Raw genomic sequence first — 60,948 nt, forward strand, 5'->3', positions numbered from 1 at the left:
TGCGGTCCCGCTTCTTCGGCCTAGCCCACCGCACTTGCGGTTTCCACTTAAAAGCTTCATAGCGCATCTGCGGTTAAAATACCGCACCTGCACCACCGCAGGTGCGCCTCCTGTATCGCTTCTACGGTTTCACCTAACCTTTTATTTTGCCGCTTCTGCGGGCATCGCACCTGCGGCCTCCCAACCGCAGGTGCGGTTATGACAGCAACAAAATGACTTTAGCTTCCCAACTCAACTCCAAACCTTCCGTCAACCATCCGAAATCACCCCGAGGCCCCCGGGACCTCAACCAAAAGCACCAACAAGCCATATACTACTATTCAAACTTATACCAATCTTCGAAACACCTCAAAAAATATCAAATCAACCAAAACACATCGGATTCAAGCCTAAGGTTCTCAAAATCTTCCGAATGACGCTTTTGATCAAAAAGTCTATCAAACCACGTCCGAATGACCTGAAATTTTGCACACATATCCAAATGACACAACGGACATACTGCAACTTCCGGAATTCCATTTCGACCCCTATATCGAAATCTCACCTAACAACCGGAAAACGCCAAAATTTCGATTTCGCCAATTCAAGCCTAAATCTACTACGAACCTCCAAAACACGTCCCGATCACACTCCTAAGTCCCAAATCACCTAACGGAGCTAACCAAATCATAAAAATCCAAATTCGAGATCAAATACTAACAAGTCAAGACTAAGTCAAACCTTTCAAATTTAATGCTTCCAGCTGAAAATCATCCTTCCATATCTATTCCGATTAACCTGAAAACCAAAACCGACGATTTACATAAGTCACAATGCATAATACGGGGCTGCTCATGCCCGAGAACTAGCGAGCGAAGTGCAAAAGTTCAAAACGACCGGTCGGGTCGTTACATCCTCCCCCGCCCAAAGTTGTTCCAAAAGCCAACAAGCCGTTGTATAACCTTACCATGCAGATACCCGGGAGTGATCCCATGTCACCCTATCTCATATAGGTCTGATAATACAATATAACTGAAATTTCGCAATCCAACCTAACCCATAAACCTTAAGAACCACATTTCCACTTCTAAAATCATCTACAAGATTAGAATCTCACATTTATACTCTGAATAAGCCCGAACAAGCTGTAATAAACCATACCTGCAACCTCAGATGCAATTACATGATATACCACATAACTCAAACACTCGTAGGGATAACTTCTAATCACAACAGTTGCTCAAAACATCCAAATCTCGATAATAAGCCTCTTATCAAATGAAGCCTCATTCAAACACTTCTATATACTGCCAATGATAAAAGAAACACGTAGAAAGTCATAACCATTCCTCAGATCAACCATTCGTGAAGCCACTTCTCCCTTGGAAAGGACCATAGCAAATTTCTGAGTCGAACATCGATATTATCCTTCCATCATGCTGAAACCGAATCCGTTTGTATTCATTATTTATCCCAACGATCTCATCTAATCCAACCCAACAACTCTGGTGACATGACACATCAATACAATCTAAAGCCACAACTCGTGCAATCCGCGCACCAACAAGCAACAATCCGAACATACCCAAATCATGAAAATGTCTCAAATGTGAGAGATGTACCGCAAACTCACTAGTACCACTACACACAATGCTGAGAACCCGTCACACATCGTAGAAACAGAACACATGAATCCAATCCGAAGGGTCATACCTTCACATAACTTCGTTGCAATGCGCGACCCTATCCAAACACTGGTCAACATGAAATACCTCAAGTCAATATGCTCAAAATCGACAACCGCGCGCAAATTGATGTCTAGAACCAAAGCAAATCATCATAACCACGGCGAAGCAATTGACATAACACTACACAAACCCGACAGGACACAACCGATACGCCATCCGGCGAGAAATACCCAATACTCTTCCCGCTCGAATTCCACTGACAGGCCCCACTAAAACCCGAATATCAGCAGTCGATCTAACAAGAGAGTGCCGCAATACTAATGAAGTATTCTCAACTGAAACACATCGCCCTTTCTAAAATGTATACCCTCATCAAGCCACACCAATAAGTGATCTCATTTATCTAGTCATCGGAAACTGTCCATGCTACCTAAGGATTTGTGACCTTCCTTTCAAAACTGAACCGTGACCTTACACATGCAAATCTCAATTCTACCCAACATACCGCATATACCATACCACCATAGGATAAACATGAGAACTTTATATCCCTTCCGAGCCACAAGCAGCTACGTACTCAACTAGCCAAGAACTTTCCATTGATACCATCTAGAAGAAAATCACTACACATCCCATACTCCTCGCGCTCGTAGCAAATATACATCTCTAACCGTGGTTGAAACCATCAAGAATTCTCCGAATTCCATTTGCACAAAACTAAACTGTCAGGACTGGATCCTTCTAACTCAACCAACCTACGCAGGCCACTAAAACCCAAGAGCATTGCCGCAAAACACCTGCAGAAACTCATTACCTCTTAAGCATCCAAAGAACTAGTCATATCCTTACCATGCCGACCCGGCCTACTACCAAGCTATCCCATCTATCCGAGTTTCCTTCTGATTTACCTTCATCTTGATACTCCTTCTTGCTATAATACCACAATTCCTCAACCCAGACTCACCATACGAGACCCAAGCATAAAACCATATCGTCTAAGGCTCATAAGCCGCTGAATACTCTCTTAAATATTCCCAAAAGCACCACATTCAAATTCCCTACCCTGAAGGGACATCCTGCGAATCCAAAGCCATTACCTTTACCTTCCCGATACTGATATATAGAATCCCGTAATGATATAGAAATACCACGAGTCTTGACACCCTCCAATGCAAACCTCAGCTTCTAGCCAAATATACAACTTGAAAATCTCCAATTATTACATGTTAAAATCTTGAACCCATTAGAACCATTCTCGAGAGTCATCCACTCTACTCAGTCCGCAATTAGACCGATCAAACGGACCGGACGACCTGTGCTCCATAACACCTCCAACACCGCAGAGTGTAACGTCACCTTAATGCAACCAAGCAACTTCATGATCTATGCACCACACATCCTTTACCAATAACAACTGAAGTCATCCCACGATTCTCATACACCCATAAAGCATAACATAACCTTTATTGAAATTTCCTTTACTCGAGCCATCCTCGGTCTCAACCTCCATAAGCCATAACTAATTCACCCGTATGCCTCAAACTAGAACCAACACAGCACATAACGGTGCAATCAACTAATCAATAGCAGGCTCCCCCACTTGGCTCAAAGCCATAGATCAAAACACATAATAACTCATAATGCATATACTCTATTACTGCCATAATACCGTAGTGAGATTAAACTCAATCCTTCATAAAGCTCGTACAACACAAACCATCTAGCACTTCAAACCTTCTGCAAATCTTGCATTCACCCTCGTAACAGTCAAGCCCGCTCTCTTAAACGATCCAAACTCAAATTGCAACACATATATTTCACTGATAAAAGAGGAATCCCAACCAACAACATAAGGGTCACACAAACCTCAAAATACTTCGCAGGAGATAATCCACTTGCTTAGCCTCAACTGGTATCTCTCTATACCCTTCCACAGTCATAACCATTACGCAATTACTTAATCTTTCTGAGTCTGAACTCATATCACAACGTGAAGTCTACTTCACTTCACAACTAGGCAACATGAAAAGATCCTATAGCACACATATAAATCGGGGCTATACATCAAATCACGATGGAAATCAAGCACCAAATCGTTCTTCCTACCCCCAAGTAGACTCTTCTTATCACATCTACATCATATGAACACATCACGCAGTCACATCATGCTCATCACATAGCCATACAGCCATCACTCCCACTAATAATGACACTATCGGACATACAAATCCAAAAGCACGTGCTCACAAAATCAACGCCTCAGTGCTCAAGCTATAGGCGAAACCCGACCTCAAGTCCTCCAGACTGGCCCAACATCAACACACGGAGATCATATCTCGTCCCTCGATCAGGGAGTCACAAACCATCGATGCATATCTGATACTGAGCGCTCATGCGTGCATACGAATGCGTGGAAGGAATTCAAAGAGTTACATTTCAAGCTGAATCAAGGACGCACGATAATAATCAAAGAATGTGAAGTTTTTCCTAAAGGTTCTGCAGCCTCTCGAGGATAAATACAGACGTTTCCGTACCGATCTGCGAGACTCTACTAAACCTGCTCATGACTCGTAAGACCTATGTAACCTAGGCTCTGATACCAACTTGTCACGACCCTAAACCGACCCGGTCTTGATGACGCCTATCGTAGAACTAGGCCAGCCGACACAACTCCCGAATTAACCATTATTCAATAAGTCATTTTTCTACCATTTATTAATCAACAAATTACCATTTATTAATCAACAATCTCATGATGTAAGTCTAAATGAAAAGTGCGGAATAAATACATAAGCTCGACATCGGGGTGTCACAAGTCACGAGCATATACTAAGGTCTGAACATAACTAAGAATCTAAAATGTACTAAATACAGTCTAAGGAAGATAAGAGGGAGAAAAGCAGTGCTGCGAACGTCGGGGAGCTACCTTGCTAACTCCAATGACTCTGCCACTGAGCAATCAACACCCGCTACCGGGTTCAAAATAATACCTGAATCTGCACACAAGGTGCATGTAGTAATGTGAGTACGCCAACTCAGTAAGTAATAAAAGTAAATGGAAGCTGAGCAGTAAGAAAACACGTAAACCACGTCATAACGTTACAGCAAATGCAGTACATTTCCAAAACAGTACAGAAATCATTTACTTCGTAAATCATGCTCAATTTCAGTAAAAACCTTTTTAAAACAACTTTCAATAGTTTTAAAGCGAGTGATAAAACAGTGAGTAAGAATGATAGAAACGTAAACAGCCCCTCGGGCAAAACATGTACCACGAACCGCCCCTCGGGCATAATATCAACAGAACCAGCCCCTCGGGCATAACATGAATCAAGAACCACCCCTCGGGCAACATGGACCAAGAACAGCCCATCAAGCTTCAATATGAATCAACAACAGCCCCTCGGGCTACAACACATCACAGACACTGGGTACCCGCGCTCATTGGGGGTGTACAGACTCTGGGAGGAGCCCCTTACGACCCAAGCGCAATATCAAGCCATCTCGTGGCATAATCAAACAGGCTCTCGGCCTCATATCAATCACAAGTCACCTCGTGGCATAATAAATCAGGCCCTCAGCCTCTCACTTATCACAATTCGGTACCACATGCTGCGGCGCGCAGCCCGATCCCATGATATCATCACAACACAGGCCCTCGGCCTCACTCAGTCAGATCTCACTCAAGACCCTCGGGCAGACAGTAAAACAAGTACTTGGCTCAAAATCATATATGAAATTAAAAGTAGTGAATAAAATCAAGTTATGAAAACAGTAAGAATATAGCATGACTGAGTGTAAACATTAAACAAAAACAGTGAGGGAAAACAGTAGTAAAAGCCCTTAAGGGTCCAAACAATCGGCACAAGGCCCAGACACGACATTTAGCCCCAAACACAATAATATTTTCCAAAATACAGCAATATCAATAGTTTTCAAGTAAAATACGTGACTTAATAGTCGTACGATATGGACCAAGTCACAATCCCAAACGGTGCACGACCCCACGCTCGTCATCTAGCGTGTGCGTCACCTAAAAGTAGCACAACAATATGAAATTCGGGGTTTCATACCCTCATAGCAGTATTTACAATCATTACTTACCTCTATCCGGTCCAAACTCTAGCCCGCGATACTTTTGCCTCTCGAATCGGACTCCGGATGCTCCAAATCTAGCCAAAATCAGTACATAACCATCAAAATATGCTGAGGGAGCAAAGCCCACTCAAAAGTAATCAAAATACCACGTAATTCCTGAAATTAACCAAACTCGACCCCCGAGACCACGTCTCGGAATTTGTTAAATTTTACATTATTATACTCCTTATCTCCCCACGAGTTCATACATATCAAAAGTACTAAAATTCGATCACAAATGACCCCTCAAACCCTTGCTCAAAGGTCTCCAATTCTCAAGCCCTAGTTTCCCTTCCCATTAATTGTTGGCCAAAACAGCAAAATAATGCCATAGGATCGATTACTAGGTTCAAAAATCTTACCTCCAACGATATCCTTTGAATCCTTCTTCAAAATCTCCCAAAAAGCTCCAAAGCCGTCTTAGAAATGGTGGAATAAATCAAAAATTCGCGAAGGAAATCTTTTATACTTTCTGGCCCGGGGTTTTCGCATATGCGGCCCTTTCTCCGCTTCTGCGGCCTAGCCCACTGTGCCTGCGGTTTCCACTTAAAAGCTACATATCGCATCTGCGGTTAAAATATCGCACCTGCGCCACCGCAGGTGCGCCTCTTGGATCGCTTCTGCGGTTTCAGCTAACCTTTTATTTGGCCGCATCTGCGGCTGCCTTCCGCTTCTGCGGGCATCGCACCTGCGGCCTCCCAACCGCAGGTGCGGTTATGACAGCAACAAAATGGCTTCAGCTTCCCAACTCAACTCCAAGCCTTCCGTCAATCATCCGAAATCATCCCGAGGCCCCCGGGACCTCAACCAAAAGCACCAACAAGCCATATACTACTATTCAAACTTATACCAATCTTCGAAACATCTCAAACAACATCAAATCAACCAAAACACATCGGATTCAAGCCTAAGGTTCTCAAAATCTTCCGAATTACGCTTTTGATAAAAAGTCTATCAAACCACGTCCGAATGACCTAAAATTCTGGACACACATCCCAAATGACACAACGGACCTACTGCAACTTCCGGAATTCCATTCCGACCCCTATATCAAAATCTCACCTACCAACCGGAAAACACCAAAAATCCGATTTCGCCAATTCAAGCCTAAATCTACTACGAACCTCCAAAATACGTCCCGATCACACTCCTAAGTCCCAAATCACCTAACGAAGCTAACCAAATCATAAAAATACAAATCCGAGATCAAATACTAACAAGTCAAGACTAAGTCAAACCTTTCAAATTTAAAGCTTCCAGCTGAGAATCATCCTTCCATATCTATTCCGATTAACCTGAAAATTAAAACCGACGATTTACATAAGTCACCATGCATAATACGGGGCTGGTCATGCCCGAGAACTGGCGAGCGAAGTGCAAAAGCTCAAAACGACCGGTCGGGTCGTTACACTTCATTAATAAATATCCTAAAGTATTATTGTTCTTCAATCAGCCTCGATGACGTTTGAATAACTCAATGTGTTTGAGAGAGATTAGTATCTACTTAAGAATATTTCTCAGAATTGTAAGAATCAACAAACATAATGGTTCCTCATACATTTGTATTCAATGGTTTAAGTTAATCATTTAGCTGTTTTATTTCTTTAATTGAATTAATTAATCAACCATTGTGGGAATTAAACTGAAGAGTAAAACGGTCCTCTAGAGAGTAAATTTAGAGGGTAATTTGGTCATTCAGTTTCTGAAGAATATTTCGGTAAAATAATATCACACTAATGTTTTTATGCTTATAATATAGTATAATAAAAGTTTTTTAAAATTAATTAGCCAAATTTCAAAATAAGTTGATTTTAGAAGTTTAACCAAACAAGGAGTAATAAATGTGTAAATAAATACGAAAGACTTTCTAAAATGGTTAGAAAGATTGGCTATATTGGGTTTGCCGGCAAAGCAAATGGGGCCTTTAATCCTTTCGTGGAATGCAGACTACGTTGAACGTGGATCTATTCCTTCCTAGTCCTTTTCAATTGTCCAATTGAAATTGGATGAATCTAGTCATAAACAAATGGATTTTCCGACATGACTACCTTAAGTGGCAGTTCCGATATTTATGGCAAAACAAAGGGTATTAAACTATAAGAGTAGTGGTTGACGGTCATGTCATTCGAAACAGTCTGATTAAATCTCCATTTCCCAACACGAGAGATATATATCATATCACGATATAAAGGGATTTTTCATAAAGTCCAGCTTTTCGTCGGGGAGATATTCAATTCTTCTCCTTTATCTTTTTAGTTTTGGTTTTAGTGGTAGCAATGCCCATAAAGGTCCAAATGACCGACCATGTCATCATATTATACACCAAATTGGAATTTCTATTTTTCACTCTTTTGAGTGATTAGCAGTAGCATACTGCGTAGGTTTGATTTGTCTATGGTGGAAACAGTGAAATCCTTAAAACTTTTGGCCGGCGACAAATTCCTCAATTGGACTTTCAAATGATTACAAGATTTCTTTAAGAAATGGGCTATTCACCTTGTATTTGAGCAAAACATACCTCCGCTATCCACATAAAAATTCCCCTATTTATTTTTATTTTTTTAAATTTTTACCTTCCTATACTATATATGAAATTTTATTACCCTTCCTAATCAAATTATAACTTAATTGCATAAGTATATACAATTTACTAATTATATACAACATAGTTTTAAATAAGAATCCCTTTATATTAGGAATTGAATAGGGAATCCCCATCCCTACGCGCTCTCCTTTGTCTCTCTCTCTTTCTCTCCTTCTCTGTTCTTTCCCCAATTTTCTTCCTTCATTTTTCTCCGCTTTTCGTCCTTTTTTCCCCAAAATTCATCAATAAATTTCAGTTGTTACAATATAGAGCTTTAACGTAGCAATTTCCTTTTTATTTTGCACAATTGGTGTTCAAATTGAAATTGTCAATCAATAAATTTTGAAGGTATTTGATTCTTCACCATTGACAGCCATTAAAAAGCCCCGAAGCCTTAAATTCGAATTTGGATTTTCAAAAACTATTGTTTGTTTGGGTAGGGCGTTGTTGCAAACAATTAGAAATATTCTTGAAGTTTATATATCAATTTTGAGGGTGTTTAGTGAAGATTATACTTGATTTTGGTTGAATTTCATCTTGGTTGAATTGTATTCTGTTGTAGTTAAATATTTTTTATTTGAATATTGTATGAACGTTGAAAAATAATTGTATAATGTATGAATCATTGTATGGAATTTGCATTTAAGTTATAAATACTATCTTTTACATAAAATTATTGATATATATCAAAATTGTATTAAGAAAGGAATTTTTTATTGAAATTTTCGAGAGGAAAAGGAACATACCACATACAAAATATATACAAATCATATACAAAATACATACAAAAGACATTATATAAAATTTGTATGAAAATTATATTTAAGTTGTATAATATTGTAGTTGTATTTAACCGTATAAAAATAATGTATGAAAGTTGTAGATAAGCTATAAAAAAGTTGTATACTATATAACTAGTCGTATCAAATTTGTTTTTAGTTTATATATTGTTATATATGTATCAAATTTGTATCAAGATTAAATATTCCGGCATTAGAAATTCCTTGTATAGTTTTCAAAGGCATATATACCCTCCAAATACAAATACATAGACGATAATAAAAATAATTACTATGGGTGAAAATCATTACGACCATGAGTTACGATCGCCCCCTTGCATTAATCCGTGGGAATAGTTTAGGATACAAGAATATTTTTGAGCATTTAAAACAATTTGTTTCGACTTTTCCTCTGTTTCAGAAAAGCCAAACCTTATTTGTGATTCGTTCCATTCATTATCATCCATATATAGAAGAAGTGATTCTTAAATAATACTTTCCTCCTTTTCCATAATACATAAATACTACAGTTAAGGCACGATGGGAAAGAGGAGAGGAGGAAAAAAATAAAGAAAAATGGTGTAACTTAATTCTTTAATTTAAAGCACTAATAATGGATTATATATGAAGAGAGGCGGTAGGGAAAGAGAAGAGTAGAGAAAAAAGAAAAAAGGTGACTAAATCCCCTAACTTAAGGCATAATGGATTGTATATAATTTATAAGTAATCCTTGTTTAGGGCAGGTAATATACAAAACTAGGTCAATACTGATAAATAAGTTTCAAATATTGTATAGGAAGAAAAAATCCTTTTTTTCCTTTCTCCAAAACTGAGAACATAAAACTTTATAAATACCCTATTATTGTAATGTGAAAACCAATACTTTCTTAATTTGTAATTTATATAATAAAACTTGATCAATTTACAAAAAAAAATAAAAATGAGAAACTGTAGATCAATTTCTGAGGCAAAATAACATTTCATATAGACAAAAAAGTAGAATTAGTTTCAAATCTTTTCCACTATAAGTGGTATGTGTTCAGGTTTAAGACATGAAGGCCCATATTACACAACTAGAGTTGAATGGGCCACATTTACTTGTACAAATGATTCAGATAGCCACTTTAAAGGGTTGTTATTTAAAAATTAGTAAGTGCATTTTTATTTAAGCTTTCCAGTTTAATTTTTCAGGACAAAAATATTCTGAGTTATCCTGAAAAGATTTTTAATTTAAAATTTCAGGCAAAAAATAAATACTGGCTAATCCCTAAATAGCATCTTTGAGAATGGCTATTTGTGCACTTGCCCCATTTACTTGGGGAAGAATGACATAAATAGGATATTTCGGTGCCACTATTAATATTTTGACTTCGATAACAAAAGTTTGAAAAAAGAAGCTGCACTAAAATTTTAAAGTTCGCTCGGTAAAGTTTTTTCTCCATTTCCAGAATTTTAAGCACGCAACAGTAGGGGTGTTCATAAAAACCCGAAAAATCGAACCAAACTGAAAACCAAACCAAACCGACCAAAAAAACTGATACTTTTTGGTTTGGTTTGGTTTTGGTTTTGAATTTTAAAAACCGATTAAATTTGGTTTGGTTTTGGTATTAATCATAAAAAAATCAAAAAAAACCGACTATAGGAGTTGCTATTTCAAATTTATTATTACACCTATATATATGTATATCTTTATACTAAGTTTCAAAAATTTAATGGTAAATGTTAATAGTTTGCACTTTTAGTATAGTTCTTTACCTTTACATTCTAGTTTGATTGGTAGTTTTCTTTTATTAAGTGTGAGAATCCATTTCGTGTTAAAAATAATATATTTTTAATTGAGTTATTCATCACTATTTGGTTCAATTATCATCAATATTTTTGGGTAAATAATAGATTTCTCAAAGGGCAATTGATTTGATAGTGTTACGTTGAAAATGTGGTCGCCGGAATATGTGTTTGGTAGTGTATGTTTTATATTTAAGAAAAAATCGACAAATAACCGAAAAAACCGAAAAACCGACAAAACCCGACAAAAACCGAATCGAGAAAAAACCAACTTAATTGGTTTGGTTTGGTTCTAATATTTGAAAAACCAACTTACTTGGTTTGGTTCCTTTTAAGAAAAAAACCGATCCAAACCGAACCATGAATACCCCTGTGCAACAGATATAGTAATTAGCAGAATTTGCCATAAATCATGACAGATCATCAGAAATTTTTCAGTCACCATAAGTTTTGGTGCTTCAAAATCATGGAGCTAAAAGTTTTGGTGATCATCAAAATTTCTGGTTCTTCAACATTTTGGCGGGCGCCTCAAAATTTTGTCAAGTGTGTTTTATATTCTGACGCTAAACTATTACCTTAAAATTTTTCTTAATGAGGTCAAAATACAAATAATACTTTAGTTTAAGAAAAGGTCTATCCACCATAATTTTCAATTTATTTGTTTGTAGTGAATTTTTTACTTTCGCTGACGGGAGGGTGGAAAGATTATTCTGAATAATCTCTCTCCGTGATCATCTAAATAGAACTTCAATTAAATTCAATTACTATCGTCTCTCTAGGCTGTATAAAAAAGTTTGACGTCTTACATCATTTTTTAAAATTTCACCAATTTCCCTTCTCAAAATCATGACTTTGTTATATGGTGTTAGTTTGGTACTTTGTAAAAAAAGTGCAATTAACCAATATATTTAATCAATTTGAATTCTGTCTTTACAAGTGTTAAGTTAGCATTTCGGAATTGTATTTGTATTTACGGATTTATTATTTTGCAAGATACGATAATCATATGGAGATTGATAACTTATGGAGCTAAATTAAGTTTGTCCGATCACGTTAAGCTGCTCGCGTGTTTTTAGTGCCTTAATTTCATTTGATTGATGTCATATTTATAAACTTATATAAATATTAGATCAAAATATTTCTGTAATGTTTGTAATTTACCATCCTATGTTTTCTTTTGTTTCTTAAGCAAAGTGATTAGTGAATAACTTATGTTTGAGTTATATCCTCCCCATCCCATTCTTAATTTATTCAGGAAAAAAGAAAAAGTTTTATGTAAAAAGAAACATGCTTCACCCGCATTCAACGTCTACACCAACTCAGAAAATATATTATACTACTTGTTTTCATAAATTGTTGTCCGTACTCATAATCAATTAATATAAATTCTCACCTTAATTTTAGTGAGGCTACAGAGAGACTTCCTGCCCGCCACAACACAGGATCTCTTCTCCTAGTTTCAAATAATTCAATATAGTGCAAAATTTCATGTTGAAGCAACCAATAGAAAACTTTTACCCAAAAAGAAAAAAGAAAACAATAGGAAAACTCTTCTTTCTTTCTTTCTTCCATCTGAAGTTCTTAAATCTGAACTTTTCCATTGACCATTTTCGAGTTACAAAGTAAACCTCTATAACTTTGACTTGGACGATCTAGGGTTTTCTTCTTCCTCAGATCTCATTTGCAAACACAATTTGAATCTCTCAGTTATTAAATCCAAATCCCACTTTCTCATTTTCACTGATTCTAACGTAAGTTCTTCTTGCCTTTGCTACCTACATATACATATATACATGTCGTGTAGATGCATTTAATTTTTGAATAGTAAATACTAGCATTTATAGTAATGGATAGTAATTATTCGGCTATTACCAAGGATTCTTTTGTTGAATTACAAGTGAAAGATGACAACTTTACCGAAAATGGATATTTAAAACCAAACTCCCCGGATGATCTTGAAGCTGATGATATTGATTTTGATAATTTACCACTTATTTTTGGTGAAAATAAATCTGGGTCTGGTGTATATGGGGCAGTATTTAATCTCACAACTACTATTATTGGTGCTGGGATTATGGCTTTGCCTGCTACTATGAAAGTTTTGGGTTTAGTTCTTGGGGTAGTTTTGATATTCTTGATGGGTATTTTGTCTGAGATTAGTGTTGAATTGCTAGTCCGGTTCTCGGTTCAATGTAAGGCTTCTTCTTATGGAGAGGTTGTTCAGGCTGCATTGGGTAAAACAGCTAAGATCTTGTCTGAGATTTGCATCATTGTGAATAATGCTGGTGTTTTAGTTGTTTACTTGATTATAATTGGGGATGTTTTGTCCGGTTCAATTCGGCATATTGGGGTTTTCGATCAATGGTTAGGTCATGGAGTGTGGGATCATAGGAAGTTAGTGATTCTGATCATATTGGTGGTTTTTCTTGCACCCCTTTGCGCGATGGACAAGATCGATTCATTGAGTACATCTTCAGCTGCTTCTGTAGCTCTAGCGGTTGTCTTTGTTGTGGTTGCTTTCACTATAGCGTTTATTAAGCTTGTCGAGGGGAAAATTGATGCTCCTAGGATGACCCCAGATTTCGGGTCTAAGAAGGCAATCCTTGACCTGCTTGTAGTGATCCCTATAATGTCAAATGCATATGTTTGTCACTTTAACGTTCAGCCAATTTATAATGAGCTTGAAGGCCGCTCGCCTCGGAAGATGAACCGTGTGAGCCGAATTACTGCAGTTATTTGCGTGTTGGTGTATGCTTCTACGGCTATAGCTGGCTATTTACTTTTTGGAAAAGATACTGAATCTGATATACTCACCAATTTCGACAAGGACCTTGGAATTCGTTTCAGCACAGCATTGAATTACATTGTGCGCGTTGGCTATGTTTTCCATCTGATTCTTGTTTTCCCTGTTATTCATTTCTCGCTGAGGCAGACAGTGGACACTTTGTTGTTTGGAGGATTAGCACCACTCACAGAAAGTAGGAAGAGGTGTCTGGCTTTGACTGCCGTTCTCTTGGCACTCTTATATTTTGGATCGACTATGATTCCTAACATCTGGACTGCTTTCAAATTTACAGGGGCCACAACTGCAGTCTCTTTAGGCTTTACGTTTCCATCTCTCATTGCTCTAAGGCTGAGCAAAGAAGGGAGCGGTTTGAGTGTGAGGGAAAAGATTGTGTCTTGGTTCATGTTGATATTGGCCATTATAGTTAGCATTGTTGGAGTGTGTGGCAATATTTATAGTATCAGTAGCCAGGGTGATTGAGGCTTCTTCTTTTTCATATAGTGGAAAGACCTCTTGCATTATCGATCCAAGTGAGGATAAGTCAAAACTGTCATTTTGTTGAAGGAAAGTCCTGAGATATACTTCCATTTAAAAAATCATTTGAGCTTTACCAGTCCATGTAGAATAGCAAGAGATTGCCATAGCTGTTGAAGATTGCATATAATAGTGATCGCAGATTCACGGAGAAGTGTTAGTTATTGAGAGTTACAAGGACTATGACAGCTGGTAAAGACTACATTCTTTTTATTTGTTTGTAATTGTTAAAGTGGCCCCGCTACATATTCATAGACTTCTCTCCCTGCCATACAGAGCTTACTATACCATGTACAATAAACTGATCTTATGAATACAATAATTGAGTGTCATTCTTATAACTACCAGAGCTTTCTGTAACTTGCTTCATTTTATGCAATTTGTGGTAATATCTTTTCCATGATTATTATTCTTTTTGCTGGTCAAAATTGTTCTCAAGTTTGCTTGGAGAAAACAGATTACTTCTTATGTTGTATAAATTCTACTAAACCTGCTTTTAGGGATTTAGAATGCTGCATCTATGACTCTGATTTGTAGAAGTAGATTGGCTTAAGTTTGTAAAGTGAGTACTTGCTTGAATGGTAAGCCTTAGCTATATCTTCTATTTCTCCAAAAAGAAAATGAAAAAATTTAGCTATATCTTCTTAAGATTATCTAGTATAAATTGGAGATATGGAGAGACTCTGAGAAGTTGAAACGGTTGTCCCATGAATAATGTTGCTCTTTTTTCCCTTCAAATCTAAGTTGGTTTTCTACTAGTTCCCTGCATGTCATTTGTGAAAGTTTTAACTGATGATCGTGATATATAAACACAAGATTTGTATGAATGTATAAGTTGTTGATGCTCGATCTTTCACTAAACTTGTTTTCAGAGAATTGGAATGCTGCAATCTCTGACTCCTTGCTTTTAACAATTAAAAAAAAAAGTGTCTGATCCTTACTGTGAAAGGATAGATTGGGCTGTGTAAAAAAGGGGTACTTTCCTGAACGATGAACCTTATCTGTGTCTTCCTTAATCACATCCGCTGAGATCTCATGTACTATTGTTACTACAGTATAAATTAAGATATGGAGGCTCAGAGAGGTTGAAACGGTTGTCTCATGAATGATGTTGTTTGTCTGCTTCCGCATAATTGGGTTTTCAACTTGTTCCTTGAATGGCATTTGTGAAATAGATGGCTCATATTTCAAACTCAGAATTCCAGGGAGAGTAACTTGGTTCTGGTAAAATATGGTAACACACACACACCTATTCGGTAGCCAAATTTTCCCCATAACTTGTTTCTGGAGAAAGAAACATAAACAGTGTTAGGTGTCCTCCAACATGATCCATATTTTGTGTATCCTATTAAATTACAGATATTTTTAAGTGATGGGTTTTGGTACAAAGATTAATTGGCCTACTGTTGTTTGACATTTCATATGAGATGTTCGGTTAAATTTGATAGGACTCAATGTTGGGTTTTGGATGTGTTTAATTAATATATTAAATACTTAAAAGAGGGTGAATGGGAAATGGAGGGAAATAAAATTTTTGAGTGAAATTTTAAGTTCCCGCTTTGCAAATGGGCATTGTCCCATATTGGAAGAGGAAGAGGTTTTTTATGGGTATATAAGCAATTGCTCTTCTTCTAGCTCTTAAAGAGTTGAGAAGAAGGCAAGCCTCGCGCCGTCGTCGTCGCTCGCTCGGCTTCGGCTTCGGTCAAATGATCGATTGATTGATTAACTTTTTGGACCAAATTTATTTGTTAATAGTAAAATATTAACAGAAATGTTATTAAATATTTGTTTTAATAACAAAATATTAATATTAAATCCAATCCGTTTTTCTGTTTTGGTAACAGAAAAGTAACTACCCTCTTCAATTTTTCCTCTTTATTTTCCCTCTTTATTATTGAGTAAATGGCCATTTATGTAATGGCATTTATGCTGTGGGCGTTTTGCATAAACAGCCATTCTGAAGAGTTGCACCCTCTTCAGATTTCAGCCTAACTTTGGCTATAAATACAACACTATTCTGCTCAGAATTTCACTACGATTTTCTGAGTTTCTTCTCCTTCTTCTGCATACTTTTAGCATCAAACAAAGCAAAAAGTAAGTGTGATTTGCTACCGAACTTTGTGTTCGCTGAAACACTGGGGTTTGAAGTACCACTACACCAGTGTGTAATTCGTTCTATCCTGGGAGGAAATAATCCATAACCTTGGGTACTAGGAGGGGATTAAATTCCTTAAGGAAACACTGTGAATTCAGTGGGCTCGAATTGGTTTTATGTCATTTCTGTTTATGTTCATTTCTGTTTATACTCATTTATATTTCCAGAATTATTTTACAAATACAGTCTACTAACAAGCTTAAGGAATTTAATCCGATTTCTGTATTTGTACTTACTGTTTCTGGAAGAGTAAAACCTTTGTGGTTTTGTACTCTATTAAAATCTACGTGATTTTAATGTTTGTGTCATTCTTTTATAGAAATGACTAATGAAAATGAGAACCAAGCTGTTCCAATGGTGACTACCAATGCCTCAACAAGTCGAACGACACCGGCAGCATTGGCACCGGCGGAGAAACCCGGAAAATTTTCCGGGATTGATTTCAAGCGCTGGCAGCAAAAGATGTTCTTCTATTTGACTACTCTAAGTCTCCAGAAGTTCATCAAGGAAGATGTTCCTGTGCTGTCCGACGAAACTCCAGAAACTGAACGCTTTCTCGTGATTGAGGCGTGGAAGCATTCAGATTTTTTGTGCAAGAATTATATTCTAAGCGGGATAGAGGATGCTTTGTATAACGTCTACAGTAGCGTGGAAACGTCAAAGAAACTGTGGACTGCGCTTGAAAAGAAATACAAAACCGAAGATGCCGGGTTGAAAAAGTTTGTTGCTGCAAAGTTTTTGGACTACAAAATGGTAGATAGCAAGTCTGTTATTACCCAAGTCCAGGAATTGCAAGTGATTATTCACGATCTCCTTGCTGAAGGTATAACTCAAATTAATATTGATGTTGAAAGTAGTAATCTTGGTATTTTTACTAATAGAAATTTCATTGAAGGTCTTGTTATCAATGAAGCATTTCAAGTAGCAGCGATGATTGAGAAGTTGCCTCCTTTGTGGAAGGACTTCAAAAACTACTTGAAACACAAACGCAAGGAGATGTCCCTTGAAGATCTCATTGTTCGGTTGAGAATCGAAGAGGACAACAAAGCTGCTGAAAAGAGAGGCCGTGGAAACTCAACAATAATGGGAGCAAATATTGTTGAAGAGAATAAAAAGAGGAAGAAGGCTTCTGGACCGAAATACAACCCAAGCAAGAAGCGGTTCAGTGGAAACTGCTACAACTGTGGAAAAACTGGACACAAATCTACGGAGTGTCGTGCTCCAAAGAAAGACAAGAAGAAGGGTCAAGCAAACATGGTTGAAAAGCGTGATGATGTTGATGATTTATGTGTCATGCTTTCCGAATGCAACTTGGTGGGCAATCCTAAAGAGTGGTGGATTGATTCTGGAGCCACTCGCCATGTTTGTGCTGTTAGAGAAGCTTTTGCTTCTTATGCTCCTGTTGGACCCGATGAGACGATTTCTATGGGAAATGCTTCAAAGGCGAAGATTGAAGGATGTGGGAAGATATTTCTCAAAATGACTTCCGGCAAAGTGGTGACTTTGAACAACGTCCTTCATGTTCCCGAGATTAGGAAGAATTTAGTCTCTACTGGACTTCTTGTTAAGAATGGTTTTAAATGTGTTTTTGTTTCCGATAAGGTTGTAATAAGTAAGAATGAAATGTTTGTAGGAAAAGGTTACCTCACTGAGGGCCTTTTCAAGCTGAATGTAATGGTTGTTGAAAATAATAATAAAATTTCAGCTTCGTCTTACTTACTTGAGTCAAATGAATTATGGCATATACGTTTGGGTCATGTCAATTATAAAACCTTACGGAAAATGATTAATTTGGAAGTATTGCCCAAGTTTGAATGTGACAAATCAAAATGTCAAGTATGTGTGGAATCTAAGTATGTTAAACATCCTTATAAGTCGGTTGAAAGGAATTCAAATCCTTTAGACTTAATTCACACAGATATTTGTGACATGAAGTCAATACCATCTCGCGGTGGAAAAAAGTATTTCATAACTTTTATTGACGATAGTACTCGATATTGCTATGTTTACTTACTTAATAGTAAAGATGAAGCAATAGACGCATTCAAGCAATACAAAAATGAAGTTGAAACGCAACTTAATAAGAAAATCAAAATGATAAGAAGTGATAGGGGTGGTGAATATGAATCTCCTTTTGAACAAATATGTTTAGAATATGGAATATTCATCAAACAACGGCCCCTTACACGCCCCAATCCAATGGGATTGCAGAAAGAAAGAATCGTTCATTAAAGGAGATGATGAACGCATTATTGATAAGTTCTGGTTTGCCACAGAACTTGTGGGGGGAAGCCATTCTTACGGCTAGCCGAATACTAAATCGAGTACCCCATAGCAAAACACAATCCATTCCATATGAAAAATGGAAAGGAAGGAAGCCCAACTTGAATTATTTTAAAGTGTGGGGGTGTTTGGCAAAAGTGCAAGTTCCTAAACCCAAAAGGGTAAAAATAGGACCGAAAACCGTTGATTGTGTTTTCATAGGATATGCGACTAATAGTAAAGCATATCGATTTCTGGTTCATAAATCAGAAAATCTCGACATTCATAATAATACGGTTATAGAATCAGATAATGCTGAGTTCTTTGAAAATATATATCCGTATAAAAAGGAATGTGAGTCGATTGGTGAAGGATCTAAACGACCTCGGGAAGAAACAAAAGAAAGTACACTTAACCAAGAGGATCCAAGACGTAGTAAACGTCAAAGAACGTCTACTTCATTTGGACCAGATTTTGTGACTTTCTTATTGGAAAATGAGCCTCAAACATTTAAAGAAGCTATGTCTTCTTCGGAATCATTGTTATGGAAAGAGGCGGTCAATAGTGAAATAGAATCCATACTAAACAACCATACATGGGAATTGGTTGATCTTCCTCCTGGAAACAAACCGTTGGGATCTAAATGGATCTTTAAGAGGAAAATAAAAGATGATGGTACTATTGACAAGTATAAGGCAAGACTTGTGGTCAAAGGGTATAGACAACGAGAAGGTCTTGACTATTTTGATACATACTCTCCAGTTACAAGAATTACATCCATACGAACGTTAGTAGCGTTAGCTGCAGTTTATGGTCTTGAAATTCATCAAATGGATGTTAAGACGGCCTTCTTAAATGGAGAGTTGGAGGAAGAAATTTACATGGAACAACCTGAAGGGTTTGTGGTTCCAGGTAAAGAAAAGAAGGTCTGTAGACTTGTTAAGTCCCTTTACGGATTAAAACAAGCACCCAAACAATGGCATGCTAAATTTGACCAAACAATGTTGTCAAATGGATTTAAGATAAATGAATGTGATAAATGTGTGTACATTAAAAATGTTCCAAATCACATAGTCATTGTTTGCTTATATGTGGATGATATGCTCATAATGAGTAATGACATTGCTAACATAAATGCTGCTAAGCGTATGCTAACTAGCAAGTTTGATATGAAAGACTTGGGAGTTGCTGATTTAATTCTGGGAATTAAGATCCATAAGAATTCTCAAGGTCTAGCATTGTCACAATCTCATTATATTAAGACAGTACTTGAAAAATTCAAGCACTTGGGCTTTAAAATTGCAAAGACTCCAATTGATGTGAATCTTGCATTAGCAAAGAACAAAGGCCAGAGTATATCACAATTGGATTATGCTCGTGTGTTGGGTTGCTTAATGTACATCATGAATTGAACACGACCAGATATAGCTTGTGCTATAAGTAAATTGAGTCGATATACGAGCAATCCAGGCCAATCTCATTGGATGGCCATGAAACGAGTTTTGGGGTATTTAGTACATACCCAGGACTTTGCTTTGCACTACAATAAATATCCTGCGGTCATTGAGGGATACTGTGATGCAAATTGGATCACTGGATCAACTGATTCCAAGTCCACAAGTGGATATGTATTCACTATTGGTGGAGGAGCGGTATCTTGGAAGTCATCCAAACAAACTTGTATTGCCCGCTCTACAATGGAGGCTGAGTTCATAGCCTTGGATAAAGCCGGTGAAGAAGCTGAATGGCTACGGAATTTCTTGGAAGATATTCCATTTTGGCCCAAACCGTTGGCACCAATATGCATACATTGTGATAGTCAAGCGGCAATTAGAAGGGCTGGGAGCGTTATGTATAACGGTAAGTCTAGCCATATACGACGAAGACATAAAACCGTTAGACAATTACTCTCTAGAGGAATTATCACGATTGACTATGTAAAGTCAAGTGATAATGTGTCGGATCCACTTACAAAAGGCCTAACTAGAGAGGTAGTTGAGAAGTCATCAAGGGGAATGGGACTGTGGCCGAGAACAAGTCATAGTGGCGGTAACTCTACCTAGAAGACTGGAGAGCCCAAGATCTAGGTTCAAGGAGATCAAACAAAGTCACTTATGACGGTTCAACATTGTCAACTAAACTTTTGGTTCATTCTCGTGATGAGACAATGTTCAGTACCAAGGATAAAGCATTAAGGCTTTTTAATGATTTCTAAATTTGATACGGGGTATATCAAATAGTGTATCTACGGGATGACACGTTTAGGAATCACCTATGTAAGTGTGAAGTGTTAGCCGCTTCAAGGAGAACATTGTAAGGTCAGTTCTCTACGCACTTATGAAACCAGGCGGTGTTCATGGCTGAAAAGAACACAACAATGAGAACCAAAGACGGTTAAGGGTTGGTTGTGTGACTTGTGGTTGTCTAGGTATACACTAAAGTTCGACGGTTCAAAGATATCAAATCTACCGATTGATCGAGTATATCCGACATAAGTTCACTACGGAAAGTTCAAAGGGAAACCTACTTATCCAGATGCAATTAATCCTTACTTGCAAATCACACAGTTTTTCATGCATACTTCCGTGATATAGCCATTCCCCATTCATGTGAGGGATTGTTGGGTTTTGGATGTGTTTAATTAATATATTAAATACTTAAAAGAGGGTGAATGGGAAATGGAGGGAAATAAAATTTTTGAGTGAAATTTTAAGTTCCCCCCCTTGCAAATGGGCATTGTCCCATATTGGAAGAGGAAGAGGTTTTTTATGGGTATATAAGCAATTGCTCTTCTTCTAGCTCTTAAAGAGTTGAGAAGAAGGCAAGCCTCGCGTCGTCGTCGTCGTCGTCGTCGCTCGCTCGGCTCGGCTTCGGCTTCGGATTCGGATTCGAATTCGAATTCGGATTCGGATTCGGATTTGGATTTGGATTTGGTCAAATGATCGATTGATTGATTAACTTTTTGGACCAAATTTATTTGTTAATAGTAAAATATTAACAGAAATGTTATTAAATATTTGTTTTAATAACAAAATATTAATATTAAATCCAATCCGTTTTTCTGTTTTGGTAACAGAAAAGTAACTACCCTCTTCAATTTTCCCTCTTTATTTTCCCTCTTTATTATTGAGTAAATGGCCATTTATGTAATGGCATTTATGCTGTGGGCGTTTTGCATAAACAGCCATTCTGAAGAGTTGCACCCTCTTTAGATTTCAGCCTAACTTTGGCTATAAATACAACACTATTCTGCTCAGAATTTCACTACGATTTTCTGAGTTTCTTCTCCTTCTTCTGCATACTTTTAGCATCAAACAAAGCAAAAAGTAAGTGTGATTTGCTACCGAACTTTGTGTTCGCTGAAACACTGGGGTTTGAAGTACCACTACACCAGTGTGTAATTCGTTCTATCGTGGGAGGAAATAATCCATAACCTTGGGTACTAGGAGGGGATTAAATTCCTTAAGGAAACACTGTGAATTCAGTGGGCTCGAATTGGTTTTATGTCATTTCTGTTTATGTTCATTTCTGTTTATACTCATTTATATTTCCAGAATTATTTTACAAATACAGTCTACTAACACTCAATAATTCATCCACAGGGGAGCTAGCGCATATAATGTCTTCTTTGGGAGCTTATTCAACTTATGACCTCTCTGCTTGTGGAGGCAGAATAAGCAACTGAACAATTATGCTCCTTTTGGAAATTGACCAATAATTTTGTAATGGAGTCGACTTGAAGGTCAACAAATAATAGGCTATAGTATGAGGGATAAATTTGTTTCTCGAATCTGACCAAGCAGTCGTCTATGTAGCTTCTTTAAACCCCAAGAGATACTCTTTTCTGGTTTAATCATTGGGTATCCAAAATTCACTGGCTCAATTAATCCGAATTCACAACAGACACGCTCACTAAAGAAGTAAAGCTCCCTACCGAGTGCTTCTCCATTCTCCTTTTCCTACTCTAAAATAGATATATACAATAACAACGACTCAGTAAAAATCTCACCAGTGGGGTCTGGAGAGGGTAGTGTATACGCAGACCTTACTCCTTCCCCGAGGGAGTAGAGAGGCTGTTTCCGAAAGACCCCCGGCTCAAGAAGACAAAAAGAGACAATATCAGTACCACCAATAGATACCACAGGAATAATAACAGCATCATAAAGATCAGAAAATAAATGAAAAGTGATGGATATAAATAATTCGTATAATTTCATATGAAAAAAAAAAAGTTTTTAAAATAAAATATGAATAATAATATCCTATCCTTGCATATTTTCTAACAATTCTAGTAGGAAAAAGAAATTATGGAAAAGAAGGGAAGAAGCTAAAAGACAAGAGAATGAAGCAAAGCCACAATTGCACACATTATGTTCATATTTGCAAATGTGGAATATACGTATGGGTTTATGGAAAGAGACAATTAGAGATGAGAAGGAGCATATTTGTATATGTGGAATCTATATACGCAAAGTCACATTCGCATACATGAAACATACATTTGCAAGTCTAACCCATGAAGTCATGAATGGAAGCAAAAGAGCTACAGATGCATATGTGGAATCTATATACACGAAAGTCACATTTGCATATATGGAACCTACATTTGCAAATCTAACCCATGAAGTCAAGAATGGAAGCAAAAGAGTCATATATCCATGTGCGAAATCTATACTTGCAAAGGTCACATTCGCATACATGGAACCTACATTTACAAGACTAACTCACGAAGTCAAGAGTGAAGCACAAGTGCCATAGTTGCATATATGGAATCTACATACACAAAGTCACTTCACATACATGGATTTCACATTCGCAAAAGTGGAACATGACAAAAGCTACTCATCTTTTCCTATAAATAGCAAGCTATCTTTGTATAAGACAAAAATCCTATCAAATTAGCCTAGCATAGGTACGAAGTATAAAAGACTCAACTACCTCCTAACCTACAACCCTAATACTCGACCTCCACAGCGTCCTATCAAGGGCCATGTCCTCGGAAATCTGAAGCTTCGCCATGTCCTGCCTGATCACCTCTCCCTAATACTTCTTAGCCGTCCTCTACCTCTTCTCGTGCCTTCTAAGGCCAGCCGCTCACACCTCCTTATCGGAGCATCTGGGCTTCTCCTCTGTACGTGCCCGAACCATCCGCGTCTTGTTTCCTGCAACTTGTCATCAATGGAAGCCACGCCCACCTTGTCATCAATGTAACCATCAAATAGCTTAGTGTGCCCGCACATCCACCGCAACATCTTCAGTTCTGCTACTTTCATCTTCTGGATATGTGAGTTCTTAACAGACCAACACTTAGCCCCATACATCATGGCCGGTCTAACCACCGATCTATAGAGCTTACCTTTGAGTATCAGTGGCACTCTCTTGTCACACAGGACTCTAGATGCTAACCTCCACTCAATCCACCCCACCTCAATGCGGTGTGCGACATCCTCATCGATCTCCCCTTCCCTCCGGATAATCCACCCAAGGTACTTGAAACTGCCTCTACTTGGGATGACTTGCGATTCAAGCCTCATATCCACGCACGCTTCCCTCGACTCGGCACTGAACTTGCACTCCAGATATTCCGTCTTAATCCTGCTCAGCTTGAAACCCTTAGACTCTATCTCCAGACCTCCAGTCTCTTGTTAACACCAGCTCGCATCTCATCAATCAGAACTATATTATCAGTGAATAACTCTGAAATAGATAAATGAATTGGATATGCGTCTTCTTCTGGGTTTGTACGTTGTTAGTGGGACTGCATGCGTCTTCTTCTGGGTTTGTACGTTGTTAGTGGGACTGCATTCTAATAATTTAAGGCGCACGCATAAACAAGGTTCCAATCACCATACTCTAAGGGGTCGTTTGGTAGGATGCATTAGGTAAAATAATGCATGCATTAGCTTTGTGTATTAGTAATATTTTATTTGGTACACTTTTGAACCTATGCATTAGTTATGCAAGTATTAGTTATACACCCTATTTGGTATTATCCTATGCATTACTAATGCATAAGAAATCATGGTATTAACACAATGCAATGGATTTTAATGCATGCATTAGCTTAGTTAAAGACAAAATTGTCCTTCAAAATTTATGCTTGATTAAAATATGCTATTATATTAATGCAAGTTTGAAATAATCCAAGCAAGTGAGAAATAAAATTATATCCATAGTAAATAAATAAATACTTAGCATATTTTCTTTTTTATAAATAAATATTAAGTTCTATACTACAATAAAGGTAGAGAAATCAAATAATTTTATAAACCTTTTTCATATAAAAACATTCCTCAACATATGTATCCTTTAAAAGATAAGCTGATGGACTAGTTTTGAGGATTTTTTTTTGTAAACAAACAATTCTTTTAGAAATTATGCAATGCTTTAATACATCAAACCAAACAATGGATAAGAAAAATGTAAGCATAACTAATGTCAGCATAACTAATGCAAGCATAACAAATACCATCACTACAAATACACCATATTCAGGAGTTAATTTTATCCATGGTCATTGAACTTTTGTGTTTGTTACCTAAAAGTTACTTCTCTTTTTTTTTTGTTACGTAAAAACCATTCAACTTCGTGTTCATTACACAAAAGTCATTTTTCTTTCTTTTGTTACACAAAAATCATTTTACTTTGCTCTAGTTATCACAAAAGTCACATTTTTATTTGAAAAGTCTATTATGCCCTTGATATTATATAAACTTTTTATTATTTTTATAATATATTCGTATATTTAATTTTTTTTCTTAACTTTAATTTTCAAGATATAATAATAGCATTATTAAAAATTAACGGTAAAAAGGCGACGAGTCAGTAGCTAAATGCTATTATTATATTTTGAAAATTAACGTTAAGAAAAAAATTAAACATACGAATATGTTATAAAAATAATAAAAAAATAATATTAAGTTATTTTATTTATAAATAAAATACATAGTTAAAAATATATTATATAGTATATAATATAGAAGGTATTACATAAATATGAAGGTTTATATAATATCAAGGGCATAATAGACTTTTCAAGTAAAAATGTGACTTTTGTGATAACTAGAGCAAAGTAAAATGATTTTTGTGTAACAAAAGAAAGAAAAATGACTTTTGTGTAATGAACACGAAGTTGAATGGTTTTTACGTAACAAAAAAAATAGAAGTAACTTTTAGATAACAAACACAAAAGTTCAATGACCATGGATAAAATTAACTCTCATATTCAACATTATTCTTATACCCTCTACCAAACGACTCCTAAGATCTTTACTTAATTTTCAGTTAAACCTGATTAAAGTAGGTGTGAAGGCTGATTATTTTCAATAGTAAGGCCATTCGCTCTTGATTATGATAAACCTTAATGGACGTCAGAAAAGGTAATCATTATTTTTTTTTTTTTTTTGGTACGAAATTGAAAAAGGGGAAAAGTTTTATTTTATGCCATACAACTGACGCTAGTTGTATGAAGCCTCTTTTTTTGTCTCACAACTGTGTGGTCCCATAATTTTGTGGACCCAAATATGTAAGATATGAGTCCACAAATATGTAAGATAAAAAGAGGCATTGTGTGAGGCACACCATAAAATCACTCGAAAAAGAGAGAAAACATTCTTGGCCTTCTTAATTTCGTGATAAAAAATCCATCTAGGTGTGGAGCTACATGTAATGAAAGATGCTAAATTAAATCTCCTTCGCTTGAATTATATTATGCAAATAGTATTTAAACAATAATTTTATATGCATAAATTATTGAATCCCAAATTTCATATGTTGACAAAAAGTGTTCAAAAATTGTAAAAATAGCACGGGCTAGCCAGTTTTCGGACTGGTCATTCAAAAATAGTCAACGTTTGCCAAGTCATTAAAAAATAGCCACTATTTTACTGCAACAAAGACTGATCCAGCATAATATACTGGAGTTCGATGCACCGGTGTATTAATTGCTTTATGTTTCAGGTTCAAATTCGGGATCTTCCATCCGTCCACTCAAAATTTATGAATTATAAAAAAGATAAAATAGAGAAAAGAGTTTTTTTTTCTTATCTATACCATATATGAAACCTTATTACCCAAAATGTGCATAGTATCTAAATTACCCGCCTAGTCCACATTTTTCCTACAATTTCTGTACCATTTGTTTAATACACGATTAATTGGGCAGAATCTTCCATAATTAACGCGCTAAAAATTAGGAAAAAATCTTGCGATTGATTGAGTCTTCATTAAAATTCTGCCTTAATCACCTGCGAAAAATTAGGAAGCCATTATGGAAGTAAATATTCTTCCAGATATTTTCCACCATTGATAGCCATTAAAAATCTTGAAAGCTTTGAATTCAAATTTGGGTTTTCAAAAATCATTATTTGTTTGGATTGGGTGTTGTTGAAAATAATCGGGAATATGGTTTGGAGTTTATATCTCAATTTTGAGGGGTTTTGGTGAAGATTAGACTTGGTTTTGACTGAATTTCAGATTGAAACTCGAAGAAGAAGAGAAGAAGAAGACATATTGCAGAAATTGTAGATAAATTGTAGATTTTTTGTATTCTGATTGTAGATGCTTTATTTTCTGTTTTCACAAATAAAAAAACGGTTAAAACTTCTACAAATCTTCTGAATTAATGCAATTATGTCAAAAATCACAATTATGCTACAATTGGATGAGAATTGGGATATAAAAATTTAATATACCCTGTTTGTAGATATTTTGTANTTTTTTATTTGTGAAAACAGAAAATAAAGCATCTACAATCAGAATACAAAAAATCTACAATTTATCCACAATTTCTGCAATATGATTGTAGATGCTTTATTTTCTGATTGTAGATGNTGTCGAAAATGTCAATTATGCTACAATTGAAATGAGAATTGGGATATTAAAATTTAATGTATCCAGTTTGTAGATATTTTGTAGATTATTTGTATTCTGATTGTAGATACATTATTTTCTGTTTTCACAAATCCAAAACGACTAAAACTTCTACAAAATCTTCTGCAAAAAACAGTCTACAATTTATCTACAAATCTTCTACAATTTATCTACAATTGCTGCAATATAATGTATGTCATGTCTTCTTCTTCTTCTTCTTCTTCTTCTTCTTCTTCTTCTTCTTCTTCTTCTTCTTCTTCTTCTTCTTCTTCTTCGAGTTTCAATCTGAAATTCATTGGTTGAAGATAAATATTGTATAGAATGTTGAGATGAACATCAACATTTGTATTTAACTATCTTTTAATTGTTGTAGGTGTTTCCTGAAGAGCTATTTGTTCAGCTACTGAAAGTGACATTGCATCCGGATGTCGAAATTCGTATTGGAGGACACCACATACAAGGAAATGGAATGCCAATGGCACATCTACGTTTGTGTCAATTACCGCTCTACTTGAGAAGCTTCGAAAGGAAAAGGATGGAATTAAGTTGAAGGAAGGGTCTGGTAGTCTAGATGATTTAAAGGAGAGGGACATAGTTGACGAAGAACGGAATAAGGGTTGGGCCCTAAAAAATTCTCCAAGTAGAGCAGGTCTTAGAAATTAGGGGGATAGAGAAACGTGGGATATATGGACACCTTTAATTAAGGAGTAAAAATTGCCCATTAATTAGACCCTTAATTAAGTATGGTATAGGATTGGTAATTTGATATACTAAGTGTAATTAAATCAAACCTTAAACATTGAGGGTAATAAGATTTCCTATGTGGCATAGGAATATAAAAATTCCAATAGAAAAATATTCCGACACGGGCCATTGAGGATATTAAGGCAAGATGTTATAGATTAGGAGACACAAGCTTTTGTTTGTAACAAAAACTCCAAATTGAAGGACAATCCCACCATTGCTTTTTCACATGGATAACACTAGTTGATTGATTCCGTGAGTTTTATTCTCAAAGTTCCAAACTAAGATAATGATATTCATGCACACAAACATATTGCAAAATCATTAACATTTTGAAAAGCATACGTGTTTGTTGGAATCTTTCAAGAATTCACATGATAGGTAATGTCGTTATCTTTGATTAAGTTCAAAGGGATATTACGTGTATTTTTTTATTTTTTTTCCTATTCAGTGCCCCGTACTCGCTTTAGAGGTCCTACTAATTTGAATTAATGTTAAAAAAATTCAATAGCACTCTTACCAAAAGCGATTCTGTTTTGAAGATTTGAATTCGAAATCTTTGATTAATGATAAAGGAATAACTTTATACCTACCACAACCTTAGATGATAATGTATCAAGAACTCAAGGAATATCTTCTCATTCCACTTCGTTGAAAATTAGCTTAAAATGTAGTAATTAGATCCAAATTCCTTTCTAAAAGCCTTTCTTCATTTCAGATTTTGAAAAAGCAAACCAAATTAAAAATGACATAGAACTGGTCTACACCATAGATAGTGACAGATCAACTTAATCGTTTGAGTATTATCTGAATTTATTAGTAATAAATATACATTGGATAGTAATAAGAGCCGGAAAACACTAGTAATTTGCAAATTAAAATCAAGTCAATCCATATTAAAAATATTTTCCAATGCCTATCCTATTGTACTATCTTAAGGTCAAAAGCTTTTTAATTTTTGCAATTGCCCGAATTATATATAATAAAGGTTGACTAATTAAGAGGTTGTAAAAAAGGTCTTAAAGCATGAAAACTGACATACAAACTGTTACTTAGAGGTTTATGTTTGTTTCCATTTGCAATTACTCTAAGCAAAAGTAGGGTAGGCCTAGTAGCTGGGGGGTGGAGGGGGGGGGGGGGATGACCCCATAGACTAAAGGTCTTTTCCAAGCCGTGATTGATGGGCAATAAAATTCCAAGATTTCTTATTTCACACTCTTTTGGAAGAGTCCTAATTCACATTTTGGCCAATTCTTAGGGGCCGTTTGGTCATACAATTTTTTTCATTTTTTTTCAAAAAATTTTACTTTTTTCGAAATCAGTGTTTGGCCATAAAATTTTAAATTTTCACTTGAAAATGAATTTATTTAGGATTTTTCGAAAATTTGAAAAACTTCAAAAGGTTGTTTTTCAAAAATCTACTTCAAATCACTCAAAAAAATTCAAAAACAACCCAAAATTCTATTCATGTCCAAACATAACTCTACCTTTTAAATACTATTTTTACTTGAAAAAAAATTATTTTTTTCCGAAATTTTACGATTCTTATGTCCAAACGCCCATTTAGATGGAACATGGGCTAGAAGAGTGAATGTCCCCACAAAAAATAAATGCATACCCCCCTTATCTTTTTTCTTTTAGTCACTCTCAAGTTTCAACTACCACCTAGTAAAGCAAAGCTACACACTGAATAAAAAGTGAAATCCAAGTTTTCCTATTTACAGAAAGTAATTAAAGTTTTTTACAAAATATATATTCGGTCAAAATCTATAATTTATCTACAAATTACAACTTAAAAATAATTTTTCGTATAGAGTTCCAATCAAAAAACTACAATTTACATACAATTTATATACAATTATGTTAGTTGTATATATTTTGTAGCTGTTTCTACACCGACATACAAAACATATACAATTTGCTTATGTCTTCTTCTTGGATACTCAATCTGCAATTTCGACCAAAATCACCTGAATCGTCACCAAATTCTCTCAAAATTGAGATATAAACTCCAAAGAATATTCCCAATTATTTGAAATACAGCCAATGCAATTAAATAATAATTTCCTAATGGATTTAATCTTGAATATGCCTAGTTCACATTTTGATGGGTTCAATCTCTATTGCTTCGTCAAGCGCACTGAATTGATGAAGTTTTCTTGCAGGATGCTCTAAATCAAGCATTAAAAATTGTATTGAAAGTAGTGCCGTTTCGGAATTCTGGACCAAGCGAAGGACTCCATTTGTTTTTATTTTTTACTATGGAGATATTTTTGGACAAATTCGTGCCACCTCGACTATTTTATTAAATATTTACTATTTTTCATTAATTCATATGTGAATAATTCTATTCATCAGTATTAGACAAATAAAAATAAGCTGTACGAGGATATGATACCGTGGTGTTTCATAATACTTCTCACTTTATTATTGGACCATCTCTCTCCAACTTTATTATAAATATAAGTTGAAGAACCTTCATTTTCAATTAATCAAAGCCAAAAAAAGGCCATGGACTGGTATTCTTGGCTATGCAAAACAGGGCTAGAGCCCTCTCTAGTTTATGAATATGGCCTAGCTTTTGCTCATAATGAGCTCCAATGCGAAGACATCGCTTACTTCAACCATGAATTTCTTCAAAGCATAGGCATTTCTATAGGTAAACACAGGCTAGAAATTCTTAAACTTGCCAAAAAAGAAATAGGAGCAATTCCAAATTCTATGTCAAGATTTCTCCAATTGATCAAAAGTACAAAGAGGCGTTTGTCCAAGTATATAATGAATTTGGGTCATAGAGAGGAATTAGCTCTTGCTTTAGTCCCAAAAAGAAATTGCAGTTCAAGATGGAAAAATGCTATGTTGAAGAGGAACAAGAGAGTGGCTGCAGCTAAGCAGACAACGTTGTTGCTCACAAATGGGAGTCCTGTTTTCATGTCTGATTTAAGAATGAACAGTTTTTCAAGTTCGATGATTTATGATGATTTCCCAGCTGATGAAAAGATGGGGGCAGATTATTGGACATCCTCTGTAGTTGAAGAGATCAGGTGGGATGCAATGTTTCAGAATATGAAACCAACTTAATTATACTCTAATTTTGTTTATGTAATTTTAATGGTGAAAGATGGATTCTTTTTGGGTTCTTCCACCAACTTCCTTTACTTAATTGAGATTTCTGTAATAATGGGTGATTTGAATTAGGAAGTTTGCGGTGTGCAGAAGGAGAAAGCCACCCATGAATGATGTGTGTGCGTGTGTCTGTGTGTTTATCAATGGGATTTTTTACATGCTTTATTACCATTTTTTTAATTTTATTTTATGCAAAGATCCGAAGGTAGTGATGACGATGGGACATACCTAGTTATATTAACTGTTATATATCCATATGCAGAACCCATTATAACACACTATAATTTTATTAATTTAATGAAATTCATAAAAGCTATAATCGTGTCTATAATTGTCATGATGAAGATTTATAAATGGGGCATAGTTTGGATAATCTGAGGTGCTCACTGGGTAAAATCGTATCAAATTTATGATACAAACGATGTTTCTGGCATATATATATGCAAGGTCCATGAGATCAAGGTTACTTCCTTGTAGTAACTGAATAACTTGGTTTCATTTTGTTGATCTTCAGCTTAGAAGCAGGAAAGTAAAAGTATTGTTTGCCATAAACTACTAAAACCTATTATTTGCACACTTTTAATATACTTAGGATATCTAGCTTACTAGCGTTCTGCACTTCACTTTATCTCAAACAGGCACTTTCCTCAGAAAATTAGATAGCAGATTGTTGTACCGTAGGAAAACAAATGCTGGAAACTCTAATGAATGGCAAAATTAGATTGGAATATCAGGCAAGTCCTTTCAATTTCGAGCAAATCAAACGTTATGCTTGCATACCGAATACTCTGAAATCAACTAAACTTGCTGCGGTAGGAAAAAACAACCATATAGCTTAAGTTAATACTAGAATATTAAAATGGCTGAGTTATCCAGCATTGCACAGAAGTTAGGACCAAAATCTGTTTAGTAACTTCACCAAATCTTGGAACTCAAATCAAAATCACTTCTTTAAGAATGTAATTTCCTTGTATAATTGTCAATACGAATTTTACTCTCAAATAAAAAAAAGGGAGAAAGGTTGAAAAGCTTCAAAATGGAACATCAATAGCTGCGGCCCCAGTATGTCCACTTCTTAGCAGGTTTACCCGATGCGAAGCACAATGTACCTACAGCAGAAGAAAATGACATATTAGATGATGACAATAGCACCAAGCCCTTCGCAGTATCAGAAACAATAATAAACACTGACAATGCTGCATGTCTGTATTTGTAAGATTAATTTTTTCTTCATTGTTTTTGATGTATTACTCTTAAACAATCTGCAAGTAAATAGTACCTTCAGGCAGCTCAGGCTGGTCAAATGGAGAGCAAAGAGTCTTTGCCGCACCCATCTCCCCTTTCGTGCGCGCCTTGACATCTTTCTCGACATCCTACCAGAAAGCAATTATGTGAAACTAATGAAAACATGAAATCAAACCAAAGCTGCCAATTGAATGCATCACCATAAACCACACATAGGAATGTGCATCAGGGATTTATTTATAGAATGTGCAAATTCATATTATTATTGCAGAGAGAATACCTGACAATAAAGAACGCTACTGACTAAAAAAGAGGATGCAAATTTTATGGGGTAGCCAATTAGTGTTCTCAAAATTCAAGGTACAAACAATTAATATACAGAGGACATTATCTTTCCATATTTCAGTAAGTGACAGTGTGATTTGTCAAAAGGACAAAGCAAACATTAGAAGTCAGAATTTCATTAATTTTGACATCGTGATTAATTTTTTCATTGATTAACCCCAGTTCATCAGAATTTAATGGGTGTTCACTTCACCTAAAACAAGGATTTGAAGGGTGTTTCACTTGCCTAAAGATAAGAATATGTGACAGCTTATAAAATACTGTGCATTATACATGAAAAACATTCAAGGAAAAGCTAGTTATCAAAAAACCTATAAAGCCTTAGTTCTAATAGTCATGTATCACGTCCCTAAACTAGATCAGTTGACTCCCTAGAAATTGATTCACCGACGAGTCATGATGACAACCGATAAACATCCTGATAAACCACAATCTGAAGCATTTCACACCGGCTGACTCACCAGAAGCAGAGATGTAAACTGCGAGATTTCAGTTTTCCAGTCCACGAATGGAATAAAAGATTCAACTCAGATACAACCACTAAGAGGTTTGAAAGGATACATACCTCCTCATCACACCAAGGAGCCAAGACCAATTTCTTTTGGCCCAGTGCTACTGTAAATTCATCCCAAGTTCTTACAATCTGAACGCAGGCATCTCGCTTTTGTTTTGCAACATCAAATAGATTTTGTTGGATAGTGGCGAGCAGATCTTTTAGTTGTTCGACAAGATTATCCATGGGAATATCTGTTTTGGCTCCGTTGTCACGTCGAACAGCTCGTACCTAGGAGTTATATCAGAACAACATAGTTAAACATATAAGTGTATTTTGGCTTCCACACAAACAGCTTAGCTCCATGGGACAAACAGTACTCAGTCCTTTTTAACTTTCATAAACAACTGACTATTAGCAAGAAAAGTCAAGAAGTTGAATTTTTACCTGGTTATTTGCAAGGTCTTTTGGTCCTATTTCAATCCTAAGAGGAACCCCCTTCATTTCCCAATGAGAATATTTCCAGCCAGGTGAATAGTTATCTCTGAAGTCTGCCTCAGCACGAATACCTGATTCATTCAACTTCTCAACAGTAGCAGCACAGGCATCAAAGATCCCTTGAGTATTTGCATCCTTGTATGGCACAGGAATAACAATTACTTGAGTTGATGCTACTTTAGGAGGTAAGACCAGGCCTTTGTCATCCCCATGAACCATGATCATAACACCAATCTGTCATAGCACACACACAAATGAAAAAATAAAGAGGGTTAACTTGACCTCCAAAGTAAAAAGGCGACGAGACAGTAGCTAAATGGCTTTGAATTCTCACTGTTCTAGTAGTATAGGCCCATGAGTTCTGCCAGACCATAGCCTTCTCTCCCTTCTCATTTTCAAAATTTATCTCAAACATTTTAGCAAAATTCTGGCCTAAACAGTGTGAAGTTGCACCTTGGATACCACGGCCAGTATTAGGGATAAAAGCCTGGCAAATAAATCCGGGAATCATATGAATAAATGGCAGATAGGAGAATTTCACCAACAATTTTCAAAGAAAATACTGTTAGAAACCGCCAAACAATGTCTACACAGATGTGCTCTTGGATACCTCAACTGTAGTCGTGTAGAGTCCACCGGCAAACTTCTCAAGCTCACTTTTCTTTCCCTTACTGACTGGAACGGCTAAAAATTCTTCATATATACGTCTATACAATTCCAAGATATCAAGAACCTGAATCAAATATAGACGCAAGATCACTATTTCTGAAAAAGACCATATCTGTACAAGCAAAACAGTCTATGAACTTGAACAAAGATGTGGGAAGCTGATAGCAGCAAGTCTTTTCTGGGCCGAATCAAGGAACCTCAGTTCCAAGCAACTAATTCTCACAGAAGCTTGTCCACTAATTTGCTCATATAATTATTCAACAATAATACAAGATAAGAAGACTATTAGAAGAAAACAACTGCAAATGGGTAAGGATAAGCCAAAGAGAAACATAAAGTAGTCTCAACTGATGTTTAAGTGGCAGGCAATGAAATACAAGTCACAACTACTTTATCCACGGGAGAATAATGTACCAATGTAGATCTGCAAATGTTGGAACAGACAATTTCCAAAACTCAACTTATAGCCGCCCCGACCCAAAATTTGACACCAGTTCCAAGGTAGCATATAATAAATGAAAGTAGCTTATTTGCAAGTTGTGATACTAACCCCTAATATTCTAAAGTAACAATTCATATCTGCACGGAAAATGTCCCATAATTCAATCAAGTGATTCTACCTTTTATTTACAGATTGACCACTCCCTTTCCTTATGCAATCAGACAAATAATATCACTTTCTGAGAAAGCTGCAATCTGATCCATTCTTCACTTTAATATAAATTTTCACCAATTAACCCTAATAAATAAAAGAGCAAAAAATGTGATTTATCCATGTTCTCCCATTTGAAACTAAATCATACACATTGTCAGTTTTTTCGTATAGTTGTAGGATTATTTCAGAATATCTTTGATTTGAAGCAGAAAACCATATGATTCACATATTAACTTCCAGTCCTTCCAAAGGCCTAACTGATAGTATGAGGTAAATAAATGTCAAAGCTCATCAATATCCCAATTACAAATTTAATCAATGAAGAGAAGAAAACTATATAGCCCCATTACTAATCACCCGAAGCAGCCGTAGAATTTCGATCTCCCAAACCTCACTCTCTCTTAGCTCACTCCAGAAAAAAAAGAAAAAAAAAGCCATGTTCCTTAAGTTCCTTGCTCCGGCATTAGTATCATCCTAAGTTGCTCAGACTCGGGTGCGGGTGTCCAATACGGGTTCGGATCTAAAGGTTAGATCCTTCATAATCCAAATTTTAAGATTCAGGGGTATGAATCCAGGTACAGATATGGGTGCGAGGATTCAGCTAAAAATAATTCAAATATCTAAAAATAAAGTAATAAAAATATGTCGAAATTATGAAATACTATGTTGGATAACTTACAACGTATTCTAGGAGAGAAAATATTGATTAAGAGGAGATCCGAGAAGGAGATAAAAGGAAAAAGGCGGACATATTTCTACATACAAAGTATTCCATTTTCTTCAGTTTCACCCTAGCTTTTGTTTTGATTTCAGAAATCATTATATCTATCCCGAATTTCTCCGTCGATTTTAGTCAAAGTACCCAAAATCAAAAGACCAGAACCGGTACGTATCCCGCATCCCACACCCACACACATGTCGTGTCAACACGGGTGCAACACTGAAAGTGGAGAGTCCGAGTAACTTAGGTATCATCTTCCTTTCTTGGAGACGGGCACCGAGATCATCTTATGTCAAGACACGTTAGAGGTCAGTCCTTGTAACTTGGACTAAATGCTGAGTTGCTTGTCCTAGAAGCGCCTAGTTCTGTCTTGATAAAAAATCAACTATAATTCTCCCCATGAAACAAACAATAGGCAAAAAATAATATTAAATGGATAATATTGACACTGGAAGGACTAGTTAGGCATCATGCAGCAAATATAACACAGACAAAGCCTGAATTGGAAGATTCACTGTAAAACTATCTTTTCTTGAAGTGGATTCACTGTAAAACTATCTTAAAGAGTTAATATATCGCTATCGACATCAGATGCACTCAAGCTAGGCACTACACTGTGGTATTTAGATGAAGCTCAATAAGAGGTAGGGGTTGTTTGATAGGAGGTATTAGAAAAAATAATACAAGCATTAGCTCTATGTATTACTAATACCTTGTTTGGTACATTTTTTCAACCTGTGTATAATTAATACTTGTATTAGTTATACATCATACTTGGTATTATCAGTGTTATAAATAGCGCGCTGTAGCGACGCGAGCGTGTGTCGCTACAGAGAGCATGTTGCGTTGCGATTGAAAATAGCGTTCGCCTCTGCTTGTGTAGCGATAGGCGACAGTGAGGCGAGAAGCGAGCATAGCGTCGCTATTTTAAAAAAAAGGCACTTAACAGCGATTAGGGCTTGAGATTGACACAGAGCTTCTTTGAACAAGCTTTCTTCTGCCATCGTCTTCGTCAACCATCAGCGACCCAGGTATGTTTCTTTCTTCTTCTCCTTTCTTCTTCTTCTGGTCGACGTCAACCCCTTCTTCTCCAGTTCTTCTTTTATTCTTCTTCTCCAGTTCTTCTTCTCCTTTCTTCTTATTCTGGTCGACATCGACCCTTCTTCTCCAGTTCTTTTTTCTTTTTCTTCTTCTTTTCTTCTTCTTCTCCTTTCTTCTTCTACTTTCTTCTTCTTCTTCTGGTCGACCCCTTCCAGTTCTTCTTTTTTCTTTTTCTTTCTTCTTTCTTCTTTCTTCTTTCTCTTTCAGCCCAGCTTTGTTTATCTTTTGTTCAGTGGCTTTTTTTTGTTGTTGTTGCTCTGTTTTTCAAAATCGAGTAGAGGCAGTAGCTTTATTTACTTTGTTGCTCTGTTTTTTCAATTATAGATTTATAGTCTTATAGAGTAGAATTAATTGCATTTTGAACTCAAATGAATTTTTTTTTTCTATAAAACAGCGTTGAATTTTTTTTCTCAAATCTACTATGAGTCTTATGACTATCTATTGAGTCTTTAATTTTTGAATGATATATTTATTAATATATTATTGTTATTGAGTTCTTAGTTATATGTATATAATATTTTATGTTTTTGTATAAATTGTCGCTTCACATCACAAAGGCGAGTGCTTCGTTGCGCGCCTCTCGCCTCAGTGAAGCGGGCTCTCGTCGCTATTTGTCACCGCACGCTATCCAAAACACTGGGTATTATCCTATGTATCAGTAATGCATAGAAAACCATGGCATTAGTAATACCAAGGCTTTAATGCATGCATTAGTATGGTTAAAGACAAAATTGTCCTTAAAGTCCATTAAAGCTAGAGAATATGGAGGTCATTTTTGTAAACAACTATTTCTCTTAAATATTATGCAATGCATTATAATTTTAATACATCACACCAAACAATAGATAAGAAATAATATCTCCATAACTAATGCTTGCATTACTAACCCATGCATTACTAATATACCTTATTCCGCACTATTCTTATACACCCTACTAAATGACCCCGTACAGTTTTTGTTTTAAAAGAGCTTTAGTGGCTGATATGCATACTCCAAGAATACCCGTATACCTCTGTATCTGCTTCCTCCTTTGTTGCAAAAGCAGTGTGTCCTTCTTGCCAGAGAAACTCACGACTCCTGAACAAGGAACATAAGCAAAACATTATCAGACCATCTCGAAGGCCTCACTCGATTTGGGATTAACATGTAGTTTCTGTCATATAAGCTGCAAGCATTCGCTTGCACTTGAAACACATTAACATGTCCACAAAGGAAATGTAAAAGCTGTAAGACAAAAATAAACTCGAAAGGGCACCTGATGAAGGGGGTAGGGTTGCTAAACTCCCATCGTACAACATTGCACCACTGGTTGAGTCTCAAGGGCAAGTCACGATGTCCTCTTATCCACTTAGAGAAGTATGGATACATCACTGTTTCACTAGTTGGTCGAATTGCAATGGGTACTTCCAAATCAGATTCACCAGATTTCGTAACCCAGGCAACCTGAAGAATGATATAAACCCATTATGGGCATAACTAATCATAAGTCTATAACACAATCCACTCCCATATTTTGTAACAGAAGTACTCTGAAGAATGATCACAGCCCATGATAAGCAACTTAGCACAGTTATCAAAATGCAACGGAGCAACACATTGCACAAGTGATGATACCAACTTAACACCATGATATGATACTTGATACCACAATGAAGTTATTACTGAAGTTAAATCCAAGACTAAAGACAATTAAAAAAAATTATCGCTTCTCAGAATCCTAGGTGGCCCAACTTCATGATGACTTTCTAAACTTTATGATGATGAAATTTAAAAAAGAAAGGCAAAATCCTGCCACTATTAAGTGTTATGATCAGCAATAGGCGAGATGAGTAACAGGAGCAAAATTTCCAATTGTATACTTTTGAAAGCTTCAGGAAACTTCAGCAATCAAGGTACAAAAGCAGGAAAGTAAGGAAAATGTGGAGTCAACATATATTTAGAAGACATTATACAAACTTCTTATATGCTTCACAGGCTAAAAGCAGATAAACTTGACTCTGTAACGCTTAAGTTATAAAAGTGCCAAAGTCTCACCTCAGGAGCAAATCCCTCTATGTGGTCCTTTTCCTTTTGTAGAACACCAGGGGACACAAACAGAGGAAAGTAAGAGTTCTTTATCTTCATTTTCTTAATTTCAGCATCAAAAAACGCCTGCACATACAGAGCTAAGAATCCATTGTAAATGTCCTCAAATAATAAGCAGCACGAGAAAAAGGAAATCATTTCATGGTCAAGCTTACCTGCAATATCTCCCAGATAGACATCGCCCATGGCCGTAGAATATAACAGCCAGATATGTCGTAGTACTCGATCATTTCACCACTAACGACAACCTATGTTAATATGTTTAAAGTCAAAATTTTCATACATGATGAGAACGGACTTTTTTATATAAAATAGAATACATAAAGCATCTATATAGAGAGCAGAAATGTAAACAAAATGTATCAGCGAAACGGAAAGCAGCTGCTGAAAAGGCGTGTATGGGCTTTGCTAGTTTGATGTGTGGGTAAGAGCATGCCACGGGATAGAATAGACAAAAGCCTGGTATTTAAGTGGAGTAGGGTAGGGGGGCGGGCCCATTATCCACTGAGTTTCGAATTGTGTGCCCCTGGGGATTTCTCGGCTATCAATAAAAAAAGGAAAGAATTGAGAACTGAGAAATCCCCCTGGGCCAAAATTTTAAGGAAAAGGTGACGGAAAATAAAATGACAAGGAAAAACATAGAAGTTTGGTTAAACAAAATTCCGCCTATTAAAACACTGGACAAAGAAAGAATTGAGAAAAGCATTCAGTAGCAGAAGAAAATTGGTAAATCTGTGAAATCGGACAAGAAATAGGGAAAAAAACAGAGAAGAAAATGACGACGAAAAAGAAAGATGTTTGGCTAAACAAAGCCCCCCATCCTCAACCAATTGAACGAGTCCCCTATCAATCCGAACTTGTTAAGTGCCCAATGACAAACAATAGACATATACAAGGAAAACAAAAATATTAGAAAAGAACGAAACGAGGAAATTGGAGGCCTCGCAACTCAATCAGATTGTTCCATCTTTCTTGTTGCACCAAAGAAAATTACCGCAGATACCATGTCCAATAATGAACAGGTGTATATTATCAAATTTGATAGCTCATACAGTTGAATTTTCCAAGTATACCTCAGAATACCACTCTCCAAAATTTTCATCCTTTTTGTAAGAGAGACCAAGACCTGTCTCTTTCTTGACTTCTTTCTTTTTTCCCTGACCATGACCTGTCTCTTTCTTGACTTCTTTCTTTTTTCCTTCTGAGGAGAGACAAAAAAAAAAGATGTATTAGACAAATCAAATAGAGTAGCAAGTTTTTTCTAAAGTGATATGACGGAGCATGAATACTTACTATTTGAATCTTTACTGGCCATGATAGCAAGCTTCCAAATTAAGGATACACCCTACCAATAGCAAAAGATAGCTGCTTCATAAATGAAATTTCAACGATCAACCAGTGAAATGATAATCATCAACTATTTCTCTTTTCTTACTGTATCTATTTTATCAGCACCCCAAGAAGATAGCCATCCCCTCCCCCGCCCCCGCCCCCGCCCCCCCTTTTTTTACTTTGGAGAGATAAATCAAAATTTTCATCCCAATGCTCCCCACTGTTTGCCCTCCAAACTACTTTAATACTTCTTTTTTAGTATTGAATTACTCCAACATTTGATTATAAGGTCTCATACACAAACCTGCTAGCTGCAACAATAGAAACAGCTAATGCAGGAAAACAAGATTTCAATAAGGTGCAACACGAAAAGTAATTTTTTTTCCATATTTGTAGTTCATATAATTTAAAAAGCTGTCGTAAGAATAAAAGATAAAGCATTTTGATATGAGCAAAGATACAACTAATAAAATCAGTCTACTACGTAAGAAGACTAGATTAGAACCTGAATATCTTTTATCCTGATATTAGTATGAACAGCAATATAAATGGTGCATCTGACAAATGTGGGCACAGAGAGAAGCATCACATAAACAAAACAGACTAAAATTGCAATATTTCAATGAAAAAGCCTAGGTTTTTATGAGTAATCGAAACAATAAAAATGAAATACAATTACCAAGATTTAGCAATCACATAAAATATAGTGTTGAAACTGTCAAACTACACCCATCATTTGCTATTTGTAAAGAGATACTATAAGACTATATTCGAGTACTGTAAGCTTAATGTGTCAGCAGCTTAAATTGTACAAGGAAGAACAGAACATGTTTTAAGAGATAGTGAAACGTACAAAACAGATAAAGCTGCAAAATATCTAAAATTACAAGGCCTTCTAAATACTAACAAAATAGAAGAACAAAAGAAGTTGGGATTTGCCCATAAAACTAACCTTGGCTGAAAAGAGATGTTGGGATTTGGGGGCGGCGGGGGAAGAGTGTCAAGCTTTGACTCTTGGAATGAATATTGGAGTAGCAAGCTTAACCCCTTTGTGGTGTAGTAGTATTTTTTTTATGCGGAAACTGAGATTTGGTTAAAAATCCAAACCCTACATAGAAGACAGTAAATGCCGGTGGCTGTCCAATCACACGCTACCTTAACGAACGGACAAAGGCCTAATTAAACTTCACTTTCTTAACTTAAATATGTAATTTTTTCTTCCTTTTATTTTATGTAAACATATTTGACTGAATAAAATTTTTAATTTTTTTTACACTATTGATCTTAAATATGTTTTTCTTTTTTTTGTTCAGATCTTAAATATGTTATAACTAGTGCTAAGCATTCTATTCTTAAAAATCGAAAAACCAACCAAATCAGACTAGTTGATTTTTCAGTTTCAATTTTTCGTTTGATTCGATTTTGTATTTAAATTTTTTCTACTTTGTTTCCTATTATCAAGTTAGCTAGCTCAGGATATCGAAAATTAAGGACACATTTGGACATATATTTCCAACTTTTTTTTTGGAAAAAACTGATTTCGATTAAGTTTGATATGAAATTGAAAATGTGTTTTAACATGAATTTTGCGGCAAGTTTTGACATGTTAAAAAATCCTTCTTTTTCAGCTAAAAGTTCCCAAATGGTCATGATTTGACTCCAAAAGAATTTTTAAGTTATATTTGAGATTTGAAGTTTCAATTTTCATAATCTCATAAAAACTAGATTAATTCTATAAATAAACACATATTTAAAATTTATTTTGGAAAAAAACTTATGGCCAAATGCCTCAATCTTACTACTAATAGACTTTTAGTCGCGATTTGGACGTGGTTTGGTTAGAAATTTTCAGAAAAAGTATTTGAAGTTGAAATTAAAAATATTTTTTCTTTCATGGTAAGAAAGGTTATTTGAAAGTTAAAAGTTGTATTTTGCTAGTTGGGCACAAACATTCAGAGGAATAACCCATGGGCCCTTCCTGAAGCGGTCACATGTAGCCCTAGTGGTAATGACACCATGTAATCACTTTTAAGCATATTGTTTATATATATTCACAGTTTACATTATATTTAAAGATTAGTTAATTTTGCTCAAACTTAAGGATACGGTGTGTAACTCTCTTCTCTCTCAGCGCACGTTAGAGTGCATGTGCTAACGTACGCCGACTGCCATGGGAAGGGGACGGCCGAAAAGAACTGCAATCACGAGCTAAGTATTTGATTACGCAGGAACGAGCACTCAAAGCTCGAGGATAGAGAGCAATACGGTTAGAGAATGAGGGGAAGCATCAATGAAACAGTGGCCGCCATTGTCAGCACAAAGGAAGGTATGAAAACTCCACTGGATAAGGTCATTCATAATGGTAAAGTAGTTTCTGATGGTCCGATGAAACATGCAAGCCCTAGTGTAAGTAAAAATGCGACAATTGGTACGAATTTTGTAACAATTACTGGAGAATTGGGGGGAAAAGGGATTACAGCAGAGGTAACTCAACCTCAAGTGAATTTACCTCCTGCGGAGGCTGAGAAAGGCCAGAAACAGTGGACAAATATGTTCGTGGGATCGAATTTTGCAGCAAAAGGAATGGATCTGAGTATTATCGCGCCAACTCTCAGAAATGGTGAGGTAATTGCGGAGCTTTGCAAGGAAGAAATTGAGGAGGAAACTCAGAAGTGGAAGCAAGCACTAATTCTGTGTGTTGTTGGAGGAGCTCCAACAATAGGTGCCATGGAAAGATACATTGCTTCAGCATGGAACTTCGCAGCAAAGCCTAAAGTGTATTTTCACAATAATGGATATTTTGTGGTTCGATTCAATTCCATTGAAGATAGGGATGTATTCAGGGCCTCATATGATGAATAATAAGCCTATCATCGTTAAAGTGTGGTCTACTGACTTTGATTTCAACAAAGAGGTGCTACAAACTATACCAGTATGGGTCAAGTACCTAATATGCCTTTGAATTGTTGGGGAAATAAGTCACTAAGCAGGATAAGTAGTGGCTTGGGAATTCCCCTATATGGTGATGCTTGTACTACTCAAGTTGATAGGATCTCTTATGCAAGAGTGTTGGTGGAGATGGATGTTACTAAAGAGCTTCCTAGATCCATAAAGGTGACTGATCCAAATGGGAGGGAGTTTGTATAGGAGATAGCATGTGATTGGGTCCATGAATTATGTAACAAATGTATGCAAGTTGGTCACAAATGCAGAATAAATGAGCAGCTAGGACCAAAGCTTAAGGCTAAGAATCCAAAGCAGAAACAGGAATGCAACCTAAACATGTACTTAAAGTGCAGGAAGCAGCTGATAAAGAGCAACAAAAGATGACAGCTCCTAATATCGAAGGAAATGTTAGCACTAGTACACCAATTGCTAGTGCTAGTGTAGAAGCAATGAAAGGAGATGAAGAACAAGTATGGCATACGGTTATAGGAAAGTCAGCAGCTAGGAGTAAATAGAGACACTCAGTTGATGTAGTCAATGTGCTCAATGGTTTTAATCCCCTCACGGAGTCTAAACTGCTACTAGCAATACCAAGGCAAATGGAGGAAGGAAAAAGTAGACAGCAAGGTAATACTGGTCAGGAAGGGAATGTGCAACCCCTTTTCATACCTGTATGAAGCTAGTAACTTGGAACATAAGGGGTTTAAATAAAGCCCCTAGACAAAAAGAGGTGAAGTGGTTCATACGCAGGAATAAAGTACATATGATTGCATTATTATAGCATAAAATAAATGAGCAGAAGGCCATGCAAATAATGAAGAAAATCACCCCTGGATGGGCATGTTTAGACAACTATGAGTATAGTAGTAGAGGAAGAATATGGTTGCTACGGGATACAAGTGAAATAGATTGCATAGAGTTGGGAAGATCTTCTCAACTTATACATACTTCAGTATATATTAGGAGGCTGGATATGAGGTTCACTTTTACAGCTGTTTATGAATTGCATAGTGTGGAAGATAGAAGAAGCCTATGGAGTGAACTGACAAGTTTACATTTTATACAACAAGGTCCATGGTTGATAATGGGGGACTATAATGCCATTAGATCAGGGGAAGATAGACCAATTGGTAACCCTATGCAAGAAATGGAGATTAGATACTTCAATGAGTTTATTGAAAGCATTGGATTGACAGAAATAAAAACTAGTGGAAGGAGCTTTACATAGACAAATGGGCACACTTATAGCATAATTGAAAGGGCTTTGATTAATGCTGAATGGATGCTGGCCATGCCACATTTAGAAGTATGGGTTATGGATCCACATTGCTCTGATCATTCGCGCTGAGTATAGTACTGGAAGAGGATGAAGACACAGTCCTAAGCCATTCAAATTTTTAAATCACTTAGCTGAGCATGGAGAGTTTATAAAGATAGTGAGGGAAGCATGGGAGAGGCCACAGGAACAGAACAATATGAGAAATGTCTTGCAGAAATTAAAAAGAGTGAAGCAGGCTATGAAGGCTTTAAATAATAATGAGTATAATATTGTTGGTAATCGAATCAAAGTATGCAGACAAAGACTAGTTGATATGCAAGAACAAATGCAGGATCCTGGGCAATTTGAGGCTCTAGTAGCAGAAGAAAAAGATATGAAACTACAGTTGAGAAATGGTTAGGGATGGAGGAAAGTATTATGAGACAGAAGTCAAGAGTCAAGTGTTGAAGCTACGTGATGCCAATACAGCGTATTTCCTTGCAAGTATGAAAAACATATGCGATCAGAACAAAATCAGGAGATTAGTAAAGGGTAATGAGGATACAGTGCAAAACAAAGCAGGGAATTGAGGAGGAAGTGACAGAGTTCTATCAACAATTATTAGGTTCCTCAGCAAATGAGTTGCCTGCTATTAATTCAGTAGTCATGAGATATGGCCCTATGGAGAATAGAGTACAACAAGTGCAACTGGTAGCAAAGGTATCAAAGGAGGAGATATATCATGCTCTAAAAGGCATAAGTGACAACAAAGCCCCTAGTTGTGATGGTTTCAATGCATTATTCTTCAAGAAAGCTTGGCCTATAATAGAAGATACAATTACAGATGCAATAATGGAGTTCTTCTCAATATCAACTATATACCAGCCTATAAATTGTACAACAGTAACACTTGTACCTAAGGTGAAAATTCCTTCTAAAATTACTGAATACAGGCCAATATCATGTTGTACACTACTATACAAACTTATATCTAAAGTACTAACTAATAGATTGCAAGGAGTGATGGATGGGTTGGTGGATAAAAGTCAGTCAGCTTTTGTTCCTGGCAGACTGATAAATGACAACATAATACTTAGCCATGAATTAGTTGAAGGGTATGGCAGGAAAGGTGTTTCTCCTAGATGCTTGATGAAAGTAGACATGAAGAAGGCTTATGATTCAGTTGAATGGGGTTATTTAAAGTAGGTGTTGACATATTTGCAGCTCCCAGGGAGATTTGTGCAATGGATCATGAGATGTGTGACAACAGTCTCATACTCAATCATCATTAATGGGCAGCCTACAAGGCCATTTCAAGCTAAGAAAGGACTGAGACAGGGGGATCCCCTATCTTCTTATCTTTTTGTATTGGCTATGAAGTATCTGACTAGACTACTGAAGACACTCAAGAGAGATCCTAATTTCAATTACCATCCTAAATGTGGCAAAATGAACATAGTGCAGCTGAGTTTTGCTGATGACTTATTGTTGTTCTGCCGAGGAGATACTATATCTGTCCAGCTATTTTATCAGTGTTTTTAAGATTTTTCAAAGGCATCAGTTTAGTGGCTAATGCTGACAAAATCTCTATATTTATTGGTGGAGTGCATGATGATAAGCAACAGGAGATTTTACAAGTTCTAGGCTTTATAAAAGGGACACTACCAGTCAGATACTTGGGAGTGCCACTCAGTTCCAAGAGATTATCATTGGTACAGTGCCAGCCTCTAATTCAAAAGATGCTTGGGAGAATTCAGTCTTGGACCTCAAGGTTTTTATCCTATGCAGGAGGAATTCAACTAATTAAGAGTGTACTTTTTCTCTATCAAAGTGTTCTGGTCCCAGGTGTTTCTATTGCCAAAGAAGCTGATCCAGCTTATTAAAAGTGTATGTCGAACATTTCTATGGACTGGAGGTGTGGAAGTATCAAAGAAAGCATTATTATCATGGGACAAGTTGTGCTAGCCTAAAGCAACGGGTGGCCTAAATTTTCTTGATATAGAGGCATGGAATAAGGCAGCTATATGCAAGCTTCTATGGACCCTATGCAAGAAAAAAGATAAGATGTGGGTTCAATGGATACATGTATACTACAAGAAACAGAATTCACAGTGGATCATTGACCCAAAACAAGCCTCGTGGATTGTGCAGAAGGTGCTAAAAGCCAAACAATACTTTGAGGAAGCTGGTTATACAGAGGAGGATGTAGAGGGAATGAGGAAGTTCTCCATCAAGACCATGTATGTAAAGATTAGACGTAAATTTGCTAGAGTGTCATGGAGGAACCTGGTATGCAACAATGCTGGGTTGCCAAAGTGGATTTTCACATTATTTCTGGCTGCACATAGAAGGCTGTTAACTAATGATAGATTGAGGGGATGAGGCTATGTGGAAGATACAGCTTGTGCACTCTGTAACACTGAGGAGAAAACCATTGATCACTTATTTTTTAGTTGCCCTTATTCTTCAAGAGTATGGACAACAATGCTACAATGGCAAGGGATTCATAGACAAGCGATGACATGGACAAATGAGATCGAGTTGGCTGAAAGACAATACAAGGGGAGGAGCACAACAACTGAACTATATAAACTAACTCTTGCTGGCAGTCTGTACTATATATGGAAAGAGAGGAATGGTAGAATTTTCCAAGGAAAGCAGCAATCAGCAGCATCGCTAAGTAAAATAATAACACAAGATGTGCATGGTCGAGGAGCTACTAAGTTGCGACTACAACGAAGATTAATGGAGCTTAAGTACTATCCTAATGTGCAGCTAGATGTCATACCTAGTAGTATAGTAGTTAGTCATGAGGACATCGAATTGAATGGCTAAAATCTGGGGCTTATGCCAGATTAAGCTTGAACACAACATTGTAAATATTACTGGTAAATAAAAGTTTTTTAATTACCAAAAAAAGGATACGGTGTCCTAGAATTTAAACCTCAAAGTTCGAACTTCAGGACATCGTGTCCTAAAGTTTGAAAATTATGTCCGAAATTTCGAATCTTATGTCTGTTTGACCAAAAAGTGTTGAGCCTTTTAGTTAAACCAATTAATGAAGAGATGAAGGATGAATCTTAGTTAAAAACAATAAATTCCAGATCAAATATTGTAAGAAATTGGTGAGTTGAACAACGTTTGACAGTGTTAAACACGTTTGTATTCAAGGAATGCTAATAAATATGATAACACAAATATGCAATAAATGTAGATAATGGAAATAAATATAATAAGAAGGAATCTACCACCCAATTATTATATGACTCGGATGGATCTTTCCCCTAACAACAACGTGGAAGGAAGAGAAGAGAAGGTGGTTATGGAATCTTTGGATCTTATGAACAAAGATCAAGTAAAGTGCACTGGAATAAGATAATCAATGAACAAGACAACTTTTGTATATTCTCTCAAGTCAACCTTTTGCAATATGTTTTTCTCAGAAAGTGAAGATCCCCCTCTTATTTTCTATCTTTTCTTATTTATAGGGGGTATTTCCAGGGAAACCTAATAAATACAAAAATAAGGAATATCCAAAGGAATATTCCTTGTATTCATTCCTAAGTCTATCCTACCATTACTCCTGTAACCCAGTTGTCCATCCTCGACTGCGCTCCCCTTAAAGAGGGCTTTTCGCTATTACGCCATGGTCGACCCCGTCCTCGATCCTGTATCTAGCTATTACTAAGTTGTCAAATTTAGACCAATACAGTTAGTCCCTTCGCTTGTTGAGGTCGTAGTCTTGCACGCCCTCGATAAGTAGACCCGGTTCGCGTTCGTTTAGAAGAAATTTGGTCGCGTTGATCAGATCAAATTGACCAAGGTTGAGATAATGGCGCAGCCAGCGAAGCTGTGGTTGGTGTGGCTATCGTGAGATGACGTCATGGCCACGCGCGTCATCATTACGCATCTTCCCGATGCAGCATCTATGCGTCTGCCGCTTTGGTTTTGGTGCCATTGACAATCCTTTGCTTCAATTCTCTTGACACACATCCCTAAAATAGATGGAGGTTTCATTTTTCGGATGTTTTCACCATCATTTACATTGCATGAGCACCGTTACTCTTTGATCTTCTTCCCCAATTTCTGCTCTTGATTTTGCTTCTTCGATTCCATTCCCCTCTTTCTTACCCAGTTGTTATCTTCTTCTTCGGGCTTGGTAGAATACGTTTCATTGTTGAAATATGTATCAACCAACTCACATTCATGATGAAGTTTCCGATGCCACTCCGTTATCTATGGCCTTTCCTCCCGGCGGTGAGGAATTCCTGGCTGAAGAGGATGATAGCTTCCCTACCGCGGAAGAGATAGTCCGCAAAAACCCTTTGGCTAGAAATGATTTTCCAAATGAGCCTGCTCTTGCTCCCGCTCAGGTGCTCTCCGAGACAGGACCGCCTCATATAGCCGACCTTCGGTCCAAAAACTGCATCCCTCCCCATGTCGAAATAGTTCCGGCCGGTGGCAACATCATGGAGGTCCATCGATCGTTCTTGATCGGTTATACTCTTCCCCTTCTTCCGCTAGCGGAGGAATTTTGCCGGTTTTACAACGTCTGCCCGGCGCAACTCTCTCCTTTCTTGTATAAAGCTTTCTTGATGCTGACGAAGTACGCGGAGTTGGCTGGCTGTGAGGTTGACGTTCGCCACTTGCTGCACTTATTTTTGCCCAGTTTTTATAGAAGTACTATGATACACCTACGACATCATGGGACCAGAGGGCTGGTAGTTGGAATGGATGACAGAACGAATCGGATGTTCTGGCATAAGTACTTCTTCATCAAGACCGAGCACTTGGTGGCGGACCCGACTGGATTTCCCGAGCAGTGGAATCATAATCGTAAGTGTCTACATCGTACGCTCGTTATCTTCTTTCGTCCTTTCGTTTTCAACTCACTTTCGGTTCCTTGTTTTTCAGCTGAGAGGCACGCACTTTCTCTTATCTTTAACATCGAAGATTAGGTGGCTCGCGTGTTACCTCACATGGTGGGGATTCGTGATTGAGCGTCTTTTCACAAGCGTTTGGACCCAAGGTCCCGTCTAATAAGTATTACTTTTGCTTCAGCTTACTGTTGTTTGCCATTGCTCGTTGACGCGACCTCCTTTTGGTGCTAGGTCGACGAATTTCCAAGAAGAAGGCTCCAGTGCCGGCATTTCCCCAAGCTATCACATTGGCTGTGATGCAATTTGCTTTAGCCGAGTCCGTTCGTGGAGGTCGTTCTCAAGCTCCGTCAATGAGGGATTCCGCCCTTCAGTCTGTTATGGTGCGAGATGAGATCTCTTCTCGGACCATCTACCATCTTGTAGACGATTCATCTAATAAAGAGGAATCGCCATCGAGATAAAAGCGAAGGATGGAGCTCGGGAAGGCCGTCGTTGCTGATGTTGAGCCGGAGAAACTCATTGCTTCCGAAGCGGCGTCTACACTTACACCAGACGTAGGGGCCATTTTTACAGCGGATGCCGTTATGGAGAGGAGGCCCTCTGGGGTTGAGGGGTGCATGATGGTGGGGGCCTTGTAAGGTCCGCAGAAGGTGGCGCGTCATCAGCGACTGGGCGAAATGGAGTGATACCTACAGGGGATGACGGTTCTGGCTTAGATATCGATCCTGAAGAGGTACGGGCCTTCTTGGAGAGGAATACTCATGTGGAGATAAGGACGGAGGGCCTAACCCACGGTAAGGACGGAGGGCCTAACCGGCACGTAATCATTGGTTATGACCTTTTGGCCAACTCGGAACGGGCGGTGCCATCCTGTACCCCCTTATACGCGGCTTCTAAGAACACGGCACTACAGGCAATGAGCGATGCGGAGTTGTCGCTGAGTATATCTGGCATGGATCTGCGAGTAAGTGCTTTTTAATGTTAGGATTTGTTTCGCATGTGTAATCTGCTCATACTGACTCCTTATTTTTGCATGTCAGACTCTTATAATGGGGATCGAGCATGGCCGGCGGGAGGAGCGGAGGACGGCCATCTTTAAGAAGGTGACCTCTAAGTACAGGGAATATCGTACTGAGCAACGAACGCTCTCCGACGTCTTTAACCAGGATAGCGAATTTCAGTTTTTTCGCGACGGGCTTAAACAAAAGGATAAGGAGTTGGCGAAAAAAGATGAAGAGCTAAAGGAGAGGGATGATGAGCTAATGAGAGCCATCGGTCGGTGTAGTGAGCTTGAGGCAGCTCTAATGGCCAATAAGGATGAGCTCGAGGTAAGCAAGGGGGTGATGGCTGAGAATGCCGATCTTCAAGAGCGGGTGGCATCCTTAATTACTGAACTTGGGCAGAGGGAGGCGACGATTGTTGATCTAAGGGGCGATTTAAGCGCCAAGGTCGAAGAATTGACTCGTGCCGAGAAAAACAGAATGGCCATTGTGGCTGAAGCGGCGGCCTTAGAAGATGCCCTCCGTGTTTGTAGGTCCGAATGAGAGAATGAGGCGGAGACATCGGCGCTTATGGTGTGAGGTTAGAATAACTGATCCAGGATATGGAGGCGGAGTTATCTGGATTGAACGAGCAGGTCGTTGCCTTGAAGGCCGAGCAGGTGCTACAGCAGTCACAGCCATCCACGTCTTATACTTCTGCCTATCCCGTCGTGTCGCGGGGGTTGTATGAGATGTGGGTTCACGCCGAGGCTCAGCTCGATGTGTATAAGTCTTTGAAAGCTGTCGGGAAAATTTCTGAAGCAGAACTCGAGGGCGTCCGTGTTAAGGCACGTGCGGCCCGTGAAGCTTGTGGTTACGCCCCTGGTACGCCTGGTGGGGATGATGTTGACGATGATGCAGATAGGCTTGCCTCCGATTCTTGGTATGATGATGAGTAGCAGATGGGGATGACGCGACGTAAAGCCGTCATACTTAGTTTTTGTTTTTGTTTTGCTATTTTTGTGAGGGCATCTTTGGGCCCTTTATAAAAAATATTGTAGTTTGACAGTTGTAGTGGAACAACTCCCTTTTTGCTACGTGTTTCTTGATTTCCGTTCTCTTTTCTTTTTTCTATGTGGGGAAGTCCCTGATTTTTTGATAAGATCGATGTTCGACGCGGTCGNTGGAGAACAGAGGCATATATTTCAAGTTTTAGCAGTCAGGAGCCTGCCTGGAGAACAGAGGACTACATTTCAAGTTTTAGCGGTCAAGCATCACTCGGAGAAAGGGCAAAACACCTCAGATCACAATTCAAGGTAGCAACAAAAGGATGTCGCCGGGAGAATACAAGTCAACAAGGCAGCAAGAACCACAAGATCAAGTTTGAAGACATAGATAGGACTTTTGTGATTCATAGATCATAGCTTAGTCTAGCTTCTTTTTATTTTGACATGGTGTAGCAGTAGCAACAACAACAACAATAGTGAAGCCACAGCTTCATGGTAGTCCCAGATACCAGACCTTCCCGAACTACACTGACCTGATTCCTTTTTAGCCGAGGATATGTAGGCAACCTCGGAAGCAGGGTGCGGTCAAATCTTTCAAAGATGCTTCACACGGAGTATTCAAACGGGCAAAAATCGCTCGTATCCGCTCACTTATCTTTGCACGAAAACTCTTCGTGTTTCCGAGCAAAAAGGGGCAGCTGTGAGCACGTGATTTTCGCCCTACATGCATTACTCCCATAAACTCAAAACAAATAGTTTCTTTCAGTGTTTGCAATTTTGTGGGTTTTCGTGGCATTTTCCATTAATTATTTGCATTTGTCTGTGCATGTTTATTTTATTTAACTAATCAAAAATACAAAAATACTTGGCATGTGCATTTAGGGTTTAATTTTACATTTTAGGATTAGAAAATCGGTTGTTTTATAAAATGGAAAAATCACGAAAAATAGTTTAATTTGCACTTTTAATTTTAGCTTTGATTCTGAGCAGTTTTTCTGTTAATTTGTTTTTAATCAATTGTGTTAATTATCATTTTAGGTTTAATTAGTTTTTTTTAGGTTAATTAAGTTCTAGGAATTAATTTTTATTTTAATTAAATTTTGAAAAAAAGAAAGAAAAGAAAACAAAAAAGAAAAGGAATGTTGAATTGAATTGTTTTGAAATGGAAGAGAAGAGAGGGCAGATTTTTGGGCTTGAATTCTTTTGGCTTTATTTGGCCCAGTTCGAATCCTTTTCTTCCCAGCCCAATTGTTAAGTCGTCGCCCCAGTCCGACCCAAACCACCCCAGCCCGGTCTCCTCGTCACCAAAAAACGATGCCGTATCATTGTGGATCAATCCCAGCCATCGAGGTTTGATGATCAAACGGCTGGGAAGCTTGGACCACTTAATATATAAGTGTCCTAAAGACCCCTACCCCCCCAAGCCCGTCTCTCTCTCACCCCAACCTCATCGTAGACCTCTCGTCTCCGCCGATAGCCACCCGCCGGAATTCGCCCACGGCGGTGGCCGACCACCAAACGCCCCCAAATTCATACCAAAGTTTCCCCTCCCTCACCTTATCACGAATCCATCACCCATTCCCTTAATATCCCACCAGGGTCCTTCAAAATCTCGAAACCCTAGCCGCCGACCTCGTTTGCTCCGGTGGCGGCGCCACCACTAATCACTCCCAAATTGACACCCCTTGACCACCAGACCTCCCTCATCCTATATCCATCATCCTTTTCCCTCGAATCCCCCTCCAACTGCTCGAATATTGAATCAGAGAGTTGGGCCTTAATTCCACAAACTTAAAATTCAACGGGCCTGTGAGGATTTTAGGCCGTAATGGACCTTAGTCGTGTGTTTTCACTTGAAAACACAAGGTCAAGGTCTAATCCGGTCAAAAAATCGGAGGAGTTTCTTCATCTGTCCATGCCGCTTTAGGTATTTCTTGCTTTTTCTTTTATTAGCTTCTCTTTGTTTTTTCTTTCATCCTTTTCTTTTGTTGTCATTTGCTTTCTCTTCATTTTTCTGGCTTTATTTTTGTTTTCCCAGTGTGTAATCTAAATTTGGATGAGTTTTAGCTAGAATTGATTGATGTCCGCTATTTTGTTTAAGTTTTCTGGTGATTTCCTTTTTATTCATATTGAGTCAGTTTCAATTCATGATTCAGTATTGTTGATTGATTTTTATTTGTTCTCTTAAATTCCTGTTTGACTGATAAATTGCCACTAGTAGCTTGTAATTCTGACTTTTAGTAATTCAAGGTTAAAAATAGGTTTAGTTCAATTTTGGAATTTGGAGTGTTGTTTGATTACTGCTGGAACATGCCAGGATCATTGGTGATTAACTATGGTTATTTTTGACAAAAGGGGGCTGGGGTTAGTTAATCTAGGTTAGTAATTTCAGAATTGAGTTAGGGGTAGTATAGGTATTCCATTAAGAGAATCCCGCAGTAACTAAAAATAGAACCCCTAGAACCTTCTAGATTGGGGTTCTGATTTGAAATTCAGGAAATTGATAGTATAACTTGACCAACAAGTCATAAATTGAAGGTCCAATTAGCTAAAAAAATAGAAAACTAAATGGACTAAAGGCTAAAAACCTCAAGTCTGAACTTTCCCTAGTAACTTGCCTATAAAGGCATTGTTACTTAGAGCCAAAGGCAGATTTTCCAAGCATTAAAAAACACTGAAAAGCTCTGAGAATTTCAGGCGACCAAAAACTCTAGAAAATCACTATTCCATAGAATTTCTTAGAGTGATCTTGAGTTGCATGTTCTGAATTAAAACTCCAGCTTATCTAAGGTTGAAAATGGCTTGAATATGCCGTGTGTTTTGGTAGTTGAAGTTTCAGAGGTTCCTTGGGTTATTTCGAGTTTAATTAGGTTCATTTGAGCTCAGTTTTGGTTGTTTATTGGTGCTGCCAATCTGAAATCAATTCCTGGGTTGCTTGATATTATTTTCTGGGCTTAAAACTGGTCTTATTGTTGCTGCTTGTTGCTGTTTAGCTGACCTTGAGCTCCTTTCATTTTGTTCCGATTTCCAGGTACTCTTTTGCCTTTAATGATGTACGAAGAGATGAAACAACAGATGTATGATTGGGTTGTTGAAGAAATAACACATTGCTCTTGTTATTTTCATGCAAATTTGTATTAGATTTCTGTCTCTCTAGAGTGTGAAAGTCCAGTGATTTAGACCTTTTAGTATTGTAATAATCGGACTGTTCAAACTAGAGGTGCCTGTGTTTTGCTTCACTTTGTTTCATTAGTTTAAATTCCGGTGAAGTTTAATTTCCTGCAGTTAATAGGTAATTTTAGGACTCATGTTTACTGGAATTACTCATCTCATACTCTAAATTAGAGTATCTATGAGACGAGTACTGTGAGGAGCTGTAGTTCACATTAATGAACTCACAGTTCAACAAAATTCAAACTGCAGGTTTATGTGTTCTAATATCATTAGTGAATTCCGTATTGAGATGCGAAGGTTATATGACATCTGGGTCATTTTTTTTTAAAATATATAAAAATAAAGAGAAATGGTCAGCATTTTTTTTACAGATTCGAATGTTCAGTCATTGCTCATGTTCAACAGTTTTGTTCATGTTTTATCAACCAATTAATGTGTGTGCTTAACCATAACTGATTTAAATTAAAGACGCCTGCTGAACTGAATTTGTCCTACGCAGTTAAATTGGATAATAGATTTTAAATTATAATTTAGGTCTGCTAATCAGCCTCTATGTTTCATGTAATTGTATGGCCTGCTGTTGTATTCGGGGACACTGGGCTAGATAGATCACAAAAGCCAGGCCTATTGAAGGCCCAGTTTAGTGAGTGTCACCCTATGAATATACTACTGGGCCTGGCTTCAACGGAGTCCATGGCCTCATTTAACAGTGTAATCAAGTTGAGTCACATCCAGTCCAAAGCTGGACCTTGGCCTGTTCATGCTGAGCCCAAATATTGGGCCCATAATTCCGGTCATATCTGATCACGGCTGGGACCTTTAATTCATTATGGGATTTGATGATTCAAAAATTTGAATTATAGACTTCCAAGTCAAGTAGCAAACTTGAATTAAAGGGGTCTTCAATAATGGAGATCCCTTTGTTTAAGTCTGGACTTGATCTTGAGGCCCGCATTTTCTTGAATGCTTTTAATAGTAGTTAATTCATAGTGCTAATTAATTAAGTATTTTTTTAGAGACAATCCTTAATAGATAATATTATTTCATCTTTAGGATATCCTTTTAAAAATAAATAGAGGTGCGCCGTGCCAAACAAAATTCACAAACTGCATGGCCCTCTTTATTTACTCCTTTTTAAAATCTTTAGAACACGGGGCGTGCCATTTAGCGAATTTTTCATGGCCCTCGCAAAGCTAAAAACGCGTAGTTGCTTTAGGTGCGTACTTTAATAATATTACCTTCCTAAACTCGGGGTGTGCATTTCATGTGACCCAAATCCAAATCCTTATAACGTTGAATAAAATGTGTTTCGGATTACGGGTGCATTTCATGTGACGCGATCCAAAGACATGTTTTACACGACGTTAAATCTTCTTTAAAAAATGAATAAAAGCGGTTAAAAGTTAAAATGCACATAGGTTTTAAAATTGTTTTAAAATCAGATAATTATGCCAATTATAGCAGTTGAGCGACCGTGCTAGAACCACGGAACTGGGTATGCATAACACCTTCTCCTGGGTTAATAGAATTCCTTACTCGGAGTTCTGGTTTGCGGACTGTAATACAGAGTCAACCCTTTCCTCGATTCGGGATTTGAAAATGGTGACTTAGGACACCATAAATCTGCCAAGTGGCGACTCTGAATCTTTAATTAAATAAATCCCATTTCGATTGTCCTTTAATTGGAAAAACTCCCTTTATTATACCCTCTTCCCGGGGGGGAGGGGGGTTAGGAAAAAAGAGGTGTGACAGTCGGCAGGCAGGGCGATGAATTATACTTGAACTTCGAGATGTCCCCTTTGTTGCCTAATTAAAAACCTCTCCGAGAAAATCCAACTGGGACAAAACCCGGATGAGGGAAAAAAGTACGACGTGGAGGGCGTATGTTTTTAGAAGTTGAAATATTTGAGATGGGCGACGCTCCAATTGTTTTGTAGTAGTTTTCCTTCCATTGTTTCCAGTTGGAAAGATCCTTTGTTTGCTGTTGCCGTGATTTTGTACGGCCCGTCCCAATTGGTTCTTAGTTTGCCTTCTCTCGAATCTTTGATCGCTTGCGTTTTGGCCTTGAGTACACAGTCTTCGACTTTGAGTGGTCATACTTTGGCTTTTCTGTTGTAGTATCGTTTTGCTTGTTGCTTTTGGGCTACCATTCTTATGTAAGCCATGTCTCTTCACTCCTCTGCTTCGTCCAGGTCTTGTTTTCTGTTTTTGTCATTGCTTGGCCTGCTTTCGTTGGAGTATCTCAAACTGGGTTCCCCGACCTCGACCGGTATCATGGCGTCGGTCCCGTAGACTAGTGAAATGGCGTTTCTCCTGTGCTTGTTTTTTGCGTGGTGCAGTATGCCCACAGTACCTCTGGTAGTAATTCCAGCTATAGTCCCTTGGCTTCCTCAAGCTTTTTCTTCAAGATATTCAGTATTGTTTTGTTGGAGGATTCAACCTGACCATTACCGGCAGGGTGATATGGCGTGGAGAGTATTTGCTTGATGTGCCATTTTTTGAAGAACTCGGCGGTCTTCTTTCCGGTGAATTGGGGTCCATTGTCACAGTTGATTTCTTTGGGGATGTCGAAGCGTCATATGATGTTTCTCTATATGAATGTAATAACTTCATGTTCGCGTATGAGGGTGAACGCACCTGCTTCTACCCATTTGGAAAAATAGTCAGTTAAAACCAAAAGAAAATATACATTACCTCGCCCTGCTGGGAGGGGTCCGACGATGACCATTCCCCATTTGATGAACGACCATGGCGATGTGACAAAGTGGAGGTGCTCGCCCACTTGGTGCATCATAGGGGCATATTTCTGGCACTGTTTGCACTTCCTGATGTCACACCTCCTTTTTCGCTACTACACCCCGCGAAGGGTATAATAAAAGGAGTTTTTCCAATTAAAGGACAATCGAAACGGGATTTGTTTTTATTAAAAGATTCAGAGTCGCCACTTGGGAGATTTATGGTGTCCCAAGTCACCGGTCGAATCCCGAATCGAGGAAATTATTGACTCTGTTTAACAGTCTGCGAACCAAAAATTCGAGTAAGGAATTCTGTTAACCCGGGAGAAGGTGTTAGGCATTCCCGGGTTCCGTGGTTCTAGCACGGTCGCTCAACTGTTACATTCGGCTTAATTATCTGATTTTAGTACATGTTCAAATCTACGTGCTTGTTAACTTTGAACCACTTTTATTATTATTATTGCTTTTTAAAGAGAATTGCAACGTCGTGAAAACACGTCTCGAACCACGTCACATAGATGCACCCGTGGTTTTTGACACGTTTCAACTTCGTTGAGATTTGGATTTGGGTAACATAAATGTGCACCCGGGTTTAGGAAGGTAATACTATTAAATGTCGGGCCTACAGCAACTAGCGTATTATTAACTTTGCGGGAGGCCATGAAATTCGCTAAATGGCACGCCCCGAAGTCTAGAATATTTTTATGTAAGTATTTAAAGAGGGCCACGCAATTCATGTATTTTTATTTGGCGCGGCGCACCTTATTTTTATTTAAGGCTTTCCTAAAAGAGGCTATGGTTTTCTATTAAAGGATTGTCTCTAAAAGGGCCTTAACTAACAGGCCCAAAGCTTATGTCTAAACTAAATTCACAATTTGAAAGAACAAGAGTCCTTAGTATATTTGCTTCAAATCTGGCCCAGTAGAAGGAAGGCCAGAACTACCATTTCAGGAAGGCTATTTAGCCTTGGGCCTCAATGCAGGCCCAATAGGAGAACACGTAAGAAATAACTGGGCCACGCATCCTACACATTAGAAATCAATTTCAAATTTGTTCAGTTCACCAACGTCAATTCAATTCTGACATTTGTAATCTGATCGGGTCTAAACTAAGGAAACCCCACAAACAATTAGTGAACTCCAATGATTAAACTAGCGTAGTCAAAGTTTACTGAGAAATAAACACGAAACCTACTGTATTAGCATGCTATTTTTTGAATTCAAAAGCAGAAATGCTGGAGTTAAAACTGACTTAGAGAATCATTTACATATTTGGTTGAACATAAGGTTCATGCTCATTTTTAGTCTGTGTTTAACCAATGCTCAATTTAACACACTAAATAAAACTGAAATTTGACTACACAAATACGATTCACACAGTCCGATTACAATGTTCAAATTATTCAAATCTCAACTACTGCTACTACGTATCTAACATTCAAACTATCACGCCTACAAGTGAATTGACACCAAGTTAGCATGAGCCATATCTCATTTCTGTAATAATCCAAACATTTCAAACATTTCAAATGTTTAGGAAGTTAAAAGTCCATACAGTCCAGTGCAGTCCATGAAGTCCCAATTAATACATTTCAAACATTGCTTAAATAGATCAATTAAACCAAAAGGCTAAGCTAGACAATAGCGAGCAAGTAGTTCTTCATTATTCGACTTTAAATGTGTTCATACACGCTGATATGATTCCAATATCTCTTGAGTCTAAGGATATACCTGGAATTAGAACAGAAATGAAGAAGAGGTAAGTCAGCTAAGCAGTAGCTAACAGCAGCTCAAACTCAAGGCGGTTAGATCAATTTTTGACTCCAAAACACCACAGCCAAACCAGGAAGGAATAGCAGCAGATTACACACCAAAAGCAAGCAAAACCAGATACAATTGGATAAAATTCTACTCGAAATCAACCAGAATTCCTGGACTTGAACCCAAATCAGATCTAAGAGATGCTCAGGCCATTTTTAACCCTCTGCTGACTGAAAAATTACTCTACAGCTGAAAATCTAACTTAAACTCCTAAAAGAGTTCGAATGGAACAGTATTTTTGGATTTTTGTAGTTTTTGGTTTTGTATTTTTTCTTCCTATTGGGATGAACTGAGATCTAAAAGAGCTTTGAAATTCCAGATATGCTGAAATTGTAGAGACTGTTTTGGGGGGATTTTTGGGGGTTCAAAAACTTGTGTGTGAAGGCAATGGCATGTCTATTTATAAGCACCAGGGAGGGCAGCCCTCAGATTTCCTATTTTCCTTTTAGTCCCTATTTTATTTTCAGATTAGTCCTCTATTTATTGACTTATTTCTCAAGTTAACATCTAACTTTCTGCAATTTTCAGTTTGAACACCCATCTAGAAGACTCTAGGGGGTTCTTATTCAACCATTAAAGGTTCCCTACCCTTGAATTACCCCAATTACTCCTGCTTTATTCCTGAAATTTACTAACCCAATCCTAACTGAACCCAGCCCTTTTACCTGTCACCTTAGTCAAAAGGTAACCCTAGCTACTTAATAAGCCTAAACTATTCAGCTATAACCAACCAATACCAATAAGAAAACCTAATAATTGACTAATTAATCACTGAAATTAACTCCTAATTAATATTCAAACCCTAAGGCTAAATTTAAACTAAGGTTACAATTAAAAATGGTAACATCAACTTCCACTTATCAACTCAATGAAAGTTAAGATTAAGACCAAATCAGATTGAGCAAAATCCAAACGACATGAACAACAAAGCAGAAATCCAGTGAATTCTAAGAACTAATCATTGACCAATCAGTAGAAAATGGGGAACTAAAGTGTAATTCAAATCAGAAATTATTCATGAAATACAAACAGGAATACACAGAATCGACTAACATTAGANGTTGAGGTCAAAACTGTAGTCATTCACTTTTTGCCTTAGAGTTTCTATAAGCTTTGCATCTTTTGCACTCCTGACGGGATTTTCGGCTGCTAGCTTCATCTTTTGGATTTGGGCTCGTAAGGCTTCATTCTCTTTGGCCAATTTCTTTCTCTCACCCTCATCAGCTGCGGCTTGCACGCTGTTCTCAAACTGGAGGTCTTGGACCTGTTTTTCCAATGCTCCTATTTTAGCTCTGTATTCATTTTCTTTAGCTAACCAAGCCCACTGTTCTTGCGATGATTCAGCAAAATCCTGGAGGTGAGGTCTTTTAGCCGGCCTCCCAAATGTGACTTCCCTTCTATACCAGGCATGGTACTCAGGTGACATTTCTCCTTTAGATCGATCCCGTACACAGATATTCGCCGCCAAGTATTGACATTCGCTCCAAACCTGGCGAACCTTTACTTCAAGAAACTGTCCATCAGGACCAATCTCAATCACTTGGATGCTAAGATCGTCGTCTTTCGGCACTATC

At 37.4% G+C, this 60,948-nt stretch overlaps 3 protein-coding genes across 5 annotated transcripts; 2 read left to right on the forward strand and 1 right to left on the reverse strand.

The window, feature by feature from the left end:
- The first annotated feature begins 12,453 nt into the window (after positions 1 to 12,453).
- On the forward strand, positions 12,454 to 14,618 carry LOC109244915 (probable sodium-coupled neutral amino acid transporter 6). Its single transcript, XM_019412083.1, has one exon. The coding sequence runs from the start codon at positions 12,799 to 12,801 to the stop codon at positions 14,215 to 14,217; it is 1,419 nt and encodes a 472-aa protein (XP_019267628.1). The 5' UTR covers positions 12,454 to 12,798; the 3' UTR covers positions 14,218 to 14,618.
- Positions 14,619 to 30,781: 16,163 nt separating this feature from the next.
- LOC109244906 lies at positions 30,782 to 31,594 on the forward strand. Its single transcript, XM_019412063.1, has one exon. The coding sequence runs from the start codon at positions 30,815 to 30,817 to the stop codon at positions 31,382 to 31,384; it is 570 nt and encodes a 189-aa protein (XP_019267608.1). The 5' UTR covers positions 30,782 to 30,814; the 3' UTR covers positions 31,385 to 31,594.
- Positions 31,595 to 32,246: 652 nt separating this feature from the next.
- Positions 32,247 to 41,724, reverse strand: LOC109244916 (proline--tRNA ligase, cytoplasmic-like). 3 transcript variants are annotated; one of them, XM_019412086.1, is made up of 14 exons: positions 41,527 to 41,724; positions 41,080 to 41,131; positions 40,536 to 40,587; positions 40,316 to 40,443; positions 39,398 to 39,490; positions 39,192 to 39,308; positions 38,413 to 38,600; positions 38,168 to 38,234; positions 34,621 to 34,743; positions 34,345 to 34,497; positions 33,960 to 34,244; positions 33,585 to 33,803; positions 32,709 to 32,802; positions 32,247 to 32,538 (listed from the first exon to the last, which is right to left on the reverse strand). In XM_019412086.1, the coding sequence occupies exons 3-14, from the start codon at positions 40,555 to 40,557 to the stop codon at positions 32,474 to 32,476; spliced, it is 1,554 nt and encodes a 517-aa protein (XP_019267631.1). In that variant the 5' UTR covers positions 40,558 to 40,587; positions 41,080 to 41,131; positions 41,527 to 41,724; the 3' UTR covers positions 32,247 to 32,473. The 3 variants fall into 3 exon arrangements, with proteins under 3 accessions (XP_019267631.1, XP_019267630.1, XP_019267629.1); XM_019412085.1 differs by lacking the exon at positions 41,080 to 41,131; XM_019412084.1 differs by lacking the exon at positions 41,080 to 41,131 and having other exon boundaries at positions 40,536 to 40,607.
- Between the last annotated feature and the right edge of the window lie 19,224 nt (positions 41,725 to 60,948).

The sequence above is a fragment of the Nicotiana attenuata genome, unplaced genomic scaffold (assembly GCF_001879085.1).
Source record: "Nicotiana attenuata strain UT unplaced genomic scaffold, NIATTr2, whole genome shotgun sequence".
NCBI classification, from domain to species: Eukaryota; Viridiplantae; Streptophyta; class Magnoliopsida; order Solanales; family Solanaceae; genus Nicotiana; species Nicotiana attenuata.

Coding starts and splice junctions, on each gene's coding strand:
- LOC109244906 (XM_019412063.1), top strand. CDS start 30,815: ATGGACTGGTATTCTTGGCTATGCAAAACAGGGCTAGAGCCCTCTCTA.
- LOC109244915 (XM_019412083.1), top strand. CDS start 12,799: ATGGATAGTAATTATTCGGCTATTACCAAGGATTCTTTTGTTGAATTA.
- LOC109244916 (XM_019412085.1), bottom strand. CDS start 40,557: ATGGCCAGTAAAGATTCAAATA. Junction 34,245..34,344: donor GGGCCTATACTACTAGAACA/GTGAGAATTCAA, acceptor GTGCTATGACAG/ATTGGTGTTATGATCATGGT. Junction 32,803..33,584: donor CTCCTTGGTGTGATGAGGAG/GTATGTATCCTT, acceptor GCTTTCTGGTAG/GATGTCGAGAAAGATGTCAA.